We start from the raw sequence: 65,895 nt of genomic DNA, 5'->3' as shown, positions 1-65,895 counted from the left end.
TATCAACCATTTTTTTCCCTTTATCATTTGCTGGGAATCAGTCGGCATCCTGTGTTTCCACGGAGACAGGTATTGTTGTGGTTCAGACAAAGTTGATTTAATTTTGTGTTTATAAGATGAGCTGCGTTTTCTAACCATGAGAGATGTATCACTCTAAAGGTGCTCTACTTTTATTGAGTCTTGGGATAGGAATCTCAGATTTGGAAGCACAGGACTGTGTACATATCGAGATTAATACACACTCACACACGTCCTCGCACATCCACAGACATTTCTCAGCAGGTTCACAGGCTCATTAGAGTTTTCCCAGCTGTCTGAAGAGGATCTGTGGGACGTCGCCATCACTTACCTCAACTACATAGGGATCTAACGCCGTCACACATACACACACACACACAAACAAATGTGAGCGTGTGAGCTCAGAGCAATGTGCATTGTCTTTTCCACAGGGCCGGCTGCTGGCGAGATGATGAATGTGCTGCTCCGCCGTGTGTCCTCCCTTTGTTAATAGAGTGATAGAGCCACAGTGGCACCCCGCGCTTGCCACCCCTCCTCTCAGCTATACCCAGGAAGTGGTCATAAATAGGCACATAAAGCCACAAAGCCCTTGGCATCTGAACAGGGTCAAAGACGCTTTGTAATTTTTACCTCATTACAAGAGTGGAACCTTTCCACACTGTGCTGCCCTTGGGATGAAGTCCTCTGCCTTTATGGGAGACCCACTAAAAAGAAACACAACAAAATTAGGAGTTATAGCAATATGACCATCTTTCCTATTGTTTTATGAGATAGTTGTAACTCCGCAAACTTCACTTTTGAGCCGTCAGAGGAATAAAACATCTTCAATTGAAAATGATAACACTCAGCTACAGGATGCCTCGAGGCAGAGAGGGTATCATCAGCTCCGCCCTCCTCTTCCTACTCCATTGGTCAAGTTCACACCCAAACACCTGTCACTCATCTTGACAAGCTGTCAGCTTTGTAGCGGTATCTCGCCTCGGGCTGAGGGGTCCGGCGTCGGCGAAGCTCACAACAGATGCTGAAAATGTTGTGTTTGAATGGCTCACGTCGACCGAAAACACGCAGCTTCACTGTTCTTTTTCCACCGTCGTCATTTCACCACAGTGAGTTTGTTGTGAGCTGTCGAGCTAAGAGGTGCTCGTGTTCGTGTGACTACAACACAAGCAGACAATGGCAGACTGGGCAAGTGCAGGAAATAAAGGTGTGCTCGATTATTTCTCTAGTTTTTAAAACCCTCTGCAAGCAAATGTTAATGCAGAAATACCCTGCTCCATCATTAGGGCTGCCACTTTTTATTAAATAATGTGAACTTTTGTTTGAACTTATCAAATATATAAACTGTCATGACTTGTGTAAATCAAATTTTTACAGTCTATTATGTAAGTGCAAGGTTCAGCAGAAAACCCTCTCAAAAGTCCTTATCAGATTGACCTTCTGCATTCAATACTGACCGAACAGTAAACTAAGCTAATGAATGAAATTAGTGGACACTTGAGAACAGAGTGGTGGTGATGAGATTATCATCCAAGCATCGACACCACAGACGTCAAAATTACCAACAGCAAAGACAGACAGCAGCTGCCGATTCTTCCCACAGTGACAATAAATGTTAGGATGGATGCAACCCAAGGGAGGAGGTGGAGGCAACAGGAAATGGAACAACACAATATTGAGTCAGCAGGGACACGCACTGTTAGTTTATCAAGGGATGTATGACGTCAAGGCACTCATCTGATGTTTTCTATGTAAATTAAATTAATATGCATCATCGCTGTTCAAGATGTGCAAAGCAATTAATCTTCTCCTATGACAGATCGCAAGAAAGATCAAAATGTGTTATTTAAACAGGGTCTTACATTCAGAACGGCTTTACACCTTCACATCTCACTCTTGTGTGCATGTACGTCTTGATTATGAGCGAGAGAATATGAAATATGAATTCAATGTAACAAAATATAGTGAGTGCAACTGTCACTGTGCCATTCTAACGGTAAAAATGAAATATTAGATAAAAGTAAAAGTGTGATGGTAATGACCCAAGCAACACAGCTGAGTAACTACTGGACCAACCTAACCCATGTGATGATGTGTTAAATATTCAACACAAGTATTGGTATATATTATATAATATAAATCATATATAGGCCATCATACTTTTCATAGTTTGAAACATTTTTACTCTACAAGTCACATTCACACATCAACTCTCAGTGGGGATCTTGGGTTCAGTGTGTTGCCCAAGGACACTTCGGCACGCAGACTGGACGAGACAACACACAAGGAACCAGTGAAATCACTTAGATGTACTACTCTATTTAAAGTACATCCAAGATATAGTAATACAAATCATGCATGCAGTACACGGCGCACACAAAAGCCTTCAAAACTACAACTCCCAATAAATCACTTATTTAAAAATATCCCAAAAGGCTCAACCCTGCAGTTTTTCTGTGTGTAAAAATAGTACAAATAATGCAAGAGAATATATGATTATAGTGTTGCAGCACAATGAGAGTAAACTATGATGATTTAGTCATTTTGTAGTATAGTAACAACAACAATGTATTCAAGCCTTTAGTGAACATTGAAAGTGAAAAAGCACCATTTGTGGCAGTGACAGTGTGCGGCTCCTCTCAGCCTCCACTTCACGGTAAGTAGTAGTTACAGTTTATTTTGGAACGACATCAGCTCACCAGTAAACCACCGTGACACGGAGCAGAAACAGAACAATGAGCAGTTTGACATGGTGGGGTCTGTTTTGTTTTCTGTCTGTTTACGCGACGTGTCCAAAATGTACCAAAACAGTTTTGTTTCTCTGCAGAAAAATTTGTACCGCTGCAAACTGTTTGGTGGTTCGACAGAGATGAACTTGGGTTGATCAAAGCACTTGTTCGCCAAGGACGTGCTCATTAGCATATAGTCTGAAATACCTGGCAAAGGCATTAAAGGGAAATGTCAATGCTCGTATTTCTATGTTTGTTAATAGTATTTTACAGCTAGTGTTGTCAGCTTGCTGTTTTCCTTCAGAAGCGGCGTATAGTCAGTTATGATCTTTTATCACCGCGGGTGCCACGCTGCGTGACACACTTTCATCATAGTGTAGTTTAACTGTGAACAAAACAAACCTCCTCCACCTCGGGGGTCTCTCATGCCTAAACACAGACCTCAGGGGATCGTTCTGATCGACTGCAGGGTTCCCAGGGTAGTGCTTCACTTCCACTTGTGTAATACTGTAAATTTATCGCCTGTGAGCCTGGCTGTGCATAAAAGCAACAATACATGCAATAATATGGGACATTTCTTATATAAATAAAAGCCATTTTTGTGTTTACTGTTGTAAATGCTGATAAGTATGCTGCCGTTTTCTTCAGTGTTACACAGGGAGAGGCCCCTGACACAGGCAGTAATGGAGTTAATGTTTCTCAGGATACAACAAGAGTGGTTTGATTAGAATACAGTAGATAGCCGAACTGGGAGCGTGTGGCATCAGAGACCACGCTGGCAAAAATCCAGAAAAAAACAGTTCGTACCGCAGTACAGGATCAACTTACTCTGAGGGTATAATCTGAAAAGTCAAGGGAAATCAAATATTATTTTATAGATGTAAGAGAACTGTCTTTATGCCAAATGTGGAGTGAAAATCAGAGCTTACTTTTGAGGATAAAAAGGCTGAAGGATGAGGCTGTATTTGAGAGTAGGTAAGTGCTGAATGGTTTAACACATGTAGATGTAAATAAATAAAAGTTGACGTTTGTGTCCTAATCATCTTTTTAACTTAAACCCAAATATCTTCTGTGAGCAACAAACATTTTTGAGGGAAAATCTAATGTGTACTTTGACTTGTATTTTGGTCAATCCACTAACATAGAGGAAGTAGGGCTTTCATGTCGACCATCTTTACAGTCTATAGATGTGTTTCAATTCGGGGTTTGCATCATTCAGAGGCTGCATTTAAAGACAGATTGTGTCCCAGTGGCATCACTAGACTGTCCCATTTCAAAGGCTCCTTCAAATGGAGCAGACAAATGCATCCTTTTATCCCTGAGAAACAAAGGCTCCAGCAGCTTGATCTTTCCTGGCTCAACCTATCCCAGGATTCATTGTGCTTCGGTGATGAACCGTTTTTCAAAGCGGTAATGGCGCCGTCAAGACTTCCAATATTTAAGCAACACATTACACAGTAATTTATTTACTGTATTACAACAGTACACATGTTAAAAAACCAAGGGGGCATGTCCAACTTCAGCTCTGTTGCTGTGCATCAGCCTCTTTAGACCAGACGATCTCATTTTGGTTTGGCCTATGTGGTCTATGTCTAAGTAAGGTGGACAACTGAAATAACACCACAGAGAAAATCTTTTTGGCACCAACCTTTTCGGCCAAAATAATAATATGCAAACTCACAGATTAGCACGTCAACCCATTGTGGTTGGAGACTTGAAACAACCCTCACAGCCTTCTTTAAGCCGTCTGCATCAAGGTCCCTGGTATTTGGTCCCACAGCCTCACTTTGCTTGCGGTTTATGTCTCGTGACTCTACAGGGAGCAGGAGAAGATTTAGAGTGAGACATCTATGTGGGCAAACACAAAAAACAAATAGACATAGGAGAAGCGAAGCCTCTCAGGGTAATAAGACGACCGACTCATGTGAGCTTTATGCATCGTTAGTTTCAGCTCCACTTTGTAACCTGTACAGCCTCCTCCTCTCCCTCCCCCTTTCCTTTTAGACAAGTGCTATTTGGTAAAGCAGAGATCCCAGAACAAAAATAATAACAGCCAGAGAAGGAGGGGGAAAAAGGAGCTGTTCAAAGTTGTGATGTTTGACCTAGAAAAAAAATGCCTACGAATCCTCTTTGAATTATTGGTTGGAGTTACGAGTGGCAGCAGCAGCACGAGCTCTCACTTCAAAAACAAACGTGTGAGCAGTCAGGTTTCCGATTTTCAGGGTCAGACCTCTGCTTTATTTGCTCGGGTTCCGACAAATTCCCCTTTGGTATTTGGTTCATTCCAATTAATGGCAGCGGTGGATGTTTGAGCAGCTCATTGATGTTTATCAGTTTTGATGAGAGAAAACTGCCACCATCATGGGCCCTGATTATAGCTTTATTCATCTAATGCCAACACACACACACACACACACGAGAGGAGGTCTGCAGGATATATTGTACTGTAGATCCTCCTGTGTTACAAAGCAACATAACACACATTCAAACAGTCACACAAAACTGTGACTGATAAAATGATCAAATGGCGGCAGAACGCTGATTACAGCGGGTGATTCACCGCCAACAGATGTTGTGTGATCGTAAACAAGAGGAATTTTGTCAGAGCCCTGAATCAAACTTCCTGCCCTTACATGGCTGAGTGTGTGTGTGTGTGTGTGTGTGTGTGTGTGTGTGTGTGTGTGTGTGTGTGTGTGTGTGTGTGTGTGTGTGTGTGTGTGTGTGTGTGTGTGTGTGTGTGTGTGTGTGTGCGGCACAGCGCCTCATCAAGGTGCTGTTATTATTCCAGTCAAACTTGAATTCCAGCTCTGGGGAGAGAACAAGTGGCTAAACAAAAGCTCAGGTTGAGTCATTCTGCTTCTTTGATCACGAGCAAGGGATTCAAAGTTTCCTCCAACATCTAAAACTTTCAAAGTCCGACATATTCCCTTCGTCTTCTTCCTCCTGCTTCTGTCAACTTCTTCTTCTTCTTCTTCTTCACTACCACATCTGATACCACTGTGATTACAGCGCCGTCTTTATATTTATTAATCTGATGGCAACATGCGCCCTGAAATGTTTATTAAACTGGCTCAAAATAAATTGAACACAAATTTAATCAAAGCTTCACGCACTGTGTGTGACTCCGCTCCAAAATGCTCTGGTTAATCTTTGCTTAATATTTGAGAATAATTTCAAGGCTCATTTCAGCTCAGTCCATGACACATTGATGTGATGTGTCATGTGCTCGAGGATTATTCATGTACTTCAGAGAACTGTCTATTCCGTCTGTCAGTCCATTCAATATTTACTAAGATAAATGCACAATGAGGAAGGAGATATTCTTTTTATATGATGGCAAACAGATTAACGTTTACCTTCAGGGCATGGTCACACAGACGCGAATACAGGCATATGATCATCGCCAACGGAGGCGTATGACGTATCATCACTAGCTGAATGTGGGTGCAGGTAGTAGGTAGGTAGCTCTGTAGTCCATTTGTGATACACATTCCATTTACTACAACTAAAACTACCTGTCCGACAAGTATATCTGAGGGCGATTTTTCTCTAAAACAGCTGAAGCTAGAGCTGATCCATCAGCGGAGCCACACACCTCGATCTGTATCCAGGAAGAAGAGCGCTGTGTTCAGATGTGCATGTAGAGTACGTCAGACTGAGACTGGGGACCGCCTCATTAAGGTGTTAATTGGGTTGGTTATACCTGCACTGCCCCTCACTGCTGTGGGCAGTGTGTGCTTCTGTGTGTTTGTGCATGTGTGCGCGTGTTAAGTGTATGTACTGGTATGGTGTGGGTGGATGTATGAAAAATTAAGTTATAAAAGCAGAAGCCAAAAGAGGTGCAGGGTGATGAAGAGGGGATCTGGGGAGGTGGGTGATTCTCTTGGGGGAGAGCGGGAATCAAAAACAGATGGACGTTTTGATGAGATGTTATTTGATTTCTGATTGATACAAGACCCTCTCTAATTGGTCTGTGCTGTGAGAGCGATGGCTCCCAGGCACAGCTGTCACCGGATCAGATGTATGCTGATGTGCCCCTGCTTCATCAATGACCTTTTTGAAAGTGAAGGCCTGGGCTGTGCAAAGCTGTCATGTCGAACACAGCGAGGGATGACAGTCGGGTTACAGAAATCAGGTTACCAATCTAATTTCACATGTCACAATTTTTTTTCCACGACCGATAGTTTTTTTTATTAAAAGACACCACAAAGGAAAACACAGTCACCATAATTACAAGTATTAACTTCACTGTACATTTTATTGCCTGTAACATGGAATCTTTAAAAGCTCAGAGAGGGGGATGGTATTGAACTTGAATTTGCGTTTAAACAAACCAAATCTCTATGTTTTCTTCTTCATTATTGAGTGTTCATGTTGGATGTTTCCTACCGGAGAGTGGGGTAATCTTGCTCCATCCAATCAGCACGGAATGTTGTATCTGTCTCACCAAGGTCATTGTCAGTGATGTGGAGGCCAATGAAGCATGTGCTGGATGCAGTTAATTCGGTCTTTGTCATGTTGATCAGAATGTTTCTGCTGTGAAGAAAATGCAAATAAGCAAATAAAAATGTAATAATGCAAATTTTGTAATAGCCATGTTCAGAGTAGGCCAGGATGTTAGAATAACTGAGGGCAAATCATACTGGTTTATAAATAAAAATACACCAAATTTAAATAAGGTGGGAAACCACCTTAGGCCGGCCAAAAGGTCCTCACTTTCCCAAAATGTCCTCACTCCGTTGGTTGTAGACTCAAACTGGTCCTCACAAAGAAGCTATACGAGAACACACGCACACACACGCACACACACACACACACACAGAAAAAACTATAAGGAGGGCTGTGTTGTATTACAAAGTGCTAACATATACTAACAAAATTGTGACTGATAAAATTATTGAAATGGCAAGAAAACGCTGATTACAGAGAGTCATTCATATATATATATATATATATATATATAAAATGTATCACACACACTAAAGCTATTCACATTTAGAGTACAGGCTGTAGCTATGGTCTAAAAATACTGGACTCAATTTATAAAATATCCACCAAGTATAACATTTGAACTGTATTGTAAAATCATGATTTCTCAGAAAGGTACATGAGGACATGACCTCAGTGTGTATGTAGGTGGCTACAGCTCTGCTCACACTTCATAACAACTGTTGGATCAAGTAAAGTTATGTCAAGTGTGTCAAGTAAAAAATCATATATGTCAAGTTCAGCCTCGGGTGAGCTTGTCCATGCCTACCCTGTGCCGTCCTGCAGCCTCGACAGGTGTGACTGGCTCACTCGCCAAATATATTGATTTTTCCCAAGACCAATTACCCTGGCGTCACAGATCTCACTCACAAATTCCGGACAGCTGGGGGATTTTCCAACTTTAATCACACATCAGTGCTAGCCCCTCGGAGCAGTCTCTAATGTTTATATCTTGCCCCGGCCCTCTGCCAACTCTGTATCGATCACTACCCAGCTTTAGCCCTGAACCACGATCCGTAGCTATCTGTGTTCATCCGCCCGCTGCCCCCTCTCGCTCTTCCTTCTCCTGGCGGCAGAGACACAGCCAGAGGGGGCTCAGGCAGAAGAGTGATGATTTCCTCATGAAACTGCCATTGATTTTGTGACATGCTGATGCCATCTCTTTCTCTGTCAGGAGAGAGAGTAAGAGAATGATCTGGTCTTTACAGAGCCGATTGGTGTTTATGTAAAACTGTGAATGAACGGGGTGAAGCGCAGGTGGTTGGTTCACAGCCAGGCAGGAGTAAAGTATATAACTGTTATATATAAACGTAGTCAGAACAGGGAAAATGCAGGTAACTGTGATGGCTGCTGCATCCTTTACAGCTGCATCAGTTTCAGTTTCTTGGTACTGTGCATACTGGCTCACTGGCAGTAACATGAAGCAACTGGGACAGCAACATGAAGCAGAGCTGTCATTAATGTCATCTGTAATGCCTGGAGTTGTGTAACAAGTCTAGATGTTTATAGTCACAAATAATGTTTTTATTACGTATTTTGCTAAAGTAGGCTTCTGGGGTTCTACTGAGTGTCTCCATTTTCAACTATTTTGTATTTATACTCTTTTAGGGGGAACTATGCTCTTCATCCCACTACAGCTAACAGCTACAGTAACAGATTTAACATACAACACAATTACAAAAAACAAAGAATGCATTATTATAAATTAAATACTTACTGAATATGAAGCAGCTAACATTAGTCCCACTTCGACAAAATCCATCAATAAAAAGCTTATTTTTCGGAATTGCAGTTCATTAATTTATTTAGCTAAATTTGACAGGAAAATACTTTCATGCCGTCCAGTAAAACTGCAATAACTGATTATTTTGGCCACCTCAGCGCAGAAAAAGCAAGTGGTGAAACACTGACATATTGATTTTCATGTTAATATGGCAAATGTGTTCACTTAACAATCATGGGGCACCACTGTTGTTCATTTGGTGTTGTGTTTCTATCTAACAAGTAGATGTGAGACCAATATTCTCTGTCTTTTAGCTCCGTTCTTGGTTCTGGCTCTTCTAGCTGCTACATGTTTGAATATATTCATCAGTCGCTTATTGTATTTATCTGCTGTTTGGTGGCGAGCAGCTCTGTCCAAGACCTCAGATGGAGAGGCAACATCATTCAGCACTGACCCAAGTGCAGAAATTTCTTTCACTGTAAATGTTGTAAAGATGTTCATCTTGACTTTTACACTACTACTACTTTTACAGCACTGATCATGTCAGAGACAGATCTATCGTTTCCTTTCAGCTCAATGCTCAAGTGCTTCAGTTTTCCTGTGATGTCTATTAAATTCAAGGTCTTGCATGTCAGCGTCCTGAAGCCACGAGGCGTCCTTCCATCTAGATTCCATCGACTCTTTGATGTTCACCCATTCAGGTCAAGGGAATTGATTGAGTACCGCAATGTGCGTGGAAAGGGTAACATGAAAGACAGACATCCAAAGCTATTCGACTGCTACTTTTTGTTAGCATTGCTAACAAGAGAAACATTACTTTTATTGTAAAAAAGCAAGTGGTACTGAAAAAGCTTGATAGCGCTACTGCTAGCCCCATCAATCACATGTCTGATGTTACCTGTAAAGATGTCTCAGCATGTCACAGATACTCATTCCAGTGGTTTTATCACTAAACAAGAAGTCAACACACAGCATCTCACCAGAGCCGTTTCTCAGACATGAAGAAAATTGGGTGAGGACATTTTCCGGAGTTTGCCTTTCACATATGAGGAGCATAGCACGGGAAACGAGGTGGCACCTGGGTAGAGGATGCAGGACACGACAGATACATCCGTTGCGGACATCGCGTGTTATCACCAAAAGCTCTTGCATCTTGTCGTCTTTCCAAGTAGACATATTCGTCACCGTCTTCTACATGTATAGCTTTCATGCCAAGATATATTTGTATTCTTTTATTTATTCAGTGTGTGTTATTGCATGTTAGAGGCATTTTTCTGTTGTTTTCTCACATAGACTCCCTCAGACATTTTACTACGGGGCTTTTAGGAAAAGATCTGGAAAATGTCCTCTCAGACATTAACATTCTCCCGTAAAGCCCTCCCGGAAAAATCTCAGGAAAGTTCAGTGTCGTGAAAGCAGCTCAGTTTACTGCTTGTTGTCCTATAGACACTGGCAGCTCTACAAATGTTACAACAAAGACAAGAGATTCTTTGTTAAGCATGGGAAAATCAAATGTGCCATTATTTTTCAAGTCTCGCCATTCCTCTGCCGTGACCACGTCTTCAGACTCACTGTAGCTAACAGCTGCATTTCATCAGCACAGCTCTTAACTTAACATTATAACTTAACAAGATAGATGTGAGATAGTTCACCACTAACTGCAGTGTGATTGCCTCATCATAATTTGGCTCACTGGTGTCACTCTGGGCGGCGAGACAGACAAAGTACTTGATGTGTGTGTGTGCGTGTCTGTGTGTGTCCGCATGTGAATTTGTGGCTTTGAGAACAAATGTGTATTTAACTGTGTTTGTGTGCATATGAGTTTGGCATGATATTTTTGGAGTGCATCGGTTCCAGCAAAGGTTTGTACATGTGTGTGTGTGTGTGTGTGTGTGTGTGTGTGTGTGTGTTTTGGCTGAGTCACGGTCGTACTGGCAGGGTCGAGGCAGGCTGGGCTGAGACGGGTTGAGTTTGGAGGAGTTGGAGGAGCGGACGTGGGAACCGTCTCCCCTATTCTCCCATCTGTTCTGCTTGATGGAGGTGCAAGAGGTGATAGAGGTGCATTTAAAACGTATAATGAGAAACACACACACACACACAATTACTTATACATCCATATCCCCCCAGGCACTTGCATATTAGTCATTTGCACACACACTTGCAGTAATTGCAATAAACACAAACACATGAAAATTCAAATACTTAATACACATTTGTTAAAATTACAAAAAGTATCTCCTTTTGTGCAGACAGTACCTACATTAACACACACACACACACACACACACACACACACACACACACTGAGCCACAGATGGTAGAGTGAAGGGGTTAGGGCTTCCTGAGGTCTGTGCCCAAGTATCCTGTGGGCAACATCTCTAGAGCCAAATTTTATCTTCCTCCTCCTCCCCCTGTTCTCCTTCCCACCTGACATGACACTCATTCATCACCTGCAGGCAGGGATTCTGCTTTACAGCCATTAGGATGCAGGTGGTGCTTCAGTCTAACCTTGGCTGAAGGTCTGAGGTTGTGACGTGGCGTGGTGCGCCCCTCCTTCGCCGACATTCACCTGTTGTTACCTTTCATTTAGGTAAGAGAGAGGCTTTTAGCTCACTAAGCTAATTACTCATATCTGTGATCATTGAGTCATCGCTACAGTGAAGCGTAATTGGCCAAAAGAACCAGACCAGTCAAATGATCAGACAGGTCATAAAGAAATGATTATCCAAACAAATGGGAGTTTTAGTGCCGGGGCATACTGGGCACATGGCCAGGAACCAAGGGTTTAGAGGTTACCCAAACAACAGCTTCTGTTTACATTGGCAATAATTCCACCTACATGACTTGTTGTAAAGATAGGAAGTAGTAGAGAGGTTGTGATCACATGCGTTCACATCATTTCAGTATGAGTCATTTAAACTGCCAGTTCATTGGCTCTGGTCCCCTTACATTAATATCAAAGAACAAATTTAAAATGATGATATTGTGAACAGTGTCCTATACTTTCTGTGGTAGTAATAGCAACACTAGCTTTGGACATTTTATGTGTATTTTTATGCTGATCATTTCGTACCTTTCTATGTGTTATACTTTAAAAGTTGAACTTGTACTTGTTACTTAAACATTCTACAAGGAGTTTTGAAACAGCCTCATTTTAATATCCCTGCCTCTATATGACCTACAACAGCAACCAGGGAGAAAATTGGCTTTTTCTATTAACTATTCTCAATGTCTGGTGTCGGGGCGGACAACCTGAGAGGTCAAATGAAAGGATCAGCAAAGCAAGAAAAAGAAGAACAAAGAAAAGCTGAAAGGGCCGGTGATAAAGCACGAGCCAAAACGCGAGGCAGGCATTAAATAGGTGGAGAGAATTACTTGATCAGACGGGTTCCAAAACCGATCCTTAATTGGCTTTCTTCTTCCTAAAAAGGTACCTCTTATGTTCATTTTATCTGTGAACTGCCGAAATTATACCTCACCGCTATGCAGGATAACAAATGCACATACTGGCCATACAGAGGTTTTCCTGACAGGAGGTGGTGGAAAACGACGAAAATGAAAAGTTCCGTGTAAGTACAGCCCAGACTGTAAGTATTTGAAAAGTTATACACTTTGCTCTTCTGGCTCTGAGCTTTGAGGAATCCCATATTATACATGTACTAAGATATGTGTATCTGATCTCGACACATGTCTAGCTTCATGGTGATAGCGCTTCTAATTCTCCAGGAGATTCCTGTACAAACACAACCTAATGTCATGTTCGTGATTGATATCAAAGCTGTCACCAGTACATAGTTGCTTGTGGTATATTGTTGAGTGAGTTCTTTTCCTTCCATTTTCTGTATACAGTACTTTAGAGAGAATAAAACCTCACGATGTGTTTGGGGAATCGAGATGTTGCTGCTGCAGAGATATTGTTTTTAAGATATTGTATTGTTTAAAAATAGAAGAAATCCCGATTATTGACGATAATATATGAAAGTACTGCAATAAAAATATATGGCTGCTATATGAAGGGAGGCTGCATCTTCATCTCCTTAGAGAGTCTCTTCATGCTGACTATAAACATGTTTATAGGATGGAGGACACACATCACATTTAGCACACAATATAAACTAAGAAAAACATAAAACTATGACCATAAGACTAGAGGACACATGTCTTGAGAAATTCACCCTCATACCCCTCTCTCCCACACACACACTAACATAGATCCTCCTCCCAATAATCCCACCTCCCCTGAGCGTCTCCAAACAGGTGACATCCGGTGTTGTTTCTGGTTTGAAATAATCTCATACAACAGATGGGTCTTTTTCCCCGAGCCTGCCAGCCAGCCCCGCACGGCACCGCGGGCACTCGTGGCAGCGAAAATATGAACGCTACCCACGCCAGGAGAGTGGTCCAATTCTCATCTCAGTGCCCGCCATCATTACTGCCACCGCCGCACACGCCACTCCACCGGCAAACCAGCTTTCTTTTCCGGAAATACCAGTGGGCGTTTGTTTTCACTTCCTGCGCTCCTTGTTCCGGGCTGAGGTGTTAAAGTATGTGTGTTTGTTGTCCCTCCCTGTGGAGTGGTCAGTGTGTGAAGCAGAGCTGACGGTACGATGCGACAGGTAGGCAGCACAGTGTAGAAATAAGCAAGAGAGCGACATAAAGCAATGCTGTGGACGGTAATGTATGAAAGCAGGTACCTGCGTCTGGAGTGCTGCTTAATTCATCTGTCCCTTCGGGTTTATCCAATCAGCTGAGCTCCAATCTGTCTTCACTGATGCCATAAGGAAGAAGATAATAAGGACACACAGAGACAAAGATTCATCAGAGGAGCTGACAGGATGTTAAAGGAATAGTTAGAGTGCAGAATTACATGCACTCTGTTTCTTAACCAGAGTTCTATGAGAAGATTGATACCACTCCCATGTCATTAAATATGAAGCTGGGGTTAGGGGGCATATGACTCAGCTTGGCACAGGGGTGGTGAACCTCCAGCCTCAGGGCCGTCTTCAGCCCACGAGACGATTCATAAATACGAAAGGAGCAGTTCAGGAAACCAAAGTAAAATGGAAGACTCAGCTCAGAACAAAGACTGAAAACAGAGGAGAAGCAAAGAGCCTGGTTCTGTTCAAAAGGAAACAAAAATCGGAACTTCGTCCCACTGTTCAAAAGGTTAAATATCCATAATGTGGGTAATAGCATCATGTGGAACCAGATTCTGCACAATTGTGATCTGTGGAGTCATCACACAAGTCAGTATTAGCTGACAATCTTTACGTTTCACCTCATTTCATCGCATCAAATATCCAACTTGAAACCAAACTCACTGGAAAAATAACACTTCAAACGGTGTGATAAGAACGACCTTAAGGGACAGAAACCATCTATGAGAAAAATGTGTATTTGACGTGTACTTCATTTTTAGTCCATGTCCCATCTGCTAACATAGAGGAGGTGGGTTCATCACAGCCAGTTAGAAGAGGCCAATCAAGATGGTTTGGCTTCACTTTGTCCATCTGTATATACAGAGTTATATGGAGTATCGGATGAATTGCCCAAACAATGTTCGACATTCCATCGGCCCAACTTCCACGAGTGAGACAACGCAGCACTAGCGGCAACTGGTAATCTCCAAACTTTTTAAACAGTGCCATGAGGTTGACATTTATGGTTCAGAATGAAAGAACTTGACTATATGCTGAAATTTACTGCAGATACTATGATCCAGAGATGATTAATCCTAATGACTTGGGTGATCCCATGACCTTTCGTGTGGCGCCACCGTGAGGTATTATTTTTAAATAGCCTCACAGCTACTGTATGGATTGGTGCGAGATTTGGTGCAGACATTCATTGGCCCCAGAGGATGATGATCCCCTGACATGTTATCAAGAGCAATCATCATAAGTTCAAAGTTGTATTTCTCATCTGAGAAAAAGTAAACAACCTTCTTTCCCATGTGTTTAACTGTTCCTTTAAACAGATTTTGCTTTGACATAAACAGGATCGTAACTCACACTCACTACTGTGCCCTTTGATAAGCCTGATCTGAAGTTTACATAATGTCATGATGACGCCAGCTGAGACCTGAAGGATATAGCAAAATGATGTATTCCAGTGTGAAAGGCCATTTCTCTGCAACCACTACCTCCGTTGAAACGCTGGTGTGTGTGTGTGTGTGTGTGTGTGTGTGTGTGTGTGTGTGTGGTGTGTGTGTGTGTGCAGGCCCAAACAGCTCGCTGCATCCTAAATTAATCACGCCACTCTATGTGTTCTCTGCTGAGCCAGCTCTAAAGTTGGAGTGAGTGTAAGAGCGGAAGAATGCTAAGCAGCTCCTCAGCATCACAAGAGCAGCTCAGCCCAGTTAACAAAACCCTCTCTCCTTGTCGTCTCCTTTCTTCTTCACCTCCTCTTTGAGCTAACCACCTCCTCTCTCTGTCTCCACTTGTCTTGCCTCCTTGTCACACCAACTTTTTACATTCCTTCGTCACTCCTCTGTCCTCCTCCTCAAATCCCGCCTGTTGCTTCTGTGATACCACCTCAAATCTTCCCTCCAACCCATTATTTTCTATCCGTCACCTCTCCCTCCTCTCCTCACACCCCTGTCCTCCACCCGCACCCCCTTCCTTCGTCCCCCCCTGCGCCCTCTGAGCACCGCTCTGTTACAGCTCAGCTGGTGACGGCGTGCCAGGAGACTGCTCCTTTTGTGCCCTGCTGAAAAGGACTCATAGCCTGTGTGTGATGGTGTGTGTGTGTGTGTGTGTTTGAGAAACACTGTGTGTGAATGAAGAAGATGCGGGAGTAAGGAGGGAGGGAGGGTGGAAGGGAGGGAGGGTCAGAAAGATTGACATGGGCATCCATCAACAGTGAGCATGTGGGCCTGCCTATCGCTGTCACAGAGATTTCAGTCGAGCTTGTCCGCATCAATTAGCCGTGGTAGATAACTGGAACATAAGTTCACACACACACCTACTATCACCTCTTCCCCACGCCAAATACCTCAGAGTGCTGCAGCTTCCTAAAATTGTATTGATGTCAGCGTCCCTCTCACCAAAACACACACACACACTGCGCATACACGCACACACGCACACACACACACAACCTCAAACTCATCTCTTATAAAGCACTCGCCATAATAAAGACAACACAAAAGAGGGCTGCGTGTTTTGAAGCCCAGTAGAGCATGACACTGAAGGGAAGGAGTAGCCTTGTTAAAAGCTCCAGCAGCTCTGTCTTCTTCTGTGTCTCCCGCTAATGGATGGGTAAATTTAGAAATATAGTCAAAAGAGAGGAGACGAGAGGGGAGGAAATTGTTTCAGCCTGAGGAATCCTCTTCTTCTTTTTTGGTTGAGGACAGAAAAGAGCTTTTCGTAATACGATGAAAAGGAGTTTAAAAAGAACAACCTGCTCAAAGTGTTTTAATCCGAATCAAAAAACTAAATACACAATTTTCCTCAACACTGGGTCCTCTGTTGTCGGACCTGTAATAAGTTATATGCCACATGGCGAAACGGTGGCGTGATGGTTTGCCGTAAAATATGACTGGACAAATATGACTGAAGAAAAGAAAGGACCTGTGGGGGATGATCTCATCATAATGATATTCATCCTAATGCACCATCTGGAGTAATGGCTTTTGGACGGTCCTTTGACCGAGCCCCGAGCTACAGTGATTTAATGATTTATTGACAGTGGCATGCCTTATGGCCATACGACAAAATAAAAGCTTATAATCATGCCACTGTGAAATCATTATTTCATGCACATGCACTATGCACTCACTGAGCACTTTATTAGGAACACCATGCCAATACAGCTTCAGTTCTTCGTGGCATGGTTTCCCAATGTCCCTTTTCTGCTCCATGTCGACATGATTGTATCACGTCAGTTGCACTTTCAGCCACGTCTCAAATATGTTCTAATGGAATCAGAATGACTGGTGAGGACACAAGTTCACTGAACTCTTATGTTCATGAGACCAGTTTGAGACGCAACATGGAGCCTTATCCTGCTGGAAGTATCCATTAGAAGATGGTGAATTGTGGCCATAAATGGACGAACATGGTTAGATAGAGTGCAACATCAAAACCATGATTGATTAAGGGAATAAAGTTTGACTGTTGACACAAGGCAGGTCGACTCTACGTCTGATTAATCTAGATTCATCAGACCTGTATATGCGTTCTAGTCTCATACTGTCCCCTGCACCTTTTAGATTTCTGTTCTTGGCTGAGACGGTGAAACCTGACGTGGTTCTGTTGTGGAACCATCCACCTCAAGCCTGGACGTGTGGTCTGTTGAGGCTTCTCTGCTCGCCACAGTTTTAAAGAGTGGTAATGTTAGTTACCGTAGCCCTCAGTCAGCCAGGCTGGCCGTGTTCTTTTGACCGCTCTCTTCAACCGGGTTTTTCCATCCACAGAACTGCTGCTTAATCAGCTGATTCCCCCGAAGGGACCAGCCAATATGGCACAAAGAATCATGCCATGAAACTCATTCAGATCACTGTAAAGAAATACACTTATTTGCTTTCTTGCAGAGGGTAACTGTAATACTTGTCACACATTTCTGTGAATATTCTCAATCATCTAGGTCATGGTATCTTCACAAGTTGGGCGGCTGTGGCTCAGAGGGGAGAGCAGGTTGTCATCTAACTAGAAGGTCTTCCGCATTCTGCGTTTGTCCTTGGGCAAAATACTGGACTCCAAATTGCCCCTGACTATTGTGCTGTTCTCATAGAGAAAGTGTGTGTGAATGGGTGAATGGCACAAAACTGTACTGTAAAGAGCTTTGAGTGGTCAAAGACTAGAAAAGCACTATACAGACCATTGACAAGTGTACAAAGGCAACTAGTCCCTCATTGTGTTGTGAAACACAAGTCCAGACATTACATGTCTGTCCAGTAAATATACAGCTACAAACCAGAATTCACATCCAATGTCCAATGTGGAACATTTTAAGAGACAAGAACAGAGACCAACAGAACCATTCAGCACTTGTGGCTGCAGAGGGCGCTGTTGCTCAGTAAAAGTTGCATAGGTTTGCTTTCAGCAGGTCCCAGCTGAGTGCTAGAGAACTTCATTACAGCAGTCCAAACTTTGAATAAGTGGGCTTATGAAGATAAAGTGGAGGTGTTGACTGGTTGGAAAAATAACCAATCACGTTCTCTCCTCCTGCACCACACAACCCTTGAACGAAGCATCTGTGCAAGAAGCCGCTCCACTGGAGTTGCTCCACGTCCGCAGGGGCTGTAATGGCTCCCAGGTGAGCTCTGCTCTTCCACTAAATGAGGATATGCAGGACACTGCTGAAAACAAGAAGGTGTGTTTCATCAAACCATTGCTGGTTAAGAAAGTGCGTAAAAAGGGCAATTTTGGCATTCAGAGCATTTTAGACATTGTTCAGTAATCTATGAAAACCGGGCCATCCTTTGTGTTCATGATCCAAAAATCAAACGTCACATCTGTGTGTGTGTGTGGGGGAGAGAAATAGAAAAGGTAAACATGGCAAGTTTCCATTCTTCCCCAATGAAGTGTTCCAGGGCGATTGTTATGGTGTCAGCGACAGCCTGCACTCGCGTCTCCAGTCTGCCATAAGACACTTGGGCACAAAGACACACGCCACAGCCATGCAAACAGGATTTTTACACTCCCAGACAAAATGAGATTATTTCCTGCCATTGAGAGTATTCCAGGCAAGCATTCATGTTGTGTATAATCCCTGCTCGAGTGCATATTGCACCTCTGTGCGTCCAAGAACAAATAAAGGATAATATAAGAAGACGGGTTCACCTACAGGGCTGAGCGGGTTTGGCCAGCGCTTTGCTCATTATTCTTATCACTCATTCTCCCTCTGAATATATTTTCTGTGCGAGAACAAATAAATTGTCTGCTGGGCTGCATTAAATAAAACACACACACACACACACACACACACACACACACACAGCACTTGCAAACCATTTAAGTCGGAGATGGTAAGCCCTGGCATTGGCCACTTTATCCTGTGGGTGATAGGTGGTTATTGTGGGAAGGGGATGAGACAGTGATGGCGAATGAGTGACTGCAGACAGCATCCCATCCCCCCAGCCCCATCGTAAGCACAACACTTCATCTTCCTAACGTCCCTCCTGGTGAATATGAACTAATTAACCACCGACTGTGGTTCGCTCTAACTTTGTTCACCATATTTATTGTCTTTCATGCACAGATTACATCTCAGACAATCTTCAATTTAACTCTTGAGATGCATCAAGTGCTGCACGAGGAGTCATCCGCAAAGCACGTGGGGGAACAGCAACACACAGCGTGTCATTTGTGAGCTTTGTTGTATTTTCAACATCCCTCGTCGAGTCTTGTACCGAAAGCAAAATCTAGGATTTTAAAACCCTTGATCTACAGTGTCTATGGGCCGCACTAATTAAAAGATCAACATCTAACAGGTATGCCTGCTGCAGACAGCAGCACAGACACCGTAGCAGATAATTTGCCATACTACTCCTGTGTGGCTTCAAATTGCAGCAATTGGATTTTAATCTGTGTACCACTGATTAGTCATTTGGCTCCCCAGCCGCTGTGTAATTTGTTCCACAACAGAGAGCGGAACAGGCACGTGCAGACACACATACAGTATATATACACACACACACATACATACACACACTGAAGCAAGCATGCAAAGAACAAACACCCACACAAAGATACAGGGAAAGTTTTACTTATGAGAGGGACTGAGGGGAGGGAGGGAAAAGACAAAGAGACAGAACAAGAAAAGAGACGAGCTCGATCCAAATCAAAGAGCAGGAGCAAACATTAGTTTGTTCCAACACATTCAAGGGTATATCAGCGCCCTCTCATGGCTGCAGAGGACATGGCATGCACTTAAAACACTAGATTGATTGTCCACGCAGAGTGAGCGTACAGATGTCCAGAGGGGACGGACAAGGTCGTTCACTCGAGTCAATCCGTTTGGACTGTCACAGCAAAGTGGCTGGGACTCCTCCAGCCATAGGTCAAGAGCCCAGCAGGGGGCCACAGAGGAGATGACCAGAGTCATTTCACCTGACAGACAAGGGCATGAGTGTGTGTGTGTGTGTGTGTGCGTGCGTGCGTGCGTGCGTGCGTGGGATGACTCTTGTCCTTTTTATTGGGCCACCTGTAAAACTTTGATGTTGACACTTTCTGATAAAACAGCATCAAACTGGGCTTGAAATGATTCTTTAAAGCAACAACTGTCAGTAAATGCTTCTCCATCACCTGACACAAGTTACCGTGAGACTGTACAACCATAGTTTTTCACTCTACATGAATGCAGAGTTGCTGGTTTTATCATATTCTTATAATTTTCAAATTTTCCTAAAGTAGATTCAAGACTTTCTAATCTTTTAAAATGATGTAAATACTGCTATTTCGCTGATCTTCTCAGTTACACGTGGCATCTATTGCACTTCTGTCCGTCCTGGGAGAGGGAGCCCTCACATGTGGCTCTCTCTGAGGTTTCTACGTTCTTTTCCCTGTTAAATGTCTTTTGGTAGTTTTTCCTGACTCTTGTTGAGGGTTAAGAACAGAAAACGTCACACCTTGTTAAGCCTTATGATACAAAGTGTAATTTGTGAATATGGGCTATACAAATAAAATTAGATTAAATTGCTACTTGGAGACTTTTGAGTAATTTATGTTAAGTTTTAATGTTTTATAAGCAAAAAACATTAAAACTTAAAAAGTTTCATTGGTTAAAGAACATTTTTAAAAAGCAGCAAACTGTCTTTTTTCAGGGAGTCTATTATATACACTGTTTAATCTATTCCTTTTCCAAATAATGCCTAAGATTAACACATTAGTATCATTCCCTGTATTTAGTAAACCATTAGCAGTGGTTTGCTCATCATTTCTGAATTAGGCTGAATGGTGGAATTGGTACTTTGATGTGATATCTCAATCCCTATATCTGCAGATATATAATAATTAATAATAATAAAGGTATACGCTCTGGGAGTGAGATAGGAGATCATATCCAAAAGTGACATTCAAGTTGAGAAAATAAATTTCAACTTTCCGGACATCCATTATCAAGGAGGGTGTACTGTGCGCTGTTGTCCACTAGATGGAAATAGTAACATACACTCTGTCAAAGTTAGTGTTGTCTCTGCTTTTACAGTAGGTCCACACAGGTGAGGCTACTAAACCTTCTGCTTACCATCTCATAGAAGTCTAGAAATAGGGATATAGTCGGGGATTAACACGTTAAATAACTTGTCCAAAGTGTTGCACTATTGTATTATAATGAAGGCAGAACAGCCACTCTCAAGTATAAGTTGATGGCGGTAGAAATTAATTGTTGTTACAGAGCAGATGTAGCAAACATGTTAGCAAACACTTGCCCCATTAGTTAGCATAAATGTGATTTTTCTGGCAACCTGGTGTACTGTATGTGCAACCCATATTCACTCACCCTTTGGTTTTTCTCTGGTGTGGTGATGGAAAATACAGCTGTTGAAAAAAATATTAAAGAGGCGCATCATCCTATTGTCACTTATTACTATAGTTGACATTGATTGGTTTGTAGACATGTGAACTCATGACGTTGGTGTGTTGTCATAACAGGGAGTTATTAGTCTTTCTGTTTGAATGGAGGCAACAAATGAACTAATTTCATTGCCACTGTAATATTATTATATTATTGACAGCAGGGCGCAGTACTCAACACTAATTCCAATGCACCTTGTCCTTGTCTTTCAAACATTATATTGTCAGAAGAGATATCATTGTAGAAAACTGCAAGCAATCCTATTTGCTGCTTCCGCTTCCTTTGCTTCTTCTGTTAAATTCTCCCTCAACCTCCTGCACTTGGTCCAAAAGGCCAAACTATCTAAAACAGTAGTTTCACACTGCAAACAAAACAAACCATGCTTCAGTTTGATCCAGCCTGAGATCACCTCTTTTAGTCGGACTAAATTGTAGTCTGTTGGTCTGGATTGTGGTGAAAGGCACCTTTCACACCTGTTATTTTTGTTTGGACTACACTGAAAACTCAGAAGATACAACCCAGAATGTGGTGTGACAGGTGTGTAAGCGATTCTCTTTTGGTTCATCTCCATGAGCCACTTCTTTCCCAATATAGTACATATGATTATTTCGAGCTAATAAAACAATATTTGCGAAAGCAGCTTTACAGAGAAGAGTACATTTTGGTATTTTGTGGAGCCTGAATCTGTAGATCAACATTTTTGTTAGTATCAATATGAATGCAAGGCAAAGAGGATTCATTTCCCTGTGCTCAGTGCCTGGAGGCTCGCTCCACAGATTTAAGTGGTGGAATACCATCCAATCAGTCTGTGTCTACAAAACATCAGAGTGAAATCAGCAGCCATTAGTGGAGGCTCTACTCAGCAGGCCTGCCACACTGAGAACAAAGTAGCTGATGATCATTTGGAGTGGTGTGTACCACTTAGCTGCTCTGTGCTATCACCATTTGTCTTTGTCACAGAAGCAGACTCATTATCTGACTAATACAGGATTACTAGTTACATGGCAGGATGGGCCCTCTACATTGTTCCTGTAGTTCAAGGACTTCAAATAAGCTGCTGGTGGAGGGCCGACCGATAAGGCAATCAGCAGTCATAGCTGTCTGTGATTATTAATTTACACCAAGATTAAAAGGAGGTGCTGGCTTCTGTTGTAGGCCTGCAATTCAAACATAACCACAAATGATCCCAGCGACCAATAGCCACCTTCCTCTCTGCTGGTGTTACCCTCATCAGAATTGGAACAGTGGTGTCACATTTGACTTTATAATTTTGACATTAAATTGCACCGTCATCACTGGGTATAGGGTTTTGTCAGACTTTGGTAGAAAACAGCACCTTTTCAAAGACAGAATTTCTGACCTTTAATAAGGGTGCAGTAACATTTTTAGGCTAAATGCACAGTGTCTAGGATACACAGTTTTGGCTCATACCAGGGCAACCGTATCTAAAATATCAGATTTGAAGGACAGACGGCCTGATCCACAGACTGTCCTTGCATGAAGGACATTGAGATGGTTGTGGAGGTATTTCACAAGTGTGGACACCGTCATCACAGTCAGGATATTGACCCTCTAATGCTCCTGAAATCACTGCTTGTTGAGGAATCTCTCTGAAGGACGGCAGCTTATCTTTCCCTACATCCCCAGATACTCATCTGAATACCTCCGGCTGCATGTGTAATTACAACAGTCTCTAAAGAGGGTCCCTCGAGATCACATGACGTCCCCATGGTCCTCAGCGAGGATGAGTTGATGACATCATGATGCTCCAAGCACTTCTGGCTCTCGGATTGGTGCAAACCTTACCCTGACTCACAGGTCTTAACCAATGGCTTGTAGCTACAATTAGTGTAGATACTATTAAAGACTTTCCTGTCTGTTTAATTGTTTAAGTCCTATATACCTGTCAATACCTGCTCTATTAACTTGTAATTACTTACTTGAATTAATAGTTAAAGTTAATTACGGAGAAGCAGAATTGGAAAGAGGAAAAAACTGGAGTAGTTTTAAACTCCAATAAAAGTCTTTCACTGTCTTTCATTTATTTATCTCCTTTTATAATTTAATTAATGATGTTTTTTGCTGCAGTTCCTAAAGTATTATGTAAAAGCACCTGGAACTGACTGTGTAAAATGTGCTGTACAAATTATCTAGAGCAATGATCAGTTTGTATTCAGCACTTTTATTCTACATTTCTGTATTAAAGGTTCAGTGTGTAGAATCTAGTGACTTCTAGTGGTGAAGTTGCATATTGCAGCTGAATACCCATCTCCTTCCAAACATGAGAGAGAACCTGTGATCGCCTTTAGTTTTCATAAAAACTCAAAAGGTGTTTTAGTTTGTCCAGTCCAGGCTACTGTAAAAAACATGGCGGCCTGATGCCAGTGTACTGGAAAGCCTTTCCTACTCTGAATGCATTCACCCAACCATTACACAATAACACAGCACCTCTCTCCACACTCACAAAACTGCTTTATCAATTATTCTTTAATTTTCATCCCTGTCATTTTCTGTGACACTGTGACATTCCCTTGTGCAGTCACTCAAACCTTTGACATTATTCCCTTTGTCCCCTTTTTTCTTGCCTCGCATACGGAGTCACACGCAGCTACATAATCAGAGAGGACGACTTGCAGCCACTTTGCAGCTGCAGGCCTCTTAGCAACATGACGCCAGGTGCAGCGGTGTCTGTATTTTACTTTTCATATCTAAAGTCACAGTTGTGTGGGAGATTTAATCTGCCGACCTGCTAGTCTCACTTAATCTAAAAACTGTCACGCAAAGAGGCAACAATGATTAAATCAGGATATAATCAGTGCCCGCTGTCCTTTACTAGAGAAGCTAAAAAGCTCTGTTGAGACACTTCAGACTCTGTGAGCCAATCACAAGCTTTGTTTTCTCGCACAATGTCACAAGAAAGATTTTAATTAGGCAGGCAGCCGAGATGGGTACCTAAAATTAGCAGTGACACGGTAACGCTATAGTCAAAATGTGTTGGAGCGACTGTACATCTGGGCTTCTTCAGTAATAGAGGCTTTAGGGAAAAGGGGATCAAAATTGCACTTGTGGCTTGAACGTGAACAGCGTTGAAGAAGGCAATCACACACACACACACACACACACACACTCTCTCAGCAATGATAGCAATTTTTTGTCCTTCATTTCTCTGGCACAAGAGTCATTTACGTCTGCCTGTGAGCTCTTTCTCATCATAATCACTTCTTATCTTGTTCAGCGCAGCTTCAGTTCACTCAAGTTCTTTGTTAGACGTCCACTTTCAGTTCCGTGCCTCTCCGCTGCCTCCTCTCAGAGCTATACATCGCCCGCGGTAACAAGCCGAGCGATGTTGATTGCCAAATTGCCAATTTCATGTTTGTGGTAGAGTCATGATTGTGGTAGAGTTCAATATTCAATTTCTCCTGACAGAGCCTCGTCTTTAAACCTGCTGACCATAATGGCGCTGGGTGGTAACCATGACACCCTTAAAAAAAACCATCAGATCTTGATTTCATCTTTAGGGGTCTTTGACAAGGCTCCTGACCCCTCCCCCCGTCCTTAATACAGATGCAGCTCCACCTTCGCCCATCCCCACCTTCGACCCCGTATCCCTGACACACTTCCCGCCCGGGGTTGCTAGGTTACGGTGACTCCTTGAAACTGGGAGGGCGGACAGCTGGGTAAGTGGAGACGGACGAGCGAGGTGGGGGCAGACGGAGAGCCTCTAGCACTCGGCTATTTACTCTGCTTTTGTTTTGAATCTTCTCACAGTTCCTATTGGCAGCGAGACGCTCAGACGCTGCGTGAGCCCAATTAGGCTTGGACCTTTCTCCCCAAGAACTGATGTCTTTGTACCCATTTTTTTGACCTGGTGCAGAAAATAGAAATGTTCTTTGCACATGTCTATAAAGTGTGGGGGTGTTCAGAATCTAGATAATGAGTCACTTTGTGTATATTCACTGGATTCATGTGTTTTCATAGACGAAAAGTTTTTCTGCTTTATGAAACCATGTAGCCCTTTCTATTTAAAACCACCAACAGTGACGGAGTTAAAGGATCAGTCCGCACGAATGCACGGGCACTGTAAAGAAATAAGAACAACATACTATATGCCATAACGATAAAGCTTAGATTACCTTTGTGTCTTTATGCCACTGCCAACCTTGTCCTTGTGTGTTTTATGTGTTCACTACATCACCTTTATTAAGTATGAAAACCAGGTACAAAAGTCCTCTAAACATAATGACTGACATGCATCTGCTCCCATCTTTGAAGATTTTGAACAAGCTCATATTTAAAGCTGCTCTAATAAAGATTTTGTATAAATAATGGTTAAAATGACATGAAATGGTTGCTCATAGTGACAATTCCACAGAGAATGTTCACCCACCTGCAGTACAGCTCCTCTCAGCTCTGCCAAGTGTTCTTGCATCTTTCGTTGAGGTGTTTTGGATTTTCAGCCCACAACTTTACCGGCGTGGTTCACACTCACTGCTCATCGGTGCTGTTTTTTGTGAAAGAGTAGACCTGCTGCACATTAATCCCAGCAACAAATGGCAGACAGACAGTTTGGGACTATAGTTGGTGACCACGGTGGAGCATTTAGCTGCTAAAGATGCAGATATTTACCTGAGGAGCTGGCGGTGACCAAAACAGAGCGCAAAGGTAAGCCAATATTCAACTCACATTCATCAGGTAGACAGAAACCAAACTCTATAATGCCAACATTGCTATGCGTTTGTAGAATGAATTAATGGGGAAATGTTTGGACTAATTGTACTGCTCCCATGTGGCCAACACTTAGATTTAAGCAAATATCTACTAAGTTGAAAACATTTTGGATGCCATCAGTAAAAGCTTACACATAAACCATCCTGTGTATCCCACTGTCAATCAACCAACCGGTTTAAAGTCTGTGGGACCCAAATGCATATGGGGGACTTAAATATACAGACTTGCAGTCACTGCAAGGCAAAAAAAACTGAAAATCCAAAACCCCCCAAAAAATAGAACATATACACAAGGCAGGCAGGGAGAATTGAACACCGGTGAAACTCATTAGGGCAGGTGCAGTCACGAGGTTGTGACTCAGGACAAATACAGGAAGTAAAACAAGCGAGTCACACAAAGTCTATACAACAGAAAATCTTACAAGGTCCAAAACAGTCTTTCAAAAGTTCACAAAATGGCAGAATCATGACACAACCGGTACTAGTGTAACAGCAAATGTTGTATGTTGTTACTCCTCTATTGTGTTGCCATGAAATTAATGTGTGTGTGCATCAAGTGTGGTTGTAAAGTTATAGTGTTCTCTATTGTCGATGCCTGTGTTATTTACTGGAGTTTCAGTAAGTAATGGCATTCAATATGTAGGAAGCCAGAGAGGTATGAATTGTCCAAAAGTGGATTAATACTTATTCAGTGATGGTTTGCTGTTGCACACCTTCTGCAATTTCACCGATTGACTTTTTCAGAATAAAATTTCGGGAATGAATATATTTTGCAACCAGAGATTTTTTGTTTTGTTTTTTTAGTTACACCTAAAAGAAAAAAAATAAACAGCACAATCCACAGGGAGCCTCTTCTTTTAAAATTACCCTCATCTTGAATGGGTGAAAATGTAATTCATCAAAGCTCATAATTGTAAGACATTATTTTAATTATAAAATCTTTGGTAATGTTGTTAAAGAAATAATTACCCTGGGGAATCTGCTCATGCCTTCTAGCTGAGAAGATCAGTACCACTCTCATGTGGGGTTTCTATGAAGCTCAAGCCAGCAGGCAATGAGCTTATCTTAATATAAAGCCCTGGAAACAGGAAAACAGCTGCTTCGGCGCTGTCCAAAGTTCAACAGAACTTCTGAGGCTCATTAATTATTATATTATATCTTGTTTGTTTGATCAGTACACAGACCAAAGACTGCTGGTTGCCAGGCTTCCAAAACCACAGACTCCAGGAAGTCTCTATGGCTATATAGCTAAAACATAACTTCCTTTAAAAACAAAACTTGGTTGTTATAAAAGTTCTGTAGATGGGTGAATCAAAGAAGAAACTTGTATGGGGGTTGGTCAGTTTGGTCAATAGACAATAACTCTTGACTCTATGCTGTCCTCTAGTGGCTGTATTGCTCAACAACCATCCTAACGTAAAAGACACATGGAAATACATGGGCAACGCAAGTATCTTAAGGCCTCGTAAATTAGCTTATCGATGAAACAGAGTAGTACCAACGGAAATCATGGGGGGCTTCGTTGCCAATAGTTCAAGTGAGACAGTGAATCGACACATGGAAGAAATTTCAACAACTTTTTGAGGAGAGATTTAAAGAGTTGGTAAGAATCTACAGGTATCTACAGTATATGATGATAATTTGCCCGGGCACAGGGACAAACAGGCTGTTTTTGCCTCTTTCTTAAGGGGTACGTTATCGCAACCTCCTTCACCATCGCCATGTTTGTTCTTGTCAGAAACTCTCAACCCTGTGCTGCCCTCTAGTGGATGTATTGCTTAACCATTTAAACGTAAAGGGCTAATGGAAGTATGTGGGCAGTGATGGTTACATCGTTTGAAATGGACATATCTCTTCAGTAAATGTATATTCTCTAGCAGTTAGCACATGTGGGGGCAGTACCAACAAACATTTCTCAAACCTTTGGTTATATTCCGCTGCACAAGCACAATTTCGCAGTCAAGAGATGAAACGGAAAGGAGCTGTAAAAGGATGATACAAGTTCACAGCGAGAGCTCTGTCCTCTCTTGCAATATTAGTCAAATTGCTTTAAATCCCTTAGTCCCTGAGAAGGTTTATTACAGCGGCGTGCTGGTGGCTAACTGCTGAGAGGCCGGATGAGGATGGCAGAAGTGTTAATTTACAGCTGTTGCAGTGACAGCACAATCACCGAGGCTGGGATGGGGACATGAATTGCTTCTATTCCAGCTGAACATGGTGCTGGTGGTGATCATTAAGCTTGGTTGGTTAGTTAGCATGTGTACAATTAATAATACAAGTCTGTGCTGTGATTGCTTTGATTTAATTAGTTGTTTATCATTCAGGAAACGGTTGTTTTGGGGAAAGCTGCACTGCTGTGAGTTCTGTTGTTTAGCTAATCTAACTGTCGATTAAAATGCATAGATGTTCTCTTTCAACATGAACGATGTGTTGTTTCTGTGCTATTGTTTTCAATGTTTTGACACGCTGCACGTTCTATACATGCCACATACTGTGTATCACAGGTTCGGTGTAGTGTCTGGTATATTGCATGTCATTACTGAAAGACATCACGTTCTGTCTTTATAACCCACTCAACATTTACACTTGTTCATAATTCCTGCTAAACAATACTTGTTCAGTTGTCCCTCCAGTTCTCTGTTCTAACAACAAGCTTATTTTTGTATGACATCAAAGGGGATCTTTGGGGACTCGTCCTCTTCCTTTCACCTCATCCAATCTGTCGGAGGTCGCTGCAAGGCTTGTTTCTGACCCAACCAGATTGCTGCACAAGCCTTCCTTTCACAGACTGATACTGTTGGAATAACTAACAGAGAAAAGCCTCACAAACATTTTTATTGCTGCACTTTGAGAACAAAGAGAAATAGTTTGGTGTCTCTTCAAAGTGATTCTCAGAGCGGTGATGTAGTATATATACTTTCTGCACTATTCAGCCATGTGTTTAATGGAGGCCCCGCATTCTGTAAGGTTCACTTTCCTATCAACTGTTTACATTTTAGATTTGCAGAAAGGAAATGAGATGCAGAACTCCAGATAAAACTAGAAATAAATAAAACAATTATTACAAATTAACACTTACTATTAAAGTTCCATCTTTCAATCCTAATTGATTTGATGGATATTGGGAAAGCAAACACTAACATTAGTCTACTACAGCCATGTTAGCAGCTCTTTGAGGCTGTATCACAGACTGTATAAAGATATATGATTGCTCCCGAAAAGTGAAGCCAATGCATCTGCATTGCCGCCTGGTGGCTGGCTGAAGTATAGGTCATAAGTCACACCCCCCTCCTTTTTAATTAGTTGGGCACAGGCCAAACGAAAAAGTCAAGGTTCATGTTGAACAGATTTTCCTCAAAGACGGTTTCTCTCATTTCAGGTGTTTTTATCACGCTGAAGAAAAAAACCTTTATTTGATAAATTAAGAATGAAGATCCGCATCTAGTAAATTTATTGTGGTTTCACAAGTACCCTTCTAGTTAATTATTTGATCCTGTAAAAAACGTGACTGACAACTGAGACTGATCTGGATTGGTTGAGCCTGTGTATCGGTGGGACCTTTCCACTGCAGCTCCATCCCAGATTGCTACTGCGCAGACTCTGACTCCACATGTGCAAGATGGCAGCATTGATGTTTTGGCTTCGTTTTTGAATTGTTGGAGAAAGTGGAGACGTGCCATTTTGGACTTATAGGAACAGTGGTGTTGAGCTAAATGCTAGCATTCTCACAACAGCAATGCTAACACACTTGTTTTACAGCTGACAATTTGAGCAACGACCTTTAATACATATAAACACACTCATGAAAATACATACAAAATAAACAAAACTAAAGATGCATCAATACATATCATGCACCTATAAATACATGTATAGAGACACACACATGCAGACACACACACACACTAGTGGCTGCCTATTTAGGGTCCATATTGTGATGCTCATTGTAAAAAAGAACCATCTGCTACCATAAAATGATTTGAAAACAAGCAGCGTACGTTTTCAACACTCCTTCTGCAAGAACAGCAACTTTTCAACACCTCCTACTGTGCAGGAGCTTCACTGTGAAACCATGGTGATGGTATTTATTATTGGGATTATGTGTCAGATGCTAGATAGCCTGTGGCATAACTGATGCTAATGCATTTCTGGATTCAAAAGTGAGGCTATTCATTTTCTTTTAAAGGCCAATTACCCTCTACCTCTCTGGTAATCGTTCATCCATACCTCCGGCCACTCATCTCCACTGCAAGCCAAAAGCTCTTGCTGCCACTCACGCCACATGGTGCACTTTGACAGCCAGGTCCACCCATGGTCCACCTGTCAAAGGTAGAAGTGAAGCTAGGCATGGTGTGTACACATCATCAGCAATCGCTGTTTATGACTCTTGTCAAACAAAAACCAACGACAGCCACATGTAGTTACTTCAAATGTGTTTTTGTCTGTGGAAGCTTGACCAGTCACAAAGGGGTAAAAAGCCATGATGTTCTCACAGCCTCCATCATTCACTTTGCTCAACCAACCAAAATTTGTATTTACAGAGTGATTGAAAAGCAATTGCCTGCCACATATTGATAACTTGCTTTCCGAGCGTGGGATCGTGGCTACACGAATCACTGACTGCCCTGATCTGATTGGTAGATGTGGGGTATTAAATGGACTGGGGGGGGAAATCTGCTATGACACATCAAAGGGGCAGCCACTGGAAAGAGCCATGGCAACCAGTCTGCCTCACCGTGACATCGCCACAGAGGGCACAAAAACCCTGTGAGGTTATGACATGTCTGATTCACAGGATAAGAGGAAAGAAACGTCAGGCACCCAAAACCCTTTGAACTTTTTCCCCAATAGTTTGATCTCATGTCAAATGCATGTTAATAATGCAATACAATTACAATAAGCTTTTTCTGTTGCTTTCAATGACACGCAGCATTAAGATAGCAAATCAGTCCTTAAAAACGAATACTAGTAAAAAAACAAATCAATACCTTCCAGAGAGCTCCTCAGAATTTTGCAGTTTCTTCGTCCTCATACTGAGAAATGAGCAGTCAAAGAAAAATATTTGGAGAACTACCTTCTCAAAAGAGGAGCAGTCCATCACAAACAGGGTTCTGTGCCTTGAGTCTGCGAACATCTGCCACACTCAAGTGTCTTTAGAGAATAAAATGCAACAAAGATGCAATGGTTTGTGTAAAGAACACTTTGTGCTTTCTGGTACACAATCACTTCACTGAGAGGGAGGCAACATAATAGAGTTGGTCAAGGTAGTGCTTTAGAGATGTTCATGCATGGGAAACTTGGATGAAATCTCTTTACTGCACCTAGAGCTGTATCAAAACAGGATCCGAGGCTAGATGAAACTAAACGGAGAGAGGACTTGTACTTTGTGATCAATTAGTCATAACCAAAAATACCAAGGCTCGTTTTTTTTTTCCTTATTGGTTGGTTATGAAGTCTAATCCGTCTACTTTTTTTGTTTCTTCACTAAAACGTGGTCACACCGTTTCCCAACTGATAGTCACCCTATTTGCACCATAAATTAACTTCATTACATTTAATATAGTAGTGATAGTGCTTTCAAGAATCTTACACTAAATATATTTGCAACTCTTTGCAAAAGTTCTTGCAACTGCGACTTCTGTTGATAACTACTAACTCTCTGTGATATATCACTTGCTGTTTTTATATCACCACTCTCAACCACTTCAAAGTTTTGCAACATGGTTTCTCATGTGATTGTGACATGATTAGAAAAAATGCAGAAGGGAAATGGATTGGACGTGGAAACTTATTTGTGTTTGGTTTTGTTAACGGGTTACAAGATGCAAAACCATGGACTAGGTCTCCGAAGCATGAATACTGAGCAATAGTACAAACGCACAGTCATCTCACTGACCTGCCAACTCAGAGCATTCATCTAGGACCTAGATTCTAGGTGTATAATACCTATGAAAGCATGACTGAAGCTGGAGACAGTCCAAGGGGTTAATGAGAGACCTGCTTTATAGCTTTGTAAAGGCTTTGATTCTTAGAGTTGAATGCTAGACATTTTTTTATATGATTAAGTAATATTGTGCTTTAGTTATATTCCTCACTGTAACTCTTTCATTTACTCTCTCTCACACACATACGTGGAGAACACTTACAGAGGTGTGTGTGTTAGCCACAGACGGTATATAAAGATGGACGACAGGTGCCCCAGAAGCGAAGCCTGGTGGCTGGCTGCAGTTTTAGTCATAACTCCTGCTTCCTACATGTTAGTGGATGACACATGGACTAAACTGAAAAGTCAAACTATATGTGAGGGTTGACAGCGAGGAGTTAGAGCACCGCCCTGGTAGGTGGGATTGGAGAGCTCCCCGCCTTTATAAGGACAGATGCGGGCAATTACTGCCTCTTTGTCTGATGCCTGGTAGATGGTGACTGCTGTGTTTGTGCAGGTAAGGGAGACTGGGAGAAAGATGTTTTATTTACCCGCTTGAAATCTAATGAGGTGTCTTATGTATTCAGTTGGGTGGCTGTGTCTCGACCCAGATTTCTGTGGCCCCATGGTTGAGTGAAGATTCAGGGCTCGCCTCTCCCCTGTTCCAGCCACAGTGCAGAGTCAGCCATCCATGGTCGCTGTAAAGTAGGGCCCCATATTGAGCAAGGTAATATTTAATAGCAACATAATGGGTGATCCCCTGTAATGTATTTGGTTGCAATCTGATAAATGACCTTGTCTCCCCCTCTTTGCAGATTAAGTGCCAGACTGCTGCTCTGCCTAATTCCAGTGTTGTCGGACCACTGGATTCACACCACTTTGCATGTAGGAAGAAAGGGTGGTGGTCACTTGAAGAGTGTGTTGTGGTTTTGTCCTTGCAGTGTGAGTTGCAGTGGTAGTGATCAGTGTGCTCACGTGGTGGTGTCTATTGGGGTTTGTGATAGAATCTCCCAGTAGTAAGTACGCTGCCTACCTAATGGTCCCTGCTATTTAGGTTAAAGTGTGTTGTATCACAGGTCACAGTATTTGTTGTTTTAGCTTTTATAAACATTCAGAAATAAAAAGCTATTTGTTTGTATTTATAATTGTCGATAACTTTTTCCTTTCTTGGGTCCCCCATTCTAGTCCTCCCATTATTAAATAAAGATTTAATTGTGAACTGAATGCACATCTCTGCTCTTCTTGAACCCCTAAAATTTGATTGTGTCCATGCACACTGATGTCATTGGAGTCAAGCATGACCCATAGGCCGTTTTAATTCTAAAACAGTCATTCTGAACACTGTGTCGGGTCACATATACATCAAATACATTTTTCTATAAGGTGGTTTACGTCATTTTAGGTTGTTCTTATCACTTCTCCTAGTAAGTTTGCTTTTAAGTTAAGGTAGTTTAATAAGTTCTATTTATTCGTTCAATGCTATTAAAACTAGGTTAAACATTGAGTGTGTGTATCGGCAAGACCTTGACACCGCGGCTCCATTCCTCGATTGCTACTCTGCAGACTCTGGCTCAGTTTCAGCTACATTTCTGGATAATGGGACCAAATAGAGATGAGTTGTCGTTCTTTATATAGTTTATGGTCCAACTGAGTATCATTTTTCACCTTCCTTGATGTTGTATTGATCACACTGGCTGGGCCATCTACTTGTTTTTTTTACACTGAACATGCCTGTAATTGGGGAAAACATCAGATAAAACCGAATGCCTGTTTGGATTAGGGTCTGGGCTGTTAGTTTTCTCCAGGACTCGAATGGGTTTGAACAGAAAATTACGGACCAGCTACACTCTAATCTCCACTGCTGTTATAGTTTGGAGCAGGTGCAAGTCAGCGAGCATGTAGCAGAGCTAGCTCGCTGTTAGCAGTCATACATTATGGTGTAAACCATCAACGAAAAAATATAAATCCAGTTCATGAGTCTACAGCCATGTCAGCACACTGTAACTCAGCTGTGCTTTGGAACTCAATGCTAACGCTAGCATGCTAACACTGACAATGCTAACATGACGATCTTGTATAATGCGTGTTCGCAATTACAGCAAAATTGATCGAACACAAATCAACTATCATCATCCTCGGGGATTACGAAACATTTCTTTGACAGCAGAACGAAACAACAGGTTTCTCCAATTGAGCTTTGTTATTACGTCTCCTCTGTTTCTGCTGCTGATCACTCCTCAAATGGAACCAGCTCATTATCCCTGCCTGACCAATTACATTGGTCTTGAGATGCTGCAGTCTTCCCTGGCTTCAGTCACTAAAGTGCCTTATTGCTACCCCCCGTGTTTCACAGAAGACAGGAAAAAGCTGTGATTCGTATATGACACACACATACATAGAGTCCTTCAAAGAACACATCTCATGGACACAAACACGCATAAATATGTAAAGATATGCACCGAAACACGTGTATAAAAGCGTTTCCCCATAGAGACATACAAAGCTGCTATGGTGCCTAAAGCTGCTAATTGGCTCAGAAGTAATCCCAGCTCTGTGCGTCTGCTGATACGGTGCTCGCTGCTTTCAGCGCGACACAGCGGACGAGGTGACCACGTCTGAGTCATTTCTCAGAAAAGAAATATTTTGTCATTTAGACGAAAAGGTGAAAAACGAAGGAAAGTTTGCTTCGGAGAAAATTTAAACCATCACGTGAAGCCACAGCAAACATCAAGACATGGATCTCCAGCTTCAATCTGGTACCTGATCAAGACCAATATATTTCTATCTCAAGCCAATAAATGTAATGCATGCTAAAAGGAATGTTATCTGTTACACAAACTTGGGTTAGCTAGTGAAAAATTATCTCACGTTCTCAGCCTTTTTTAGCTTAAAACTTTCTCCACTAAAAGGAAGTATGTTTTTTGGTCATTTTAAAAATCATAATAAATAAGTACAAATATTATTCTGTGTTTTTCTTAATGTCAACAATTATTAAAACAGCAAACCAACAATGAATTTCCAATCTGTGGCACTGCTTAACCCTCGACAGCCTTGTGCCTTCAGTCCAGCGTTTCTTCCTGCCAACATAAATCATTAAAAATCAAAGACTGTAAATAAAGACAAACGACGGGTCTCCACTTCCTTCTTCAAAAATGAAGCTAAAATATCCTGGATAGGGATGCCGTCTTCCGCTTTTGACTTCATTGATTCTGTGCAGTAGCGATCAGGGGATGGAGTATCAACGTCCAGTCAATACACCACACAATGCACTTACATGTAGCACTTTGTAGTTTGGCTTTTTTTAAGCTAATGTACTTACATGATTTCTGCTGTTTTGGGTTTGTACCCTCATGGTTGAATGCACTTATTGTAAATTGCTTTGGATTGATGCGTCAGGTAAATGTAATAATAACAACAATAATACAGATGCACAACCTATCATGAGTCAGTGTCAGGTGTCAATCATGATCACATTTCACAACAGTTTTCTAGCATCAACTAATTTAAAGTCCAGTTATCATAAAAAAAGCCCATTGGAACATACACCAGAATGATAAGTATGGACAGAAACTATCTTTGGGAACGTTTGATCCATGTCCCATCCACAAACATGGAGGAGACCTATACTAGAACCAGCCAACAGAGGGCGATTAAGATGATTTGGCTTCACTTTTGAGGTAAAGTAATGTCGTCCATCTTTAAATACAGTCCAAGTCCAAAATGTGTCACAGATTTAAAGTTTCAAATTGGCAGACTGTGTAGCATATTTTTAAAGGGAACCATTTTCGGATGCGGATTAATATCTCTTTTTTCAGATAGTATTTACAGCAGTTCAGTGTCATGGTTATAAATATACATGTCACCTAATAGTGTGACTTACTGATTAGTTTAAATGCTGTTTGGACAACAATGGAGGTCTATCATTATATTATTCAGAGCCAGGAATGCGTGGTTTCTTATTCAGACATCTAATCACATAATTGCCTAAGTTCATTTGGCTTGACTGACAATGGAAATTCTAGCTATGAAATAAAATCTTCAATGGAAGATAAAAACAGGTTCTGCAATAAGAATAGACATGAAATGACCCTATGACACTATGCTATGTCAAATTCTATACTGTATGCTTTCTGTTGCATATTATAATTTCAAGCATCACTGGAGGAGTGCTACTCTTCATAGAAGAGGGGACGACAGTAACATAACAACCTGTACGTAATCGAATGTCCGTGTAAACACTGTCTGTGTGAATAAATCGTGTGGAATAAATCTGACTGCGCACACGGGAACATGGAGAAAGAATCAGTGACAAAGGCAACACTCACGCACAGACACATATGTCCTGACAAACAAAGCAGACAGAACATCTTGTTGATACAGTATCTGACTGACTGTCTGAGATGCTGCACTGTACGCTCTTGTGCATTTTACTGTTGTTTATATACAGTATTTTATAACCTAGTTCTCTTTTTGTTACTATGGCTACCACATGCTCAGCAGACAAACGTCTCCCTGCGCGAGAGAGAGAGAGAGAGAGAGAGAGATGCACTGTGTATGTAAAGACTCAATAGAATCTTATGATTTAGTTAAGATTGAATAAGATTTAATTTGCTTCTTTATTGTCCAGCACACAGATACACTGACAAAACGCAAGGTTAAAGAATTATTGCAGAGCAGAGATGTACGATAACTTTGCCGATGTTCGATAATTTGTGAACGATGTGAACAATAATGCATGATATATGATAATTTGATCATTTTGTGACACTTAGTATTAGGCCACAGGCCAAAGAAACAGCTCATTTCAAACAAGCAGGTTTAGAACAGGCACTACACTGCAGGTTCTCAAACTATCAATGTTACAGCTCCCACAGCACTTTGTACTATATGCAATTTTCTTTCCATCAACCCAAACAACATAACTTAAACTGATTAAGTGACACATCCAAAAACAACACTGCATTAAAATGCTGAGTTTTAAATTCTGGTGAGACATAAAGAATCTGAAGCTTAATTAAATGCCAATACACTGCACGTTGGTTAATAATAATATAACTCTCTGGTCATCTTGCCTTGACATGAATATTTTCATTTATTCTGGCCCCGGGAAACAGACTTTACTAATGTCGGAGAAATGTTTGCGTGGCCCAAATGCAGATGACTTAGCAGCAAGGACAAATGTCTAATTAAATACAGAAATAACAGACTTACACTGGATGGCAGGTTGACAAACGGCATATCCACAAAAAAACTCAAAAATAACAAAGTAGACTGCTGTTGGTGAGTTAAACTGAAACACAAGGAGTAAAAACAAAGACAAAGGGAAACAGTATACAGAAGGGAGATAGGGACAAGTGAACACAGGTGAAACACATTGAGACAAATGCAGATGATCACAAGAGCAGGATACAGGACCAAGACATGCAGAAAAGCAAGACACATAAGGAACAGAGTTTCAAAATAAAACAGGAAATGGAAAACTCAAAGGGAAAACAAAGACAATCCAAAAGCCCAAACTTGATAGATAGATACTGAGTAAAATACATAAAAATGTTTCCCTAAGGTCCAAAACGGAGCAGAATCTTAACAGCCGATGAAAATCTGAATCATATTAACTGCCCCTTCTTATTGAAACCAACTGCAATGAGGACAAGGTCATGGTTTCTCTAAATTCATTGCAGTTTACACTAGGTATATCTCAGACATACTATAGTCCTCTCTCCTGGACAGTCCCCTGGTGTCAAAGGCTGCAACCATCCTTTTTGGTTATCACAAAAGTAAGTTTAACAGTAATACAATAGTTTTTCACAAATATCTACCACACACTGGATTAGTCAACTTTGAAAAGTAATCATCGCTCCAGTTGTTTTATCTTTCTTTGCGACAACCTCAAGTTAAACTGCCGAGGCATCCGTGGAGGTCGATGGGGCCTGTCTAGCTTTGATATAAAAAGACTCATATTTCAGCAGGAAAACAGGACTGTGTCTGTGAGCCCAGTCTGGTTCTTTTTGCTCACAAAAAGTAACTGCAGTGTAAGGAGAGAGACATTTTGGCAGCTCTTTACAAATCACCCAGTCAGGCGTCACTTTCAATATCACATCCTGATACAACTTTAATTCGCACAAAACCCACATCACACAGGATCCTTCACATCATCATCTCAACTCAGTGAGAGGCTGTTCTTTTGTGTGTGTGTGTGTGTGTGTGTGTGTGGTTGATACCAAACTACACACACCTATAGATTATTATTAATTATTCCAGTATTACATCTATAGAAATTCACAAAAATGTAAAGAAAATACACAATCTGATTATGTTAAAGAAAAAAGAAAAAAAGCCTTAACCCGCCCCCTGATCTGGACTTAAATTTTTCCTGACCCATATCACATCCTCACACCAAGTTTCGTGGTGATACGTCCAGTAGATTTTGCTTAATCCTGCTAACTAACAAAGAAACAAACAGACACGTTACATCATCTTCCAGGGTTTTAGATGCGGCTGTGTGAGAGGCACATGTCTTACCATGTGGTAGGACAGTCAAGCTGAAGAGATGGAGGTCAGGATTTTTCCTTTTTGATCTCTGGTTTTATGATGTGAAATATGAATATGCCTGCTGCTCTGACCATATTAGCAAATTATATTTTTCTTGCAACCTCCACAAGGCGGTCCAAGGTCAGGGTCAGCCACCGAACAACAACCCCGGAGCTGCTGGAGATCATGTTGAGATCTGACATCTTGCTTGAGGACGATTCCGCCTTGTGGAACCTTGTAAACCCAAGAGCTTGTGTTGTGACGCTTTGGAAAATCGTGCATGATGTGTATGTGCAAATGTCTGTTTGTGTGTAAATGATTATAGCGCTTGCCCTAATGATGCTGCTTTATAAACCAGGTCTGTGGTCAAGTGGCCACTTAACAGATGAAGAGGCTGATGATGAATGGCTGTGACCTTGGCGGACTACAGGGTGGAGTCACAGTCGCCCAGTAGTTGAAGCTGCATCACGTCAACAGAGAGACAAGGCAGAGATCCAAACAAAAGACCTGGATCGTTATAAGGTTTCTGCAGATCTGTAAGTGTGTTCACCAAATATACTGAGACTCAGCTCATGAATAAACCTTAGGCTATTTGAATATTCTCAATGTATTGCCATGGAAACAGATCTAATGCCTACTGGAAAAAACAACGGTTAATTGCATGAAGTCATTACAGACTTTAGCATCCTAGATAAATGAATATATTCCACAAAGTACTCATATATTTAGTTCTTGGTATGATTTAGCTCATTAATCACTCTGCATAAGTTCACAGAAAGTGATGAAAGGTTATGAAAAACTATAAATAAACATTTTAGTATTACTCCGCATGTAAATTGAGTCGCATAATCAGACGGGATATGTGACAAAAAACAAAATTAATAAGGATGTTTTCCTTTTGTTTCTACTCTACATATTTAGTCGTATTCCTTATCAAAGATTTGCATCTACCCACAATTTAATGATACATCTATTGGCGATTCTGCTGTGGTGGAAACAGACTTTGACATGCATGATAGTTTACACGACATTGCAGTGTTTTTTGTTGTATTGCAGCACAGACTGGTTTTAAAGCAACTCTATATGGAACTTTTTTTGTCCAAAAACAGGAGCTTTAAATGTGTTTGATGGTTCACTGACTTGGAAAAGGGAGAATGGTGCTGCTTTCATTATTACTCCTCACCCTGATGCTCTGTTCTCTGACACTTCGGTGAGTGGGTACGATCTCCTGTGAGAAGACGTGTGGAACTGACTGATAGTTTCTGCTTAAATGCCCAGAATCTGGTCCAGCAAGTTCAAGAGTAATGCTGAAATGTAGATTGGGTTAAAAATACTCAAAAGTCCTTAAAAACTAGCTTTTATCTCCAATATTCAGTGATGAAACTTTGAAAATATGAAGAATTCTAATCAGAGTTTGGTGTATTCCTTACAGTGGTAGCTCTTCTTGTTCAGGATGCCAAGGATCATGGGTAATTTCCACTGTTCAGTTGTATTAAACTTTTTTGTCCCTCTCATAGTGTACCTGCAGCGTTAAATTAGGGGGTGTCATTCGTCACATCAAACTTTTCAAAAAGCAAGTAAGCATATTTCCTATAAACGCAGCAGACTTTGGAAGAGTGTCTGGACAAGCTCACTCATTAAAGGTTACAACAGACCATGCAATCCCCCCAATTTAGAATAATGCCTCCTTACCACACAGTATCCAATGAGTCTGTGAGTATAGAATGAGCGTTATTACAAAAGGTAAAGAGCAAACCCCTCCTGCAGCTTAAAAGAAAAGAAAATGTAAAGAATATAGCTGTAAATGTGACGGCTTTGTATAGAAGACTGGTCGTAATGATGCGAGCTAGACCACAGAAAATTCTTTACTCTTCCTCTGCTCGGGTTATTTTCCATTGAAAATCTTTGAAAAAACAAGGCCAACAGATGGAAAGCTCTGCAAACTAAGAGACATCTACTGTAGGCGACAGCGTCACAGCCACACATACAGGTGAGGCTGATACATGTGTGGTTGTGTCTGTGTCTATGCATAAATAAGCAAATAGCATGTATGCACGATCATGCTTGTGAATGTCCCGACCCTGTCACAATTAATGACCATAATCAAGGCCATGCATAAACATGGATGTGTATAGTGTGTGTATGCAGAGTCGCACATTGTTTATGCTTGTTTATCTGACTACAATCACTTCAACCAGTCTGAAGAAGAGTGGGGTTCGCAAACTACTACATAAACTAAAATGAACTGACCTGCAGGGAATTATGGTCAGCTCAATACCTTACTGTCTGCTGTGATTTATATAATAACAAAACTTCTATCGTCCTCGTTCCACTTCTATTAGTCCTTTAAGTCCTCTTCTATACCACATCCTATAACATATATTGATATATTATGATACTATAAAATATGCAGTATATTATACAATATTATGTAGGCTAACACTATATAGTATAGTATACAATTGTATAGCATAGCCCAGTATAGCATACCATAGTATAGCGTAGCATAATATAATATAGCAGAGTATAGCATAATATAGTATAGCATAGCATATTATAGCATAGCATAGTATAGCATGGTATTATAGGCTTTAGTATAACCATGGCATTCTTACCAAATTAAAAGTCTTATTTACAGACTTACTTGTAAGTAGAATCCTTTATCAGTTTCAGTAGATTATCAGTGTTTTTTGAGCCAGTGTTGTTTAAAAAGCCTCTGCAGACCCTGATGAGTCAACATTAATCTTCAAATAATTGCAAGTGAATATCAATAGTTTGTTGTGCGGTATGACTCTGGACCGGTTTATTAAATCAGTCACAATGCTACAATCAGGCTGTGAGTCATGTACACGGATAATATACATGTATATTGTTGACTTCTCCTGGTGAATTATTTGAACTGATGTTTACTGCATTCATCAGGGGTTCCCTCTTGTTTAATCACTATAATAACTTCTATTACAACAACTTGTATCCGCACAATGTATTAGAATGTATACACAATGAGGAAAGATCACTGGGAACAGTCCAAGCTGCCATTCAAAGGCAGGTAATTGGTGTGCTAGGCAACACTATTTCCAGTTGTAGGACTTAGGAATCAACCTGGTCTGTATGTGAAAAGTCTTCAGCAATGTTGATTTAGCAAAAACCCAGGGCACAATCAACCACAACTCAAGTTATTAGAGATACTGATACTGTATTTGACATTATTTCTAATTAATTCACAGTTGAAGCGATGGACTTCTATATTAACAATGGCATATGTATGTTTTTATTTCAAAGTATAATGCTTCATGCACTTCACACATTTTTACAACTATAAAAATATGTTTTTTTGTTGTTGTTTTGGAAAACTAAGAACTTTATTATTTTCAAAAAGAATAAAAACATGAATTAACTCTTAAAACCTGATATTCACCAGGTAGATGTTATACAAGGATTTGAACATGCTGTATATATAGACCGAGACAATGCTCTGTCCATGGTGCTGAAATGGCCGTGAAATGCTTCATGAGTTTTGTTGAATCCCAACTTTTACAGAAATAGCTTTTTTGTTGTCCCTGTGATCCTGAATAATTTATATGGAGCAGTCGCTGCGTTTTGACATTTGCTCACATCGTCCCCGGGTATGTGCGGGGGCCGGAGAATTAATCCCCCACCAGAGCTCAGAAAAGGTCAAGTGATATTGATCTCACAATGCAAACGCGCGCTGTGTTGTCGGAATCCAATCTCCAAAGTTTGGGTCAGGTCGAACATTTTTCAGGTCAGTTCGGGGCTCGTCGTTAGATACAGTCTGGTGTGATGCCTTTTTACAAGCTGCAACTCGTGGACCACGTGTGGATGTGGCAGGTTCGTCGAGATAGACTTCGCAGTTGGTGATGAACGGACAGAGAGTGTGAATTCACACTTCTCAGGGTTGTCAATCCGCGGTGCGTAAAATGCGCACACTGGGGTGGAGACTTCGTTGGAGAGGCAGCAGCACAGATCGCAACAGATCGCCACAGCACGACTCCCTGCATCCACAGGTTGCTGCGCGGATCTCTGCACCTCTCTGAGCATCTTGGCAACCCAGACTGAAGAGTAGACACCCGGTGGACATGAACTGAGAGCTGCGTTTGGCTGAGAGGTTTGGATTGCGCATACGCTCAGGAGCAGAATGCCAAATCCACAGCATTTAAAGACTCCACTTTTCAGTTCCTGGCCAATTCGAATTGCATTGCGCAGGACTTTTCTGTCGTAAAAATATATATCTCAACGTTTCTTCTGAGGACTGTGCGTTTTGTTCGAGACCACCATGCCACAGGTCCCTTGCTGCAACTGCGCCGCGGTAAACACAGCAACATAATGGCATGTCGGAACGGCTGCTGCTGCGGCTGGGGTCCAATAAACGAGGATAACGCGAGGTTCCTGCTGCTGGCGTTGTTCATCATCATCTATCTCTTCTGTGGCGCCGCGGTGTTCTGCGCGCTGGAGCAGCCGAAGGAGCGAGAGGCGAAGGAGCGCTGGGTGCAGAGGTTCGAGCATTTCAGCCAGAAGTACAACCTGAGCAAGAAGGACCTCAACAACTTCCTCAGAAACTACGAGGAGGCGAACGTAGCCGGGATCCGTGTGGACACGATCAGACCTCGATGGGACTTCACCGGCGCGTTTTACTTCGTGGGGACTGTGGTGTCAACCATCGGTGAGACGAGGACGCTGACTTGTAAAAATTGCGTAACAACTACAACATCTCAGGCAGATGCCTTCCTGCAAATTTTTTATTTAAAAATCGATTTGACTTATATCTTTGAGGATAATCAATCGTTAACTTGTGTGTATGTTAAGCCTGTTGCGTGCACTTGTGATTGCAGCTTCTTGGTTTCTCCTCCATCACAGTGTCACCCTAATTTGTCATATTTTACAAATGCAAAGCAAACTCTAAACAATGACTTTAATGAGCCAAAATGGCAAACTCTAAATATTTATCCCAAATAAAGTGGATTCCTTTCTAATAGTTTGACAGGCCTTCTGATTGGATGACTGACATGCCCATCACCCTTTGAATCAAACCTTAGGGATCAGGAGTTTGTCAAGCAAATTTCCTTATTGATCGCGTTAAATACAACTTAATTCCTTCAACTTCACTGTAACTAAAAAAGGGATAAGTGGCTGCAAGACTGATCAAATGATTCCAGAAACCTTCGAGACCGTCCAACATCAATTCGCACCAGGGGCCTCTGAGACCTTTGACTAAATAGAGACATCCTGATTTCTAAACTCAAACTTCGTCACATATATAAGAAGCATCATTTTTAATGCATATTAATTGATATGGTTTCAAAATACTCCACAAACGACTGACTGTGGTATTAGAAGAGTTGACATTTACTGTATATCAGTGCAAGTATGACTGCATTAGCTAATATTACATATGAGAGCTGCATTCATCATAGCATCATTTGATGAAGTCATCATTGCTGTAACCCAGCTTGTTACTCTGAATCCAGCTGCCTGCAGAGATAAAGATTTTCTGATCATATATTTAGTGTCATCAATTTAAGCAGTCTCTATCTTTTTCGTCTTCATTTTATCTGACACTCATCTCTCAGTTTTTGGAGTACATATGTTGCCTAAGAGGAAGCCCTTCACAAACACATCATCATTCTGAACCCTCTTTAGGAGAGAACTGTGTGAACCAGAGTTTGGATCAGTATCTTAACAAGTGTGTGCACAGTCAGAACACAGGCACATGTCGAGAGCTCCACTGACTACTAAGGGAATAGTAAAAGAGACACTTCATTATAAGATTGCGATTATACAACTTTAGCTCAGCTAAATGGCCTGATTAAGATATATAATAGTGGTGTGCATAGATTGGTTTCCTTTGAAAGTAGATTATAAAATAGAACACTCTAGCGTATGATGGGAACTCACAGTTGGAGTATTTTTGCTGCTTGGATGGGCATGAAACTGCCCTGATTGAATCACCAGTCCAGGAGGAGAAAGGTTCTTTGACAACAAGTTGAAGGTACAACCCTTTGCACTTAAAAACTTCAGAGATGAAGTTATTGTAACTGTGTCTCCAGGGATTATATTTTGGTAAGAAACATTCAATCACAGAACCGGACGATTTTCCTCTTTCTTACATGTGACACTACACATGGCTGGTGGGAGTATCTAGAACTGAAAATACAATATGCTGTTTAAATCAGCTTTCTTTTAGATGCTGGGTCAATTGTGCGACCATGGTGATGTGTTTTGTTTAGAAATTCAAAGAAGAAGGGTTTTATCACTAGGCAAATTTGTTTGCCTCTCAATGACGTCTTCTAGATAACAGAAGGTTCAGTGGTATTGTATCTACTCTTTTTCATCATTTCAGCCTGATGGAAAAAAACATGTAATAATCACAACTGTGGGTTGTGGTATAATGCTGTGTTTCCATTATCCTGGAGAGTCCCCTGTTCCTATGTCATATAACACTAAGGATACTGTAAAGTGGGAAAAGAACCCCCCCCCCCACGTTAGTCCACAGCAAAGACAATTTTGTGAGAGGCCCTATATAATTGTCTATAATTGGCTCCAGGACACTGCAACGATGCCATGGTTGGAAACCTCTCTCGGAAAGCTTCATAGTTTTAAAGGTTTGGTTGAAAACTAGAAGGTCTAAATGTGTGTGTGTGTGTGTGTGTGTGTGTGTGTGTGTGTGTGTGTGTGTGTGTGTGTGTGTGTGTGTGTGTGTGTGTGTGTGTGTGTGTGTGTGTGTGTGTGTGTGTGTGATATGCCTGGGATGATGTTGGGGTAAACTTTGTTGCAACAGAATCCAAAACAATTGAAGTTGATGGTGAGTCCTTCTTCAGACATTCGTATCCAACTCGAAACGGGGTAATTTATACCATGTTTTAAGCCTAAATGTTCACTGATATCTTCCTACAAGGTGCATTCACGGACCCTGGGACGCAACATTGTGTGGCTTTGGCCGCTAGCTTAGCCACTTCCTGTGGACTTTTAGACTTAAAACACGGTGTAAATTACCTTGTTTTGAGTCGAAAATGAATGTTGGGGCTTGCGGACACTTGGATGACACCACACCAGCAGTATGGAGGCATGTTATGTTTTTTCTGTTTTTTCTGTTGTTTTATTATGTCTGAAGAAGACCATTAACTTCAATTGTATTGGATTCTGCTCCTACCCCTGAACTCCAGAAGTGTTTTGTGGACTCAAACACTTCACCCACCTCTCCATCAGCATAGTGATGAGTAGATAATGAGTGTATTTTCATTTTTCAGTGAACAATCCCTTTAGGTGTTAAGTTGCATTCAGGGTCAATAATTAAAACAGGATTGTTTCGTCGAAGTCTTTGTTCTTTGATCGGAGCAGTCATCCTGACACAGCACACTATTTTCTCTCCTTTCGTTCGTGAGCTGTGTATTTTATTAAATGGCTTTAATGATTCGTCATCAACACATTCAACCAGCCTCATGAAACAAGAAGGGGAGAAAAACACACCAATAAAAATCCTGCTCATTTGGCTTTATGGCCCTGTCTGGGAGAAAACTCCTGCTCAATTAGCAACCTGAGATCCGATCTGAATGTGGAGGTAATCAAACCCTCCACAAGACGCCTGCATGTGGAACAGCGGCAATTAGTCAGGCTGCAGAATATGTTCTTAATGACCCGAGATAAAGAAATGTTGGTCTTTGTTTTCCTAAAGAAAAGGGCTCTCATGTCATAAGAGTTTACAGCTGCTATACCTGAAAATAATCCATTAGTCCCCCCCCCCCAAAAAAAAATAAAAAATTCAACAATGTTATGAATATAATAAATGGAATAGGGAGAGCAGACAGACAGACGGTGCTTCACTGAGCTTTAATTGTTAAATGATTGAAGAGGACAAAGGCGCTGTCAAGAGAAAGACCTCTCACTATGACAACCATTTAGTTCACCTGCCTTTTCTCATGAGATAAAGACAGACAAACAGTGTCTCTGCTCCACCCGGCGTAAAACCAGTTGAATGAGCTTAAACATTTTTTTTAAATAAAATAAAATGATCAAATAGACATGTGAAAGGGCCTCGTGCGACGGGGGTCTCTCAGTTTCCAAATAACAGTGTAACCCACACATTGGGACTGAGGCAGTGATGTGCTCAGACTGAAAACACCTCAGCTCTTAAAGTGTGTTGAGCGTGTGAGTGACAGAAAGAGAGGAGAGCGGGACAGTGCATCACCAATGGCCACCCCCGAGGGCTGAAGTTGTTCAGTGGATATAATTTTAAATTAGAAGCAGGGCAGATAATACTTTTTCCGTCTTCATTAATGACGGAGACGGAAAAAGTAGGCAAATGACCATCCTCATCTCCACTACCAATCATAACAGTGTGTGTGCGTACTTGTTTTCTTTTCCTCCTTAGGACCTTTTCCAGTAACTTGTCATGGCCAGTAAACCTCATGGGGACTAAAATCTAGTTCTAATGAGGAAATCTAAATTTCTGAGGTCCTGGTTAAGGTCAGGTGTAAGATGTGGACTGAGATCAGGTTAAAGTTTGGGTCAGGTATGACTTGGTCATGGTTAAGGCTGGGCATAAGGTTTTGGTTAGGCTGTCCATTATGAATGGAACTCAATGCAGTGTTCTAACAAGGACAGCTGTGCAAACCTGTGTGTGTGAGTGTGTGTGTGGACCAGGTATTACTCATGTAGTGGGGACCCTAATGTGTTCAGACATTATGGGGACTTTTTATGGAGAGTAGTGACTATGGTTAAGGTTCGAGTAAATCTCTAGGAAATCAATGTAAGTCAATATAATGTCCTGTGAAGTCATGGAGAAACAACTGGGAAGTGAAGATAATGTACTTTAATGTAAAATGGTTAATGGATTGTATTTATATTGCGTTTTCTATAAAGTACAGTTTTGCCATTCACCCATTCACATACATTCATACATGCGTCTATGTGCAGCACTTTTTCTCCACTTTACTCTGCTGGCACAGCCATCAGAGGCAATTTAGGGTTCAGTATCTTGCCCAAGGACACTTCAGCATGCGAAATGGGATCGAACCGCCGACCTTCTGGTTAGTGGACAACTATACCTCTTGAACCACAGCTGAATTAATTGATTCTCTCCTTTCATTCAGAAGCACATTACTAAGTAGAAAGTGAGGAAGTTTATTTACTCTTTCTGTTATTCACTGTCATTCTATCTTGTAGCTTTCCACTTATCAGAGAATATTTTTGGTTTTCACTCAGGGTTTGGAATGACCACTCCTGCTACCATTGGAGGAAAAGTCTTCCTGATGTTCTACGGCCTGCTTGGCTGTGCCGCCACCATCCTCTTCTTCAACCTCTTTCTGGAACGTGTCATCACTGTTATCGCTGTGGTCCTCAAGTCCTGTCACGAACGACGCCACAACAAGGCAATACTTCCGCAAAACGGCCGGCAAGTCTCGGAGGAAAACAGGGCAGCCGGAGCCGCGGGCGGCAGAAGAGGAAAAGGTGAGGATCTGGCTGGCTGGAAGCCTTCAGTCTACTGCGTCATGCTCATTCTGGGAGTGGCAGCCATCTTGGTGTCCTGCTGCGCTTCCCTCATGTACTCAGCAGCCGAGGGCTGGGGCTACCTGGACTCGCTATACTTCTGTTTTGTGGCCTTCAGCACCATCGGGTTTGGAGATATGGTGAGCAGCCAGCGGGTCGTCTACGAGGGCCACGCAACAGTGGCGTATCGGCTGGGCAACTTCTTCTTCATCCTGACCGGCGTCTGCTGCATCTACTCTCTCTTTAACGTCATCTCCATCGTCATCAAGCAGGTCCTCAACTGGTTGCTGAGGAGACTGGAAGCCCCCTGCCGCTGCTGCTTCCCTAGGAGGGGTCACCACCCGCACCGACACCCCAGAAGGAACGTGGTGGCCCCGGGTCACCTGCGCTCCCGCAGAGACCCCTCCATCGAGACAGACGCCATGAACGAGAGCGAGACTGACACTGGGCGCAGGATGTCCGGGGAGATGATCTCCATGAGGGATTTCTTAGCAGCCAACAAGGTGAGAGCTGCAGGGCTACAGAAGGTTGTGGCTGAATATTTCACATGATTAATATCATCAAACGTGTTATTTCACGCAGGATAATCAGTTAAATACCAAGAGTAATTTGATTTTACTAATCACATGAGTAGCTGACACATCATTTAGTCCAATAACCTTGTTCCCTGTAGTCATACTCACTGCAGTTATTACCTCCAACTTCAGCCGCTCTTATTCATCCCCATCATTATGTGCTTTGCTGAATTTTTTTTTATTCTCTGTGGAAGCGTAACTATCAATGCAGAGATTCCTCATGAGTTACTTATGACACACATGTGACATATTATATAACAACATGCACATACCTATTATTATCATTGAAACTGATATTAATCTATGTTGGAATTGTAAAGCTATAGAGTACATTTCTCTGAACACCAATAACCTTAATCTGCTGCTACCACCTCCTCAACAGCCCTAACAGACACTCTGAGGCGTCACTTATCTCAACATTTCCATAACTGCTCCCCCACTGTTGAGTCGAGAGCTCACACAAGGCTTTAGCTGCATTTTCACACCTGATGATTATTCTGATTAAAGGTCCTAAGAGTTTTGAGTGAGAACAGACTGAATGGTGTGATGCCATATAGCAAGGATGTGATAAATCTGATGAGAAACCATCAACACAGACAGTTAACAAACCCAAAACATGGAACACACATTGATATCAGTGTGACTTACACTTCCAGAGGATCAGTGCTGGCCCTGCTGATATATTTTTGAGCTCAATCATTGCTTTCAGTGCTGTGTCCTGCCTTCAGGAATTAGCCTGCCCACTCTCTCAAAGTACAACGTTGGCAAAAACCTTCACCATCTCCCGCCTACTCGCTTTTTATAAGTCACTAAACTAACTGTCAACCTGATCACTTAAAGAACTGAAGCCCTGAACAGTGTTAAAACTCAGTTGAGGACAGTGTGGAAGTTTAGGTCAAAGCAGAGCAGACCCTGACAAGTTTTCCCCTCAGGCCCTGTAGCTTTATGTGCTGTGGTTCTCTTTCTGCAAAAATGAAAAGTTCCTTTCCACTTTAAAGGTCCTACTAGGAACTTTAAATTTTTGTAGATTTCGGTGCCTCAGAAGCGGTAGTGTCTCCACTGTCACCAGTCGTAAAAACCTCAGTCCAGACAGCATGTGCATTTGTTTTGGAAGAAGTGAAAAAAATAAACACATGTAAACATGAAACAAGGGATGCATCATCTTTCTCTGCTCCAAATGCAAACTGAGGGAGCGATTCCTGGGCGTTATGTCAATCAATTCTGACAATATTCTAACTGATTTAACATAGTCATTAGGAATTAAATACATTTATACAGATACAAGAAATCCATACTTCCCTCTCCTCTTGTGGGCAAATTGAACATCCCACCTGAGTTTGTACCAAGTCACTCATTGTATAGGGGGTTTATGTTGGCTGGAATATCAAACCACAACATTACACACAGCTGTTTGCAGGATGCAGAGCGATGAGGTAATGTATCGTAATTCTCATTCTGATCTCATCCATCTTGTTTGTAAGAGACATGGAGTTGGTGAGGAACAGACTCTGAAGCACTGGTCTGTATGGGTCGTTAGCCTTTAGCCTAGCATGTAGCCTAGAGCGTCGCCCGGATCGCTTCCCTCACTTCTGTTTCCCGCCGCCGTAGGGGCTTAAAATAACAGGGACATCACACTGTTGGATTAAAAGTAAAGGAGGACCAGCAGGTTTTCTGTAGAATAGCAGGTAACTGTGGTGAAAAACTTGAAATCGCTTTGTTTTCCATAACATAGGTTAAAAACCTCTCCTTTGATACGTCTATTCATCCATTCACTCTAATCAATTCTTGCTCAAATTGTCCTGTCAATAAAGGTAAAATGCCCCAAAAATATATATTTTTTAAAATGACATCAGAGTCAGGAATATATATCAATATACCAATGTAGAATGTACAGAGCAATGTAGCATCAGACTTTGGTGCAGCATGCTCTAATTTTCATTCAATCAAGTTACTTTGTGGTCATCTCAACTTAAACTGAATCCCATGAAATGTCCTGGGTTCGAATGCATGCGTGCAGAATTTTTTTTAAATAAGAACCATTGTTTCATTGTTTACAAGAAGTGTCTGCAGCAATGCTAGCACCGCAATGAAGTGGTACTCTGTGGTGCTTTTATAATGATAAGCTGCTAATGATGACAATAATATTTACCATGTTCACTCTCATAGTTTAGTGTGTCAGCATGCAAGCATTTGCTAATTGGTAGTAGTGCTCATGCTGGTGAGAGTGGTAAATCTAAATATTAAACAACATCCTAGGAGGAACATGACTGAACAGGACTTAACCTGGTTTTGTTGAGATCTTCCGCTCAAAAATAACAAACACAACTCCATGGTGACGCCAGACTACGGTCTTGTCTACAATACTACAGATATTTATTTGAACAAATAATTTCCACGCCGTTTTCAAAAGGAATCTCTATGCACAGAAGTCAACTTTTATCTTACAAAATATCTTCATCCAGATGAGAACACAAAGATGACTACAAATGCTCAAAAAACATGCCAGGCCAGTAGGTGGCGATAAGGTCTCCTTCAACAATCAGCTAAATACCAGAGCTGAACGTTGTGGTATTATTGGGCAAGGCAGATTTCGGTGAAGGCAATGTGGTGAAGTTTTGCTGAATTTGAGCTGAACACTTGTAATTAGAGCGAGCAGTGCTAACCAAATATAGAGAAACCAGTATATAGCTGCCATTGTCCAAACACTAAGGAAAAAGTTAGTTTTGCACAATATCCACATTAGGGTGGACAGGGCGTAAAAGACAGTGGATCACCAAAGTCAATAGGGTCTATCCTTAATATTGACATTCTCTACACACTACACGCTTTGAGGAGGGAAAATGAAAGGGGAAGGTTGCTGTGTGCGAGAGTAAACCAGTATCCGGTTTGTTTGTCTTCTTTGTTCAGTAAAAAGCGACACAGAAAGAGGAGAGGAAAAACACCATCTGCTGCCTTTAAAATCAGATGTACCTGCCACCAACACATTGTCTCAGGTTTCACAAAGGCATCACAGGTTCTCACGTAACACTTCCAAGCACAGACAGCAAATATTTCCTCATCTGTTGATTCCTCCCCCCTCTCCCTGCAGGTGAACCTGGCCATTATGCAGAAGCAGCTTTCGGAGATGGCCATCGGGCACCCACGCCAGTCCAGCTCCAGTTCACGTCAGAACGGATTCTCAGGAGGGGTGGGCGCCCTTGGCATCATGAACAACCGGCTGGCGGAGACCAGTGTGGACAGATAGAAGAAACAGAATACATTTTTTTTTCCATAGGATACAAAAGGCTGGGGGAATCAGGAAGCACAAACCCAAGGACTGCCTCCCTGAAAGAAAAAACGAGTCGAGTACAAGACGGAATTTATTATGACAAATTATATCCTTCTCGTTGACAAGTAGGCCGACCCCCAGCAGCTACAGCTTAGAATTAAACCATCTCAGACCCACTTCCCCCCCATTCAAGAACATGACTCTATGAATGATGCATGATAGGTTTGCTGAAGTCTCACATCTGGATCAGGCTCAGAGTGCCGGAACATTCCCCTGTGAGGAATTTAGTTTCCATGGTGATAAAAAAAAAAAAGTCTTTCCAGATCCTGTGTATCTACTCTTCAAAGACCCGACGCACACTACATGCTACTTCACACAGAACCACAACTTCCACTCATCTGCAGTACTTTACAACACGCACTAATGTGACTGTGTCCACACTGTTCCTGTCTCTGTAAAGGACGTTAATGAGAGAAAATAGCTTTAATAAAATGGATGTTTCCTGGTTGTGTGTCGAACAGTAGTTATTACACAAAAGCACGGTGTGAAAGAAGCACAATTCATGATTCACACAAATGCTTCCTAGCCACATTATATCTCGCTCCATAGCCACTGACTTAGGCGCCGCTTTCATTATCGCAACAAGAAGAGGACAAAGCCTCCAGAGTGAACATCATTACAATCCAAACAGACCTATCTGAAGCTGAATGAGCAGTATTTTCTGTCTGGGGATGAAACCTATTATGTGAGACTGCTGTTTACCTCGATTTGCTTTGCCGTGCAGCCTCATAGCAGCCTCATAGCAGCCCCGATGCTGTCCAGGCCTTGAGGTGTTTGGTATTGATATAAATGCAGTGAAACAAACAGCTCCAGGTCTCCTTATTTGATTTTAGCTCAAAACTGTAAGGTGATTGTATTTGCCGTGGTCTGGATTCACAGCAAATACAGTCAAGACAAAGGACCAGAGACAGAAAGATGAGTGTTAATAAAATGCATGAGGAGTTATTGATTTTAGCGGAATGTGTGACCAGCTACGAGCAGAAATATGGAGCCCCTAACGTCCAAAGGTGATACTTTTTTATCCTGTACTCGCAAGATATTAACCTCATTGCACACGATAAACATCTTGGGTGCACAAAATAATTAAAGTTGGAAATAGATTATAGATAATTGTAGATGCTTCTCTAACGAGTTCACATAGAGAGAACAGAGATAACTCAGCTAATTTCATTTAACAACATTCTTGCTGTGCTCTTGTATGGAGAAGCATGATTGTCATTAGCGGGAATAATTTGCTGAACTTGATCACCATCGGGTAATGATTTAGTAGGAACAAGATTTTTATTTAGTGTGAACAAGTTCATATTGTTTGCGCACAAAGCTTTATTGCATGCAAACCAGTTATTATCATGTGGCACAAGATGAAATTCACACATGCTGGGACTCCACGCAAGTTTGACATGCAGACACTATGCTTGATTAAGGTGATGTTCTAGTCAAGCTCCTTGTGAATATATGTAAGAGGTTGCTGAAATTACAGCCTGAGAATCCTCCAGGTTGTTCCACCTCGCATGTCATCAGCTGAGCTTCACATCTGACTTAAGTGCCTGACCTACAGAGGCGAACTCCGTTGGAGACGTCTCGACAAAATTACCACCTGTCAAAGCTGCTATTTCTGTAGTAAAAAAAAAATAAAAAGATTTCTGGTGGTTGTAAGAGTATTGAGTCTGTGAGTAATCGGCTGCAAAATCAGTTCACAGCCTAAACTGAGAAGAAGATCCAGATGGTACGCAGCATTAATTAAACATAAGCTGAGTAAAGAAAAAAGATACGAGTTGTAATTGATCATCTGCTACACCCCCCCCCACAGACACACACACACACACACACACACACACACACCGCAGCTATCCAATTTTGGCTTAGCAACAGTAACTAGCAAGGCAAACCTTTCAAGCCTTGGATTTCTTAGCATGTTAAAGTACAGTGCATGGGGCCGTACTCACAGGAAAATCTGCATTTTTTTCAGTTTAATGGATTAATGCCTTTTTATTTTTTACTTAAATTAACAAGTGAAAGTCTGTTCCTCTGTAGTAGGCCTGAGCCACTCCTGTATGCTATCAGAGAGAGGATAACTGTAGCAGTCCTGCTCTTTATTGGATTTGGGGAATTTAACACCAGCGACCCCAGCCATGCATGAAGCAGTAGCTTCAGTCTTTTAGCTTAATATCATGTGTCCTTATCATTATCAATGATCATTTTAACAAATTGTGTGCTGGAAATGTAAAAGTGTCAGCTGGTAGTGGTGTCTTCGAATAATCTATTGGATCTAACATTAGCAACTCCCTTGATCACACTCCATGATTTAAAGCCTGATCAACACAATCAGCAGATGCCAATAGCCCATGTGTGGACACTTAAAAAATGCGATTCAAGAGGCTCGCTGACACGTCGCCTCCTCTGATTGGTTTCATGGCAGGCTGAATGAAACAGTGACAGCCAATCAGAGAGCAGGGTGGGGTGACGGTGGTATAATGAGGTGGAAACCCAGAGGAGGAATACAACAGCAACAAACATGGCAGAGAGCATGGATAGCAATGCTTCAAGAGAAGTCAAGAAACCAGGGATGCTGGAAGTCAGTCAAAGATGGGGGTGCTACAAGAGAATATCTATAGAACGACATTATATTGAATACAATGCAACTGAGTCAAGATTTTTGCATTAAATTGAGTGGTTGAGATACATTTTACATTATACCAGAGAGCAAACATATGGCTTTTAATGGCTATTTAAGAAATGAGAGATTTTTCTTTAAGACAAATCTAACCCACTTTTTTCCACCACTGGAATATTTTCAGTTTGTGTTATCACATTTGTGCATCAGATTGGCAGCACAGAAAATACACTGAATATTCTGAAATGAAATGAAATATTATATAAAAAAGTAGGCCTACTGCCATTTTACTCTCGACTTTTTGCTTTGCAGTTGAAGCCCCTTGCCAGTAGGGGGTGTTGCAGCCCCCTCAGCACCACTACTTCCAGCGTCCTTGCAAGAAACTAAGCTAAATTAGTTTAGAGACCAGACGTACTAGTCAGGGGTCTCTCCTGGTGGAAGCTTGTGCAGTTTATGACCCCCTGTTGTCAATCATTCTTGTAGTGTGAACTTATTATGACTGCAAGACTCCCGATCACAAAACAGCGAGTTGTGTAGTGTGACCTGCATGGGGATCTGATAACTTCGAAAGTGGTATAGTCTGAACTTGACTTCAGTTAGCCAGTTTACTGCAGCTGATGAAATATAATATCTGCCGGCAAAAGTGGTTATAATCGGAAAGAAGGTCACCAGGTAGAAATGTGAAGGACCCATTACTTCAACAATGACTACGAATTTTGAGGAATAAAATAAACATTATGATCAAAAACTTGAAATGAGCAGAGCAAGTAAAAGAAAGCTTGACAACAATATGTATTCAAAATTACTAAAGGCAACCGGGCTGGGAGAGTGATCAGTTCAGCAGCTTTAGTCTTTGAAAATTGAATTTAAAATTGAAGTTTATAGTGTATGTTATTACATTTTATGTACGAGCTTACTTGACCTTATGTATTTGACCTTCTTGTGAACATGGTACTCTCATCAATCGATAACAACACTGAGGAGCCACCTACATTATGAGCAGGTCCGCTCATACACAGTTTAGAAGGAGAAAATAACGCGGACATGAACAAATCCCTGAATACTAGAATCCAATATCACACACAGAATATTGAAAGAGACAAAAATACATTGAATCTAAAAGCCTCCACTCTTTCTGAGACAATCTCACTCTCAGACACATTATCTGACACACACACTAGAGACATGTTGCCTTGCCATTGCCAATGCATGCTGCACACCACACACACACAACACGCACACACACACACACACACACACACACACACACACACACACACACACACACACACGCTCGCGCGCACACACACACACACAGACACACACACACACCCACACACACACACTGAAGTGTACACACAAAAGATAGCTGAATAGAGAATCAGGGACCATGTCAGAGAAGCTGAGCCTACACAGATAATAATAGCTTTGAACAAATGATTGTGTGTTCCAATCTGTTTGCGTTTCCGTGTGTGGACAAATACAGTACGTGTGTGTTTTATAAGTGAGACTTGCACGGACGCACAAATACAAAGAAGATTTTTCGTGAGTCACGACGACCACTGTCGTATCTGCTGGACTGGGGACAATTTGAAATTTACTCCAAGTGAAAAATCATATGTGATTTTGAGAATAAAGTGAAGTGGATTTCTTTTCCTTATTGCATTTTTCTATTTTGGGGGTGGGGTCGGGGGTAGGATTTATATATTACATTACATTACATTTAATTTCGCTGATGCTTTTTTCCAGAGCTACTTACAATAAGTCTATTAATATTATAAACATTATTTAAAAATATGAATGCAATACTATACTTTCAGTATATGTATACTCAGATTAGACACTATGCATGTGATAGTCCTGTTAAGATCAGTGGTTGTCAAACTAGGGCGTTGCGTAAATGCCATCCTGCTGCACCAGAGGGAATAGCTACACAAACAGTGACACCCCGTCACAATTAGCTAATTACCTTAATGACTTAATTAGGATGGGAGGAATGCGTTGTCAGTGTTGTGTGCATAATTATTGATTTATCATGTGCAAGAGTTTGACAGGGGAGGTTAACTAGCAAGTGAGCCAATTAAACAGTCTGTGTGATCAACAAGGCTGTGAGACCCAGATGGTATGTGGTGCTAGTCAAACATATGTAGAGCAATGACTGCATTGAGAAAAACAGTATCATGTCTGCGGCTTTATTGCATCATGTTTACTGTTGCGCACCCACATCACGACCTTGTGCAGTGCTGAGCAAGCTGCCCTTAAAGTCATACGTCAAAGTTCACCTATTTTGTTACATTTGTGTAGAACTGTAGAAGATCACCTGCAGATCAAAGCATCAAGACATGAAGGTTTGATATTATCACATTATACATTAATCCATCAATCCACTAAATCACAATTTAGTGGAGAATAAAGATGGTTCGTTTGAAATATTCAAATAAGAATAAGTTTTATTTTAATTAGCATAAATATTATTTACAGTTGTGTCTGTACTGTTCAATTTAAACAATGCGTGGTCCAAATATTACTACAATTTTAATTTCAATTCGTGATAGTGTCTAATGTTTGACTTAAAATTACAGAATGTGCCAATAACCAGGGTCATTTAAATATACTTATTAAAGTACTTTATTGTGAGCCCTGTATTGCAATACATTGTATAAAAAACATATTTCATGCGCTTCCTAGTGGTGATTTGTTCCAATGACACAAGCGCTTTTTTTATAGTCAGCATAGTCAGCGTCTGAGAGCTTTTGTCCCCCAGTGTTGCCGTACGCTCTGACGTCACACAGGAGCGACAAGTCACTATGGTAAGTGAGCAAGCAATTTTCCCTGCGGCTCCTATTTATGATACTAAAACGTATTATTCGGCATCGTAACATTACACAGAGCTGCACATATTAGCACGCGTGCTTCTGCGCGGTTTCGGATGGTTTTGTGTTTCATTTGTGTTGTAAAAACTGAATTTAAAAGAGGAAAGAGTCCACTGGCCGAATGCTAACGACATTAGCATTTCTCCGTTAGCAGCAGTCGTTAACCTGGCTGCTTACAGCGAAGCCATCCATTGTGTAGAAATAGCTCACACTCTTAATGTTAATATACAACATATATAAGTGGAGGGCGGTGTATTTATTATAATCGGCCTTTCAAATCAAACGAGATGACGCGTTGAAGTTGTGCTAGCCGGTCGGTAACGGCGACGTGAGCTAACTCTGTTGTAAACATCTTAGCCAATGAGTTGCTGGACAGGAATTCACTGTCTGCACCGATTCGATCAACCTGCTCGGTTCATCTTGTGCTCACTTTTAATAACATGTGTCTGGAACTCTTCTAGGGACAAAGCCAGAGTGGAGGCCACGGTCCAGGAGGAGGCAAGAAGGATGACAAGGTGAGAATGACACAGCTTCTGCTAGCTGATGTCTGAACCTGCTAGCCTAACACTGACATTATCAACTATCACTAATGATACATTTACGTGTATGTTGCAAATAGAGCAGCCTTGTTTGACACACCTTGTTGTAAATTCATCATATTTTATCCAAATAGTTTCTTCAATGTTTTATTGTTCTCACTGTTTGCCTCTATACATAAAGCATAACAAAAGTGACCGTAGCATGTGAGATCTTGTGTGGTTGTTTGTGAGAAGGTAACAAAGTACTCGGCATGTTTTTTGTTGAATGTTTGTGAAATGTCAACACTGTAGTCGACGTGTTACCGACTCTAACGCAAGTCATTTCACTGTGTGCCAACTGAAGGATAAGAAAAAGAAGTACGAGCCTCCAATTCCCACCAGAGTTGGTAAGAGAAAGAAGAAGACAAAGGGACCAGATGCTGCCAGCAAACTACCATTGGGTAAGAAACTGAAAGGACAAGTAGTTTAAAGAAATATTTTATCTGTCTGGTTTAGTGTCTGTTTTCTTTGGTGCATTTATGGGAAGTGTTGAATTCTCAGTTCTACTGCTCATACACTTTGTTGTTTTCTCTGGATTAAAAAGTTGACCACTGTGGTTCTTTAAATATCTGCAGTCAACAGTGATAATAAAATATTATATATAAGTACAGTGGATACAACCGAGAAAACTCCTTACATGACACTGCTGAATATTAAGAGAATGAAAGAGAAACAAAGGAAAATGTATTTTAAACCTCAAATTCAAGCCAAAAGGAACAAAGTTGTTGTTACAGTATCAAATTGGCGTTTACATATGTTCTTAATGTAATGTTTACATGTGCTGTCTTTTAGTCACCCCTCACACTCAATGCCGCCTGAAGCTGCTGAAGCAGGAGCGTATCAAAGACTACCTACTGATGGAGGAGGAGTTCATCAGGAACCAGGAGCAGATGAAACCCCTGGAAGAGAAGCAGGAGGTCAGCCATTGTGGCCTTAGTACTGCATATTATTTGGTGCTACCTATTTTGGGTCAAACACAGGGAAAGTATTTCTTAACTTCTTGACTTTTTTGTTTCTTTCTTACAGGAGGAGAGGTCAAAGGTGGACGACCTGAGAGGGACACCTATGTCTGTGGGCACCCTGGAGGAAATCATTGACGACAACCACGCAATTGTTTCCACCTCAGTGGGATCAGAGCATTACGTCAGCATCCTGTCATTTGTGGATAAGGATTTGTTGGAGCCGGGCTGCTCCGTCCTGCTCAACCACAAGGTCAATCAATCATAACGCTTATTTTAGGATCATCTCTATCTGCTTATGATTCAAGATATTAAGCAGGAAACATTTAGCGGCTTTTTGACATTTGATGTTTTTCATTTAACTACCAGCTGTACTTAAACTTAAAATCCATCAGACTAACCAGCAAGGGTTCCACAATTCACATACACTTAACAGATTAGTTACAAATTTTCAGCCACCTTTCTAATTGATGTATCATCAATCATTATTATAATTTGATTTGACTGTCATTTGTGTATCGTGTGTATGTTTAGGTTCATGCTGTGATTGGGGTGCTGATGGACGACACTGATCCCCTGGTAACAGTCATGAAGGTGGAGAAGGCCCCACAAGAAACATATGCTGACATTGGAGGACTGGACAATCAAATCCAGGAGATCAAGGTACAGTTTGCATAAAGACACTAATAGGTCTTTCTAGTTGGAGCCTTTAAGTCTTCAGCTCAATGTGATATGAAACCAAGAAAACCAACAAAGTAGATGAATTGAAGCCACAAAACTCTACCTTACATTTTAAAAATGTATTTTAAATTTGATATATGACCTATAAAGTAATTAACAGACCACATAGAACTTGATATAAACCTATGTCAAAAACCATAATGCAAGGGGTGGGAAATCAAATGATTTGCAACCACTTGCTAAACGTCTTTTATTTTTGTAATAAATGTAAAGATGGTGTGCTATGCGGTGGTGTTATGAATGCGTCATGTCTGTAAATCATCTGTGATGAAGGGAAGGTGCTTGTATTTGAAATGAAATATTGGTATTACAAAACTAATTAATTCACCAAATCCAAAATGTTTTAAGTCTTTCTTAAACCAGATAACTTGAATGTTTGCGCTGGACAATATTCAGGTGCTGCTCTTGTAATGGAGTTCTGCAAAGAATACATTCTCAAGCATAATCCTCTGCTCTTGTTCTGTATGCAGGGTTTGTTTGAAAGACTGAATATTGTCCCCAATACAGCTAAATGCAATGTTTTTGTTTGTAGCATAAGGCGCCTACAGAATGTGAGTTTTTAGCACCCTTTTAAATCTATTACATGCCACAGTGTGACATGGAGTTACCAAATTAAGTTTGAATCAGGTAGACTGGATGCACATCTATTCAAGTTCCCATTATTGCTGGCTCATATTAGTTCAACATCATTACTAAATGCTGAGGCTGACTGTGTAGTTTTCTGTTGTTTCTCATAGGAGTCAGTGGAGCTGCCTCTTACACATCCAGAGTATTATGAAGAGATGGGCATTAAGCCGCCCAAGGGTGTCATCCTATATGGTCCACCTGGCACAGGTAAGACAGGTTTAAGAAGCTAATATCCTTCCAACCTTCATTACCAACCCTGCAACTTTCCTGGTGCTGATCAGCCAGTCGCTCGGTGCAGGAATACAGGGACGACCAGATACTACTGGAGTAAATATCAGCTTATGTCAGACAGACAGTTGACAAAGTTGCCCTTTCTCAAACAACCCTTATACCCTCTCAGTACCCACTTCCACTTCAAACCCTTCATCCTCTCTGCACACAGGGAGCATCCCTGACATTAACGAAATCCAAGCAGCTTATTAACATCAGGGTTATAGACAAGAAGTTCACAAAAAAGAAATGCCACCAAAGAGGCGTGGGAGTGATTTTAACCAGTTATTAAATTTGGAGTTTCCATAAAGGGAGAGTCAAATAAGACAGAAAAGATTAGAATAATTTGTGTTATCTCAAGAACATTGCGTCTGTCTGTACATGTGGCATAAATAAAGATCAGATCACATTTTATGACCATATAAATCAAAGGGGTTGGCGTACTTTCTGTTATTCCACTGTGTAAATATCATGGAAAATAGCCAAAACCTTTCAAAAATCAAATGAGTACAGGTCTGTCTTTTCAAAAGTTGCAAGAAATGACATTTTGTTCAACAGCTCTTCACTTTAGCCCTTTATTGAAGATGTCCCCATTGAAAACTCTCTGGTCACAAATTGATTTAAATTTTTAAAAACTCCAATATCTAGTCAGTGAATTCTTATTGATCCCTACTAAAAATCAATGATGTTCATACAGGCATCAGACCGCTAGAATAATAAACAGCAGAGTGCAGAGTGTCAAGGACGTGGAAGTTGTCTGTGGGAATAAAGTGTGCATACCTAGAAATGCTGAGATGTGTTGACTGAACTTGCTTCTGTCATGTGTCTGCCAGGTAAAACCCTGCTCGCCAAGGCCGTAGCCAATCAGACATCAGCCACGTTTCTGCGTGTGGTGGGCTCAGAGCTGATCCAGAAGTACCTGGGAGATGGGCCCAAGCTGGTCCGAGAGCTCTTCAGGGTGGCAGAGGAACATGCCCCCTCCATCGTCTTCATCGACGAGATCGACGCCATCGGCACCAAGAGGTAAACAGCAGGCTACTGTAAACTGTTGTAAAAAACTGAGATGTGCTCAGCAGGAGTCAGCGGTGGATGACCTCATGTTGGATTAGTGAGTTTGACAACTGGCTGTGTCTGTATGTAATACAAATTCCTAGTGTGTAGGATTTTGAAAACAGGAGTGAGAGAATATGGGAATTTCAACAAATTTAACTGTGAGACCCCTCCTCCCCCTTCCTCCTGAGCACAAACTGTCTCAGATATAAAAAAAAAACACAGACTGCCTGGGCATTTCACAACGATTTTTTAGCAACCTTGCAATTGCAAAAACGTGACACTAACCACCAGCAAATTCAAGCTTAAGTTAGCCAAGCTGCTTCATCACAGTAACATGAGAGCTGCAGCTGGCTGGGCTTTTTCCCTGTGACACAGACATGTGGCTAACTCGTGCTACACAGTAAAACATGACAACACCCACCTGTGCGAGCACAGACTTACAAAAATATCAGACAAACACCAAACCGCCAACATGACTGTCTGGGTACTTCCTGACTTTCAAATATAGCAATGCTAACCAGTAGCCTTCACCAGAAACAAGCTAATGTTAGCTTGCCTGCATTGTTCCTGTAGAAAACGTTACTGTTACCATTTCAGTTGTGTGTTGTGTGTGCAGTTGCTGGGAAAGTGGTAAAAGGCAGTCATGTGTGGTTTGTTTCTCATCCATTACGTTTGTTTCACTAATGGGTCAAACTGTACCGAGTGATGGTGGAAGCGAGTGGATGTTATGCAGAGAGGGAGTATTGTGCACGAGCAGTGATTGACACTCGGTCAGACACTGCTCCTGGCTCTGATTGTGGGTTTAGAGACGTGGGTGGAGAAAGAGGAGTCCGATTTTTTTCTTTTCTAATATTACCTGCCTCGTGCACTTGGGTCAGATCATAGCGACAGTTTTAGGAAATATGACCAAGTTATTTTTGTGAATGTTTCCTACAGTACCTTAGGAATAGTTATGGTTGAATAACCGTCGCAGGGTTTTTTTCCTCGTCCAACTGAAATTGTGTTTCTGTCTGTTTCTGATTTTAACGTGTTGTAGGCTTATTAAACTGCAAAGTATACCTGTATTATTCATCCAAATTTCAGTATGCACATCAAAACTCTGCAGTTTGTTTTACAGGTGTATGTGATGTAATACAGAGGCTACCTTTTACATTTTTTTTATCATTTGGAAAGAAATTGAACAGATGGTGTCGAAAATAACAAATCAAAGGCTTTATTTGTCTGTTTTTCTTTGTCAGAAGTGTAAGACAGTAGTGTTGTTAAACAGAATATTGGCTGGTGTAAATGAATGAGCCTGTCCATGTCTGTGGTTGGATATTGACTGACTTTAATAATAAATGAGCTTGTGGCTCACATGGAGTAGACTCCGTTAAGAGTGTCTGTGATAACAAGACCACATGACGGACAAGCTCGATGTCTATGGAGTCAGAAGACCAAGGCCAACTCAGTGGATTCCATGAATGTTTAATCATGACTGTGTTGTGCAGGTACGACTCCAACTCTGGAGGCGAGCGGGAGATCCAGAGGACCATGCTGGAGCTGCTCAACCAGCTTGACGGCTTCGACTCGCGCGGAGACGTGAAAGTTATCATGGCCACCAATCGGATAGAGACCCTGGATCCAGCACTCATCAGACCTGGTCAGTAGAAGTCTGATCGCGTGTGTGGGCCCGGTCACACATATACGAAATGCGTGCGAATGTCACAAGTCAAAGTTCCCCATAGATAAACTTCATGTGAAGCCATGCTGCAGATTTGCTTTGTCATAGGACGTGAACGTTTTAATCGCCCCCTCGCTCGCACTGATAGGAAGTGAAAAGGAGGGGGGACGTTCGCCACTGCTGCATTCGATTATGTGTGACCGTCCCTTGACTCTGCCTATTATTGGTCCCTGACTGGCTGTCGGCTCACGCATCTACAGTATCACTGACTGGCATTTATGAATTGCTGAGTCATGGTAGGAAGTAGAAATGGTATTGGTGTTAAAGAATAACACCAATAATGACCAAATGACCTCTTAAAATACAGAGGTCATTTGAATACAATAAATTAATTTACATAACAGTGCAAAAGTCTTCCTGATTGAGAAGAATTCACAGTTTTTGCCAATTTGAAAATCCTCCCTACTAAACATTAACCGATATTTATTTATTCATTGACTCCCACTGATAGTGCACTTAAATATATTATCAGCTGAACAGTGCCATTCAGATGTTTTACTGCACTAAAAATTGGGGTTGAGTCATAGGCAAAAGAACGTTCTTAATTCTGAGATTTTTGATTATAATAGTGCATTGCTGTTTTGTAATCACATCGGTTTTGAGTGAAAATGTCAAGAACCTCTTCATTGGACCAGTTTGCACACAGTCAAGTCATATCGTTGTTTTCTTCTCTCCCCCTCCTCCACAGGGAGAATCGACCGTAAGATCGAGTTTCCACTGCCAGATGAGAAGACCAAGAGGAGGATCTTCTCCATCCATACCAGCCGCATGACAGTCGCAGATGATGTCACCCTTGATGACCTCATCCTGGCTAAGGATGACCTATCAGGAGCAGACATCAAGGTGAGAGCCGATTCTTAACTGTAAAATATTATTTTTTTTATCTGCTCTTCATTGCCATAATCCCAAAGCTCTTATCTTTCTTATTGACCACAGAAATAGTGGAAAGGAGCCCACACATACTAGTTAGGCCAATAGAATATGATATTTTCCAATCATAGTTTTCCCAGTGTTCTATGAGGTATGTTATCTTTACATCACAGTGCTTTAATCAATATGGTTGGTGCTTTAGCTGGAGATGCTTTCTGTTTTTTTACTTTACCTCTGTTGTGTTTCTGTGACAGTGGGTTTAAGGTGTTTTCAGTGAGCAGCTACTTTCAACTCAAGTCTCCATTCATAAACTTAACTCTGCCGCCCTCATGTGGTATGTTGTAGAACGACACTTTGAGTGAGCTCCTAGTGTTTTCTGATGCTGAAATGGAAACTTGGATGTAGTTTGTTAAACATAAAATATGAATGATTTTCAGCAGGATTCTCAGTGTTAAAGAACTTGAAAGCTTCTGTTTATTTAAAGTGAAAACCACACAGGCTGTTAAGTTCATCTTGTGTTCTGATCTGTGGTCCATTTAAATTGTCTTTATAAGAATTAATATTAGCAGTGAAAAAATCAACAGTTTAAATTCCACCTACAGTCACATTCTGTTTAATATAAGATAAGATTTTTTTTTTTTTTTTAATGTTTAGCTCACAAAAAAGTTAGACTTATAACACAAACAAAATCATTATTATTGCTGCTTTTTGTTTCCACTATATTGGGCTGAGTTTTCTGTGTAATGTATCATTACTTTCTCTCACAAAACCATTTATTGAAGTGCTCTTTGATCGTGACACTTAGTCCTCTCCCCTCTGTGCTTCCCCAAGGCCATCTGCACAGAAGCCGGCCTCATGGCTTTGCGAGAGCGCCGCATGAAAGTCACCAACGAGGATTTCAAGAAATCCAAGGAGAACGTCCTGTACAAGAAGCAGGAGGGAACACCAGAGGGGCTTTACCTCTAACTTTCAAACTTTTATGTTTCTCTCACCTCACCCCGCCTCTGTCTATCGCTGTGTGAACGAGAGGATGTAGCTGTTGAGCTGTCTGTCTTCCCCAGAGAGTTTTGATATATTTTGTGCATGTTGTGTCTGCTTTATCCCACTCTCCTGTTACCGTTATTTGTTAAGACAATAAATAAAATGACAAGTAAAAAAGAAAATGTCAGACGATGGCACGTTTGTCATCACTTTTGCCCTTTTTTCATTTACACAAGCGTTTTGGCCGGCAGCGCCCTCTAAAACCTTGTTTGTTCAGAAGCAGCATCTGTCGACGGCAGCTCTATATTAGATTCTAGTTTATTGACTTCATCTCCGTGCTGTAATATCTCAAGATAATTAATCACATGAATTATTCATTTAGTTTGGTCTCTGTGTTGTCGCCCTCAGTGTCACAAACAAAATCAATCATATCAATGTGCAAAGTCATGTTTGTCGTCTCGGGCCAGAGGCGAGATGAAAGCCTGAAGAAATTGCCAGTTGCCTCCTTTTTAACAGAAATTCACAGATTACTGTAATAATCCATATG

At 41.4% G+C, this 65,895-nt stretch overlaps 2 protein-coding genes across 3 annotated transcripts; both read left to right on the top strand.

Annotated features, from left to right (window-relative positions):
• Positions 1-42,283: 42,283 nt before the first annotated feature.
• Positions 42,284-52,418, top strand: kcnk13b (potassium channel, subfamily K, member 13b). Of its 2 annotated transcripts, XM_035144177.2 has the most exons (4): positions 42,284-43,336; positions 47,875-48,299; positions 48,432-48,662; positions 51,823-52,418. In XM_035144177.2, the coding sequence occupies exons 1-4, from the start codon at positions 43,000-43,002 to the stop codon at positions 51,976-51,978; spliced, it is 1,149 nt and encodes a 382-aa protein (XP_035000068.2). In that variant the 5' UTR covers positions 42,284-42,999; the 3' UTR covers positions 51,979-52,418. The 2 variants fall into 2 exon arrangements, with proteins under 2 accessions (XP_035000068.2, XP_035000067.2); XM_035144176.2 differs by having other exon boundaries at positions 47,875-48,662.
• A 4,975-nt stretch (positions 52,419-57,393) lies between these two features.
• psmc1b (proteasome 26S subunit, ATPase 1b) lies at positions 57,394-65,530 on the top strand. The gene is made up of 11 exons (XM_035144234.2): positions 57,394-57,486; positions 58,011-58,064; positions 58,432-58,528; positions 58,920-59,044; positions 59,154-59,339; positions 59,621-59,749; positions 60,565-60,661; positions 61,558-61,747; positions 63,265-63,416; positions 64,186-64,340; positions 65,199-65,530. The coding sequence occupies exons 1-11, from the start codon at positions 57,484-57,486 to the stop codon at positions 65,331-65,333; spliced, it is 1,323 nt and encodes a 440-aa protein (XP_035000125.1). The 5' UTR covers positions 57,394-57,483; the 3' UTR covers positions 65,334-65,530.
• The last annotated feature ends 365 nt before the right edge of the window (positions 65,531-65,895 follow it).

The sequence above is a fragment of the Hippoglossus stenolepis genome, chromosome 20, assembly GCF_022539355.2.
Source record: "Hippoglossus stenolepis isolate QCI-W04-F060 chromosome 20, HSTE1.2, whole genome shotgun sequence".
Classification (NCBI taxonomy): domain Eukaryota; kingdom Metazoa; phylum Chordata; class Actinopteri; order Pleuronectiformes; family Pleuronectidae; genus Hippoglossus; species Hippoglossus stenolepis.
This window is presented reverse-complemented; position numbering and strand designations above follow the sequence as displayed.

What these genes read in the sequence shown, in the direction of transcription:
- kcnk13b (XM_035144176.2), top strand. Translation starts at nt 43,000, where the DNA reads ATGGCATGTCGGAACGGCTGCTGCTGCGGCTGGGGTCCAATAAACGAG. An exon ending in GACTGTGGTGTCAACCATCG is followed by an intron (nt 43,337 to 47,874) that starts GTGAGACGAGGA and finishes GTTTTCACTCAG; the next exon opens with GGTTTGGAATGACCACTCCT. An exon ending in ATTTCTTAGCAGCCAACAAG is followed by an intron (nt 48,663 to 51,822) that starts GTGAGAGCTGCA and finishes CTCTCCCTGCAG; the next exon opens with GTGAACCTGGCCATTATGCA.
- psmc1b (XM_035144234.2), top strand. An exon ending in CCCTGGAAGAGAAGCAGGAG is followed by an intron (nt 59,045 to 59,153) that starts GTCAGCCATTGT and finishes TCTTTCTTACAG; the next exon opens with GAGGAGAGGTCAAAGGTGGA. An exon ending in TCCAGCACTCATCAGACCTG is followed by an intron (nt 63,417 to 64,185) that starts GTCAGTAGAAGT and finishes CCTCCTCCACAG; the next exon opens with GGAGAATCGACCGTAAGATC.